The following is a 72,089-nucleotide window of genomic DNA, read 5'->3' as shown; positions in this document are numbered from 1 at the left end:
AGTTGAGGCATGTAATGGAAATGCAGGAGATTGTAAGAATTTGAGAATCAATAAAGTTAGCATCGTTGGTACTGATTTGGATTTTATGAGTAGTTACTCTATGAAGAAAGGTTTTGACCATTTTCGAGGATACGAGAAATATGGTCTATGGAAGATTTGTGCATTTTAAGGGTGCTATTACCCTGTGAGGAGATTTGACCCATGGAAAGGATAATGATATTCCACGGAGTGGACTTCAGACAAAAAAGTACGAGTTTTATCTCGATATGTGGGATATCCCAAGAGTATGAAGGGATGAAGTACTATTGGAATATAAAGGAGGTATAATGTTGGTAATATGGAGCAATTGTAACGCCATGATGAGTCTGAGTAATCACGTCTTAGTTTGATGCCAATAGAAGGAAGGGAGACACTACAATTGGATGGATTTAAGAAATTCTAGGAAGCTGGATGTTGGAATAATGATTAGTTGCCCGATGATGATTTCAAGGTTTGCAAGTGATGAGATGGGCCATAACCCACATGCCCCAGGACCTGCCAAGAAGCAAGCACACTCTTGCTGAAGGAAAATCCCTGGAAGAAGATACGACTTTATCAACAGATGATCTTATAGGAGTAACACAAAACCTGAGAGTTGTGAAGGAACGGTAGATGTTTCTTTGGCTTGCAGAATCAATGGATTTTTTTCCGAACCCAGTTCATGGACAAGAGAAATTCTGCAATGCTTGTGAGGATGACCAAGTGTTAGAATATGAGATTCGCTAAACCATATACAAGGTAATGATTTGGGTGCGGGGTGGATTGATCACCATACCGACTTACTCTTTTTATTCGCCTTGCTGTATGGGATGGTAAATCTGAGTGACTTGCCCATAATAGAGAGACGACGATCAAAACCTTGTTTGAATCTTAGAATAGTATGACAATTTCCCTTGTACAAGGTAGCTGTTGCCAACCGTAGGTCATTCGGTGAGGTTCAACCCAGACCCATTTCCTATAGGAGAAACCATAAATTGATGACCACCATGAGATATTGATAGTTGTTTAGTATTAGCGCCAGACCTGTCAGCTAAGAAGACCCAGTCACAGAAGAACCTTACCAAGATGAAAGGACAGACGAATTGCGGTAAAGGTTATGCCACTACCGGAAGAGCCTAGAAAAGGAATTATCTTGAAGATCAGATAAGATGGACACTGCCAATGATAAGGATGGAGTATATGAGTTTTGATGGAACCGCAACCATGCTTCTAAGGGTGGTAGCACCCGAGACCCCCGGAGACCATCGATGGATTTTGAGAAGACCCCAATCCTAACCTATTTCTTTCTAGCCTCTCTGAATCTCAAGGACGAGATTCATTTTAAGGGTGGTAGGTTTGTAACATCCGAAAATTCTAAATTTTGGAATGTTATAATAAATAAATAGTTTTGATTGTTTGTTTGATTGTTGTGTGATTGATTGACTGAAAGTGAGTGAAATTTGAAACTTTTGAAAGTTAAATGAGAGGGAATAAAAGGACTTTCCCAAACTTTCATTTTTGCATTTATGATCTCCATGAATTCAAATTCTTTTCACCACAAAACCCTGGAGATAAGATGACATCACTTCTTCCATTTAAATAAATGAAAAGGGTTTTTCAAAAGATTTGAATTCCATTTGGAAATATTTTCAACATCGGAAACTTCATGCAACTCAATGATTTTCACGAGAGAAGATAAAATGACTCCTTCAAAACGTATGAAATATGAGTTGGGAGTTTCAAAGAATCAAATTAAAAGTATCATTGGAATTATTTTTCAATTTGGAGTTATTTGGGTTTTATTCAAATTATTTGTTGCAATGATAATGATTGGGGTGATTCTTCTTATGATCTTGAAAATTTATTTAAGCCCCATGATGAATATGAGATTGATAATAATGTTTGCAATAATATTGAAAGTGGGTTTGGAAGAGTGTCAACTTTAGATCCCACATATTTGGAGAATGTTCAATCTTATGAAGTTTTTGATAAAAGTGGGTTTGGAGAGGTCATGACTTTAGTTAATGTTAATCCCACTATTTTGGAAGAGTGTCAACTTTGCATACATGTGGATCGTGTTAAGAATATGTTATGTGATAACTATATTGTTGAATTTGCTTATGATCCTACATGTAATTATTATGATAGAGTAAAATATGGTTGTAGAAATTTTCGTGTCACTAAATTACCTCTCGTTATGATGAGATTGATGTTGTTTCTTTCCCCTTCCTTGCACATGCTAGATCTAGCTTGTCTTGCTAATTTGTTTCCTTATAAAATGCCTATGCATAGGAAGTATGTTAGAGTTATATGTGATTCTCATATACTACATGATGCTCTCTTCGTGTTTCAATTGCTATCTTTCGTGTGAGCATCATTAAAATTATAGATGCCTGGCTAGGGGCGTTAAACGATAGCGCTTGTTGGGTGGCAACCCAATTTTATTTTTGTTCTTTACTTCTTGTTCCTGTTTAGTAATAAATAATTTATCTAGACTCTGTTATGATTGTGTTTTTTTATGTTTTAATTAGTATTTCTGCCAAGTAAAGCCATTAGGATCTTCTTGGGTGATTGTTGTTTGATCTTGCTGATAAAAACAGAAAGTATACGCTCACGAAAATAATTTTAATTTTTTACCACAAAGTGATAAAATACCAATTCCAACTAAAGTATATCAATATAAAAATTGTCCTGTTCATACTAATTTTTCATAACTTTTGGAGTTACAGAAGTATTCGAAACCTACAAATTGCTACAGACTGTTTTGTTTTTGACAGATTCTGTTTTTCGCGTGTTGTTTGCTTATTTTGATGAATCTATGGCTAGTATTGGGGAGTATGAACCATAGGGAAGTTGGAATACAGTAAGTTTAACACCAATATAAATAAAGAATGAGTTAATTACAGTACCTTAAGGTGGTGGTTTATTTTCTTATACTAACGGAGCTCACGAGATTTTTTGTTGAGTTTTGTGTTGTGAAGTTTTTAAGTTTTTGGGTAAAGATTTGATGGATTTTGGAACAAAGAGTGGCAAGAGCCTAAGATTGGGAATGCCCAAGGAACCCGAAGGTAAAATTCAAGGACAACCAAATGCCTAAGCTTGGGGATGCCCCGGAAGGCATCCCCTCTTTCGTCGTCGTCTATCGGTAACTTTACTTGAGGCTATATTTTTATTCACCACATGATATGTCTTTTGCTTGGAGCATCTTGTATGATTTGAGTCTTTGCTTTTTAGTTTACCACAATCATCCTTTCTGTACACACCTTTTGGGGGAGACACACATGAATCTGAATTTATTAGAATACTCTATGTGCTTCACTTATATCTTTTGAGCTAGATAATTTTGCTCTAGTGCTTCACTTATATCTTTTTAGAGCACAGTGGTGGTTTTATTTTACAGAAATTATTGATCTCTCATGCTTCACTTCTATTATTTTGAGAGTCTTTTAGAACAGCATGGTAATTTGCTTTGGTTATAAAATTAGTCCTAATATGATGGGCATTCAAGATGGGTATAATAAAAACTTCCATATAGAGTGCATTGAATACTATGAGAAGTTTGATACTTGATGATTGTTTTGAGATATGAAGATGGTGATATTAGAGTCATGCTAGTTGAGTAATTGTGAAATTGAGAAATACTTGTGTTGAGGTTTGCAAGTCCCGTAGCATGCACGTATGGTAACCGTTGTGTGACAAATTTGAAGCACGAGGTGTTTCTTTGATTGCCTTCCTAATGAGTGGCGGTCGGGGATGAGCGATGGTCTTTTCCTACCAATCTACCCCCCTAGGAGCATGCACGTAGTGCTTGGTTTTGATGACTTGTAGATTTTTGCAATAAGTATGTGAGTTCTTTATGACTAATGTTGAGTCCTTGGATTATACGCACTCTCACCCTTCCACCATTGCTAGCCTCTCTTGTGCCGCGCAACTTTCACCGGTACCATAAACCCATCATTTACCTTCCTCAAAACAGCCACCACACCTACCTATTATGGCATTTCCATAGCCATTCCGAGATATATTGCCATACAACTTTCCATCGTTCCGTTTATTATGACACGCTTCATCATAGTCATATTGCTTTGCATGATCATGTAGTTGACATCGTATTTGTGGCATGGCCACCATTCATATTTTTTCATACATGTCACTCTTAATTCATTACACATCTCGGTACACCGCCGGAGGCATTCACATAGAGTCATATTTTGTTCTAAGTATCGAGTATTAATTATTGAGTTGTAAGTAAATAAAAGTGTGATGATCTTCATTATTAGTGCATTGTCCCGTGTGAGGAAAGGATGATGGAGACTATGATTCCCCAATAAGTCGGGATGAGACTCCAGACCAAAAATAAAAAAAGAGAAAAAATAGGCCATAAAAAAGGAGAAGGCCAAACAAAAAAAGAGAGAAAAAGACAGAAGGAGCAATGCTACTATCCTTTTTCCACACTTGTGCTTCAAAGTAGCACCATGATCTTCATGATAAAGAGTCTCTTATGTTGCCACTGTCATATACTAGTGGGAATTTTTCATTATAGAACTTGGCTTGTATATTCCAATGATGGGCTTCCTCAAATTTCCCTAGGTCTTCGTGAGCAAGCAAGTTGGATACACACCCACTCAGTTTCTTTTGTTGAGCTTTCATACACTTATAGCTCTAGTGCATCCGTTGCATGGCAATCCCTACTCACTCACATTGATATCTATTGATGGGCATCTCCACAGCCCATTGATACGCCTAGTTGATGTGAGACCATCTTCCTCTTTTTTTGTCTTCTCCACAACCACCATTCTATTCCACCTATAGTGCTATGTCCATGGCTCGCGCTCATATATTGCGTGAAAGTTGAAAAAGTTTGAGAATATTAAAGTATGAAACAATTGCTTGGCTTGTCATCGGGGTTGTGCATGATTGGAGCATTTTGTGTGACGAAAATGAAGCATAGCCAAACTATATGATTTTGTAGGGATGAGCTTTCTTTGGCTATGTTATTTTGAGAAGACATAATTGCTTGGTAAGTATGCTTGAAGTATTATTATTTTATGTCAATATTAAACTTCTGTCTTGAATCTTTCAGATCTGAACGTTCATGCCACAATAAAGAAAATTACATTGAAAAATATGTTAGGTAACATTCCACATCAAAAATTCTGTTTTTATCAATTACCTACTCGAGGACGAGCATGAATTAAGCTTGGGGATGCTTGATACGTCTCCAACGAATCTATAATTTTTGATTGTTCCATGCTATTATATTATCTGTTTTGGATGTTTAATGGGCTTTAATATGCTCTTTTATATTATTTTTGGGACTAACCTATCAACTGAAGGCCTAGTGCCAGTTTCTGTTTTTTTTGCCTATTTCAGTGTTTTGCAGAAAAGGAATACCAAATGGAATGAAACCTTCACGACGATCTTTCTTGGAACGAAAGCAATCCAAAAGACTTGGAGTTGAAGTCTGGAACTCCGCGAGGCGGCCACGAGGCCGGAGTGCGCGCCCAGGGGGGTAGGTGCCCCCCACCCTCATGGGCCCCACGGAGCTCCACCGACGTACTTCTTTCGCCTATATATACTCTTATACCCTAAAAACATCAGGGAGAGCCACGAAGCCACTTTTCCACCATCGCAACCTTCTGTACCCGTGAGATACCATCTTGGGGCCTTTTCCGGCGATCTGTCGGAGGGGGAATCGATCACGGAGGGCTTCTACATCAACACCATAGCCTCTCCGATGATGTGTGAGTAGTTTACCACAGACATTCGGGTCCATAGTTATTATCTAGATGACTTCTCTCTCTTTGGTTCTCAATACAAAGTTCTCCTTGATGTTCTTGGAGATCTATTTGATGTAATAATTTTTGCGGTGTGTTTGCCGAGATTCAATGAATTGTGGATTTGTGATATTTGGTTCTTCTCCGAATTCTTATATGCATGATTTTATATCTTGGCAGTCTCTTCGAATTATCAGTTTAGTTTGGCCTACTAGATTGATCTTTCTTGCAATGGGAGAAGTGCTTAACTTTGGGTTCAATCTTGCAGTGTCCTTCCCCAGTGACAGTAGGGGCAGCAAGGCACATATTGTATTGTTGCCATCGAGGATAAAAAGATGGGGTTTATATCATATTGCTTGAGTTTATCCCTCTACATCATGTCATCTTGCTTAATGCATTACTCTGTTCTTATGAACTTAATACTCTACATGCATGCTGGATAGCGGTCGATGTATGGAGTAATAGTAGTAGATGTAGATTCGTTTCGGTATACTTGACATGGACGTGATGCCTATATTCATGATCATTGCCTAGATATTCTCATAAATATGCGCTCTTCTATCAATTGCTCGGCAGTAATTTGTTCACCCACCGTAATATATGCTATCTTGAGAGAAGCCACTAGTGAAACCTATGGCCCGAGGGTCTATTTTCCATAATATAATCTTCTATTTTACATCATATAAGTTTCCAATCTACAATTCTAGTTTCCTATTTATTTTATTTTGCAATCTTTACTTTCCAAACTATACAATGAAAATACCAAAAACATTTATCTTACTATCTTTATTAGATATCACTTTTGCGAGTGACCATGAAGGGATCGACAACCCCTTTATCACATTGGTTGCAAGATTCTTGATTGTTTGTGCAGGTACTAGGTGACTTGCGTGTTATCTCCTATTGGATTGATACCTTGATTCTCAAAAACTGAGGGAAATAGTTAAGCTACTTTGCTGCATCACCCTTTCCTCTTCAAGGGAAAACCAACGCATGCTCAAGAGGTAGCAGGGATTCCTATAGGCAGTTGGCTCTGATACCAACTTGTGACGCCCCCGATTCAATCATACACTAATCATACACACAAACGTGAATGATCAAGATCAGGGACTCACAGAAAGATATCACAACACAACTCTAGACACAAATTAAAATAATACAAGCTTTATATTAATAGATAGGGGCCTCGAGGGCTCGAATACAAATGCTCAATCATAGACAAGTCAGCGGAAGCAACAATATTAGGGTACAGACATAAGTTAAACAAGGTGCCATAAGATGGCTAGCACAAACTGGGATACAGATCAAAGAGGCGCATGCCTCCTACTTGGGACCTCCTAACTACTCCTTGAAGCCGAACTCCCCGTAGAAATATCCTCGGGATCCTCTGGCTCCTATACTCCATCAACTGGTTGCAACAAGTGAGAAAAATGGAAAAAGGGGGGAAAGAGGGAGCAAAGCAACAATGAGTATTCATCCAAAGTACTCGCAAGCAAGGATCTACACTATATGCATTGGTATCAATGAAATGGGTAGTATCTATGGACTAAACTGCAGAATGCCAGAATAAGAGGGGGATAGCTAGTCCTATTGAAGACTACGCTTCTGGCAGCCTCCATCTTGAAGCATATAGAAGAGAGTAGCTGGTAAGTTCACCAAGTATCATCGCACAGCATAATCCTACCCGGCGATCCTCTCCTCGTCGCCCTGTGAGAGAGCGACCACTTGGTTGTATTTGGCACTTGAAAGGGTGTGTTTTATTAAGTATCCGGTTCTAGTTGTCATAACGTCGAGGTACAACTCCGGGCCGTCCTTTTACCGAGGAACACGGCTATTCGAATATATCAATTTCCCTGCAGGGGTGCACCACATTACCCAACATGCTCGATCCCTCTGGACGAACACACTTTCCTGGGTTATGCCCGGCCTCGGAAGATCAACACGTCACAGCCCCACCTATACTCAATAGAGAGGTCAGCACGCCGGTCTAAATCCTAAGCACGCAGGGGTCTGGGCCAATCGCCCATTTGCACACCTGCATGTTGTGTACGCGGCCGGTGAGCAGACCTAGCAACCTCCATTACAAAGGAAGTTGCGTTACGCGGTCCGCGTGTGCCGCTCAGTCGCTGACGTCAAGAAGAGCTTTGGCTGATATCACGACGTCGAGTGCCCATAACTATTCCCGCGTAGTTGGTTAGTGCGTATAGGCTCATAGCCAAACTCAGATCAAATACCAACATCTCGTTAAGTGTGTTAATTGATTTAACCGGGGACGCCGACCAGGGGCCAGGCCCACCTCTCACCTAGGTGGTCTCAACCAGCCCTGTCACTCCACCACAAAGTAACAGTTGGGGGCCATCGAGAACGCATGCCCACTACTACCGGGATGGAACCACTTGTCCTTTCAGCCCCCACATCGGAATCACTTGCGGGTACCCTACGAGCCGACCCAACTTTAGTCACCACATGTATCATATAATATGTACGTAAGTATATACCCATGATCACCTCCCGAGTGATCACGGCCCGGTAGTATAGCAATGGCAGACGGACAAGAATGTAGGGCCACTGATGGAATACTAGCATCATATACTAAGCAATTAGGATTGCAGGTAAGGGTAACAACTGTCGCAACAATGACAGGCTACGCAGCAGAATAGGATTAACCGAAAGCAGTAAGATGCTACACTACTCTAATGCAAGCAATAGAGAGAAGGAATAGGCGATATCGGGTTGATCAAGGGGGGGGGGCTTGCCTAGAAGCTTTGTTGCACATGAAGAATGGTCATCGGTGTTGTAGTCGTACTCAGTGGCATCAACGCCGGTCTCGGGTCTACGGGAGAAGAAGAGGGGAGAGAAACAGTAAATACGGAGCAAACAAAGCATCACAAAATATAACAAGGCAATACGCGATGCCAGGGTGATCTAATGCAGGGATAGGTGATACCAGCGAAGGGGGAAAACATCCGGGAAAGTATTCTCGGCGTTTCGCGCTTTCGGACAGATGAAACGGAGGTGGATTGTTGCATGTTCACTATGCTACGGACGTGCAATGGATGAATAGACTATGTATTTGGATTCGTCTCGTCGTTCTGAGCAACTTTCATGTACAAAGTATTTTCATCCGAGTTACGGATTACTTCCTATGAATTTCCAAAGTTTTAGCTATTTTCAAGATTTACTGAAATTTGGCTAAGTCTGAGAATCCCTCAGTTCGAACATCATTTAGCTGTTTTCCGAAGGCTATAGCTAGTGTTCTACTCATCCTATGGAGTAGTGTCTTATATCAATCTCGGTCAATTTTCTGTGATCTACATGACAATATCAAGTGCAGCTATGTTAGCATCCATTTGCTTGTTCAAATATTTGTTTGAAAAGTGCTACTACATCATTTCTATTTTTCTGATCTCTGTTAACACAACAAAGCAATTTGTGATTTTCTTTGCATTTAATCCATACATCAAATGGATTTGGTCCAGTGGGTTAAAATGAAGTTTTTCGAGTGTACTATCTGCTCATATAAATTTTACTCATGTTAACCATCGTTTAATCGCTGTTTAGGGACTACACAGAGGGTTAGTAAACATAGCAGCAACAAAGCTAGCTACTGCAACAGTAACATTCAGTTACTGTAGCAGAGCAGCAGAGGTGGGTGTGGCTGCACACAAACTGCACGCACACACCACACATGCGTGCACCCACGCACACGGGCGCGCCGATGGCCACGACGCTGGCTAGGGGCGCAGCGCACGAGTGGCAGCGACGGCGGTAGAGGTGGTGGTGGTGCTAGGCAGCGGCAGCAGCAGCATGGGCAGTAGTGACCGCGGCCAAGCAGCAGCGGCGCACCCATGACTGGCCGGCATGGTCAGAGAGCAGGGGGGCTAGGGCGCTGGGGGTGAGCAATGACGAGGCACGCGACAGCGGACAGGGGCCGGCCATGGCAGCAATAGTAGTGCTGCTACAGAAGCAGCAGAAGGAGAGGCCGGCCAGCGCAGCCTGTGGTGCGGGTGGCCGCGACTGGAGCGGGAGGCGGCGACGCAGGTGGGTGGCAGCACTCGAAGGCGTGTGGCAGAGGCGGGGTGTGAGGAGCGGGTGCGCGCCTAGGCGCGACCCAGGAGCGGCGTGCTTGGCTGCGGATGCGGCCAGGGGCGCGGGGACCGCGAGCTCGCGGGAGCTCCGGTGCGATGTGATGTGGCGGCCTACGGTGCAAGGTAAAAAGAAGGGGGGAGGAGGGGGTTTGGTCGTGTTGCTCACAGCGAGGCCAAAGAAGAACTTGAGGAGGTTGGGGTTGCCCCGTAGCGGTTGAATCGGGCGAGAGAAGTACGACGACTATGGGTGAAGACGATGGTCGATGGCGAGTGTGCAGGGCCTTCTATGTCCAGTCCAGTCGGCGTAGGCGTCTGATACGTCTCCAACGTATCTATAATTTCTTATTGTTCCATGCTATCATATTATCTATTTTGGATGTTTAATGTGCTTTAGTTTACATTTTTATATTATTTTTGGGACTAACCTACTAACCAAAGGCCCAGTGAAAATTGTTGTTTTTTTGCCTATTTCAGTATTTCGTAGAAAAGGAATATCAAACGGAATCCAAATGGAATGAAACCTTCGGGAGAGTTATTTTTGGAACAAATGTGATCCAGGAGACTTGGAGTGGACGTCAAGAAAGAAGCAAGGAGGCCACGAGGCAGGGAGGCGCACCCAGGGGAGGTAGGCGCGCCCCCACCCTCATGGGCCCCTCGCAGCTCCACCGACGTACTTCTTCCACCTATATATACCCATATACCCCGAAAACATCCAAGAGCACCATGAAACCCTATTTCCACCACCGCAACCTTCTATACCTGTGAGATCCCATCTTGGGGCCTTTTCCGACGCTCCACCGGAGGGGGAATCAATCATGGAGGGCTTCTACATCAACACCATAGCCTCTCTGATGATGTGTGAGTAGTTTACCACAGACCTTCGGGTCAATAGTTATTAGCTAGATGGCTTCTTCTCTCTCTTTGGATCCCAATACAAAGTTCTCCTCGATTCTCTTGGAGATCTATTCGATGTAATTCTTTTTGCGGTGTGTTTGTCGAGATCCGATGAATTGTGAGTTTATGATCAAGATTATCTATGAACAATATTTGATTCTTCTCTAAAATCTTTTATGCATGATTTAAATATCTTGGCAAGTCTCTTCGAATTATCAGTTTGTTTTGGCCTACTAGATTGATTGTTCTTGCAATGGGAGAAGTGCTTTGCTTTGGGTTCAATCTTGTGGTGTTCTTTCCCAGTGACAGTAGGGGCAGGAAGGCACGTATTGTATTGTTGCCATCGAGGATAAAAAGATGGGGTTTATATCATATTGCTTGAGTTTATCCCTCTACATCATGTCATCTTGCTTAATGCGTTACTCTGTTCTTATGAACTTAATACTCTAGATGCATGCTAGATAGCGGTCGATGTGTGGAGTAATAGTAGTAGATGCAGAATCATTTCGGTCTACTTGTCACGGACGTGATTCCTATATACATGATCATGCCTAGATATTCTCATAAGTATTCGCTTTTCTATCAATTACTCGAGAGTAATTTGTTCACCCACTGTAGAATTTGCTATCTTGAGAGAAGCCACTAGTGAAACCAATGGCCCCCGGGTCTATCTTCCATCATATGATCTTCCTATCAACTTTCTATTTCTATTACCGTTTATTTTGCAATCTTTAATTTCCAATCTATACAACAAAAATACCAAAAATATTTATCTTATTATCTCTATCATATCTCACTCTCGTAAGTGACCGTGAAGGGATTGACAACCCCTTTATCGCGTTGGTTGCGAGGTTCTGGTTTGTTTGTGCAGGTACTAGGTGACTTGTGTGTTATCTCCTACTGGATTGATACCTTGGTTCTAAAAAACTGAGGGAAATACTTACGCTACTGTGCTGCATCACCCTTTCCTCTTCAAGGGAAAACCAACGCATGCTCAAGCGGTAGCAAGAAGGATTTCTAGCGCCGTTGCTGGGGAGGTTGCATCAAGTCAAGACATGCCAAGTACCCATCACAAACTCTTATCCCTCGCATTACATTATTTGCCATTTGCCTCTCATTTTCCTCTCCCCCACTTCACCATTGCTATTTTATTCGCCCTCTTTTCCGCTCGCCTCTTTTTGTTTGCCCCTTGCTTGCTTGTGTGTTGGACTGTTTGTCACGATGCCTCAAGATAATACTAAATTGTGTGACTTTTCCTATACCAAAAATAATGATTTTATTAGCACTCCGATTGCTCCTCTTACCGATGCTGAATCTTGTGAAATTAATACTGCTTTGCTGAATCTTGTCATGAAACCGTTTTCTGGCCTTCCTAGTGAAGATGCCGCTACCCATCTAAACAACTTTGTTGATTTGTGTGATATGCAAAAGAAGAAAGATGTGGATAATGATATTGTTAAATTGAAGGTATTCCTGTTTTCGCTTAGAGATCGTGCTAAAACTTGGTTTTCCTCTTTGCCTAAAAATAGTATTGATTCATGGAATAAGTGCAAAGATGCTTTTATCTCTAAGTATCTTCCTCCCGCTAAGATCATCTCTCTTAGAAACGATATTTTGAATTTTAAGCAACTTGATCATGAGCATGTTGCACAAGCTTGGGAGAGGATGAAATTAATGATACGTAATTGCCTTACACATGGTTTGAATTTGTGGATGGTCATACAATTTTTTATGCTGGATTGAATTTTGCTTCTAGAAATCTTTTAGATTTGGCCACGGGAGGCAGTTTTATGGAAATCACTTTAGGAGAAGCTACTAAACTCCTAGATAATATTATGGTTAATTATTCTCAATGGCACATCGAAAGATCTACTAGTAAAAAGGTTCATACTATAGAAGAAATTAATGTGCTGAGTGGAAAGATGGATGAACTTATGAAATTGTTTGCTAATAAGAGTGTTTCTTCTGATCCTAATGATATGCCTTTTCTACCTTGATTGAGAATAATAATGAATCTATGTATGTGAATTTTGTTGGTAGGAACAATTTTGGTAACAACACGTATAGAGGAAACTTCAATCATAGGCCGTTTCCTAGTAATTCCTCTAATAATTATGGTAATTCCTACAACAACTCATATGGAAATTTTGATAAGATGCCCTCTGATTTTGAGACTAGTGTTAAAGAATTTATGATTTCGCAAAAGAATGTCAATGCTTTGCTTGAAGAAAAATAGCCTAAGATTGATGAGTTGGCTAGGAACGTGGATAGAATTTCTCTTCATGTTGATTCTTTGAAACATAGATATATTCCACCTAAGCATGATATCAACGACTCTCTCAAAGCCATGAGAATTTCCATTGATGAGTGCAAAGAAAGAACCGCTAGGATGTGTGCTAAAAAAGATTGCTTTATAAAAGCGTGTTCTTCTAGTTTCCATGATAGTAAGGATGAAGACCTAAAAGTGATTGATGTGTCTCCTATTAAATCTTTGTTTTGCAATATGAATCTTGATAATGATGGGACTGGAGATGAGTCAACTTTAGCTAAAATGCGTCCCAATGATTCGGAGTTTTTAGACCTTGATGCAAAAATTTGTAAAAGTAGGATTGAAGAGGTCAAAACTTTACATATCAATAAACTTGATAACCCACAAGTATAGGGGATCGCAACAGTTTTCGAGGGTAGAGTATTCAACCCAAATTTATTGATTCGACACAAGGGGAGCCAAAGAATATTCTCAAGTATTAGCAGGTGAGTTGTCAATTCAACCACACCTGGAAACTTAATATCTGCAACAAAGTATTTAGTAGCAAAGTAATATGATAGTAGTGGTAACGGTAGCAAAAGGTAATGATAGCAAAAGTAATGTTTTTGGTATTTTGAAGTGATGATAGCAATAGCAACGGAAAAGTAAATAAGCGAAGAACAATATATGGAAGGGCCAATTCCATTTCCCCCCTAACTTTGTCCCAAACTCATCTTTACCCCTAAATAAAAACAATGCTCAACTTTGCCCCTCTTCCATTAGGTGCGCTTATAGAAATGCCCTTCCGTACATTTTCCGTCCAGTCAAAGGCCTTTGACCGTTAGATTTTTCTACATGCGCACTTAACGGTCAAAGGCCTTTGACTGGACGGAAAATGTACGGAAGGGTATTTCTATAAACGCACTTAACGGAAGAGGGGTAAAGTTGAGCACTATTTTTATTTAGGGGTAAAGATGAGGTCGGGACAAAGTTAGGGGAAAATGTAAATCTCCCTATATGGAAAGCTCGTAGGCAATGGATCGGTGATAGAGAATTATGTCGGATGTGGTTCATCATGTAACAGTCATAAACTAGGGTGAAACAAAACTAGCTCCAATTCATCAATGCAATGTAGGCATGTATTCCGAATATAGTCACACGTGCTTATGGAAAAGAACTTGCATGACATCTTTTGTCCTACCCTCCCGTGGCAGCGGGGTCCTAGTGGAAACTAAGGGATATTAAGGCCTCCTTTTAATAGAGTACCGGACCAAAGCATTAACACATAGTGAATACATGAACTCCTCAAACTACGGTCATCACCGATAAGTATCCCGATTATTGTCACTTCGGGGTTAACGGATCATAACACATAATAGGTGACTATAGACTTGTAAGATAGGATCAAGAACTCTCATATATTGATGAAAACATAATAGGTTCAGATCTGAAATCATGGCACTCGGGCCCTAGTGACAAGCATTAAGCATAGCAAAGTCATAGCAACATCAATCTCAGAACATAGTGGATACTAGGGATCAAATCCTAACAAAACTAACTCGATCACATGATAAATCTCATCCAACCCATCACCGTCCAGCAAGCCTACGATGGAATTACTCACGCACGGTGGTGAGCATCATGAAATTGGTGATGGAGGATGGTTGATGATGACGATGGTGACGGATTCTCCTCTCCGGAGCCCCGAACGGACTCCAGATCAGCCCTCCCGAGAGGTTTTAGGGCTTGGCGGCGGCTCCGTACTGTAAAACGCGATGAATCAGTCTCTCTGATTTTTTTCTCCCCGAAAGCAAATATATAGAGTTGGAGTCGAGGTCGGAGGAGCTCCAGGGGCCCACGAGGTAGGGGGCGCGCCTAGGAGGGCAGGCGCGCCCCCACCCTCGTGGCTAGGGTGTGGGCCCCCTGGTCTTCATCTTTTGCAAGGATTTTTTATTATTTCCGAAAAGATGTTCCATGAAGTTTTAGGTCATTCCGAGAACTTTTGTTTCTGCACATAAATAACACCATGGCAATTCTGCTGAAAACAGCGTCAGTCCGGGTTAGTTCCATTCAAATCATGCAAGTTAGAGTCCAAAACAAGGGCAAAAGTGTTTGGAAAAGTAGATACGACGGAGAGTATCAGAACCCACTATTTTGGATTTCAAGGAATTTAATTATGATATTTTTTCTTTGATACATTGTATTTCCTTGTTGCAATCCGTGCTAAATTCTCCTCGTGCTTATAGTCAAAATAAAGCTTTTACCAAACATATTGTTGATGCTTTAATGCAATCTTATGAAGAGAAGCTGGAATTAGAAGTTTCTATTCCTAGAAAACTTTATGATGAGTGGGAACCTACTATTGAAATTAAGATTAAAGATCATGAATGCTTTGCTTTATGTGATTTGGGTGCTAGTGTTTCCATGATTCCAAAAACTTTGTGTGATGTGTTAGGTTTCCGTGAATTTGATGATTGTTCTTTAAATTTGCATCTTGCGGATTCCACTATTAAGAAACCTATGGGAAGGATTAATGATGTTATTATTGTTGCAAATAGGAATTATGTGCATGTAGATTTCATTGTTCTTGATATAGATTGCAATCCTACATGTCCTATTATTCTTGGTAGACCTTTCCTTAGAACGATTGGTGCAACTATTGATATGAAATAAAGGAATATTAGATTCCAATTTCTGTTAAGGAAGGGCATGGAACACTTTCCTAGAAATAAAATTAAATTACCTTATGAATCTATTATGAGAGCCACTTATGGATTGCATACCAAAGATGACAATACCTAGATCTATTCTTGTTTTTATGCCTAGCTAGGGGCGTTAAACGATAGCGCTTGTTGGGAGGCAACCCAATTTTATTTTTGTTTCTTGCTTTTTGGTTTTGTTTAGTAATAAATAATTCATCTAGATCCTGTTTATATGTCGTTTTATGCTTTTAATTAGTGTTTGTGCCAAGTAGAACCTTTGGGAAGACTTGGGGGAAGTTTATGTGATTTTGCTGTTAAAAACAGAAACTTTAGCGCTCACGAGATTCGCTGTCATTTTTTACTGGAGAGTGAGATTAGGTTGATTATTTTTGAAGATGATTAGTAGACAAATTCCTCACGTCCACCAATTCATTTCGGAATTTTTGGGGTTACAGAAGTATTTGAAACCTACATATTACTACAGAATGTTCTGTTTTTGACAGATTCTGTTTTCCGTGCATTGTTTGCTTATTTTGATGAATCTATGGCTAGTATCGGGGGGTATGAACCATATAGAAGTTGGAATACAGTAGGTGTAACACCAATATAAATAAATAATGAGTTCATTACAGTACCTTGAAGTGGTGTTCTGTTTTCTTATACTAACGGAGCTCATGAGATTTTCTGTTGAGTTTTGTGTTGTGAAGTTTTCAAGTTTCGGGTAAAGATTTGATGGATTTTGGAATAAGGAGTGGCAAGAGCCTAAGCTTGGGGATGCCCTAGGCACCCCAAGGTAGAATTCAAGTACAACCAAAAGCCTAAGCTTGGGGATGCCCCGGAAGGCATCCCCTCTTTCGTCTTCGTCTATCGGTAACTTTACTTGAGGTTATATTTTTATTCACGACATGATATGTGTTTTGCTTGAGCGTCTTGTATGATTTGAGTATTTGTTTTTTAGTTTACCACAATCATCCTTGCTGTACACACCTTTTGGGAGAGACACACATGAATCGGAATTTAGTAGAATACTCTATGTGCTTCACTTATATCTTTTGAGTTAGAAAATTTTGCTCTAGTGCTTCACTTATATCTTTAAGAGCACGGTGGTGGTTCTATTTTATAGAAATTATTGATCTCTCATGCTTCAATTATATTATTTTGAGAGTCTTATAAAACAGCATGGTAATTTGCCTTGGCTATAAAATTAGTCCTAATATGATAGGCATCCAAGATGGGTATAATAAAAACTATCATAAAAAGTGCATTGAGTACTATGAGAAGTTTGTTACTTGATGATTGTTTTGAGATATAAAGATGGTGGTATTAGAGTCATGCTAGTTGATTAGTTGTGAATTTGAGAAATACTTGTGTTAAAGTTTGTGATTCCCGTAGCATGCATGTATGGTGAACCGTTATGTGATGACGTGGGAGCATGATTTATTTATTGATTGTCTTCCTTATGAGTGGCGGTCGGGGACGAGCGATGGTCTTTTCCTACCAATCTATCCCCCTAGGAGCATGCACATAGTACTTTTTTTCGATAACTAATAGATTTTTGCAATAAGTATGTGATTTCTTTATGACTAATGTTGAATCCATGTATTATACGCACTCTCACCCTTCCACCATTGCTAGCCTCTCTAGTACCGCACAACTTTCGCCGGTACCATAAACCCACCAATTACCTTCCTCAAAAAAGCCACCATATCTACCTATTATGGCATTTTCATAGCCATTCCGAGATATATTGCCATGCAACTTACCACTGTTTCGTTTGTTATGACACGTTACATCATTGTCATAGTGCTTTGCATGACCATGTAGTTGACATCGTATTTGTGCACCTTTATAATTTTCTCATACATGTCACTCATGAGTACTTGCACATCCCGGTACACCGCCGGAGGCATTCACATAGAGTCATATTTTGTTCTAAGTATCGAGTTGTAAGTAAATAAAAGTGTGATGATCATCATTATTAGATCATTGTCCCAAGTGAGGAAAGGATGATGAAGACTATGATTCCCCCACAAGTCGGGATGAGACTCCGGACGAAAAATAAAAAAAAGAGAAAAAAGAGGCCATAAAAAAGAGAAGGCCCAAAAAAGAAAAAAATGAGAGAAAAAGAGAGAAGGGACAATGCTACTATCCTTTTACCACACTTGTGCGTCAAAGTAGCACCATGATCTTCATGATAGAGAGTCTCCTATGTTGTCACTTTCAAATACTAGTGGGAATTTTACATTATGGAACTTGGCTTGTATATTCCAATGATGGGCTTCCTCAAAATGCCCTAGGTCTTCGTGAGCAAGCAAGTTGGATGCACACCCACTTAGTTTCTTTTTGAGCTTTCATACGCTTATAGCTCTAGTGCATCCGTTGCATGGCAATCCCTACTCACTCATATTGATATCTATTGATGGTCATCTCCATAGCCCGTTGATACGCCTAGTTGATGTGAGACTATCTTCTCCTTTTAGTCTTCTCCACAACCACCATTTTATTCCACCTATAGTGATATGTCCATGGCTTACGCTCATGTATTGCATGAAGATTGAAAAAGTTTGAGAATATCAAAAGTATGAAACAATTGCTTGGCTTGTCATCGGGGTTGTGCATGATTTAAATACTTTGTGTGGTGAAGATAGAGCATAGCCAGACTATATGATTTTGTACGTACAACTTTCTTTGGCCATGTTATTTTGAGAAGACATGATTGCTTTGTTAGTATGCTTGAAGTATTATTATTTTTATGTCAATATTAAACTTTTGTCTTGAATCTTTAGGATCTGAACATTCATGCCACAATAAAGAAAATTACATTGAGAATTATTCTAGGTAGCATTCCACATCAAAAATTCTATTTTTATCATTTACCTACTCGAGGACGAGCAGGAATTAAACTTGGGGATGCTTGATACGTCTCCAATGTATCTATAATTTTTGATTATTCCATGCTATTATATTATCTGTTTTGGATGTTTAATGGGCTTTAATTTACCTTTTTATATTATTTTTGGGACTAACCTACTAACCAAAGGCCCAGTGCAAATTGCTGTTTTTTTGCCTATTTCAGTGTTCCGCAGAAAAGGAATATCAAACGGAATGAAACCTTCGGGAGAGTTATTTTTGGAACAAACGTGATCCAGGAGACTTAGAGTGGACGTCAAGAAAGAAGTGAGGAGGCCACGAGGCAGGGAGGCGCGCCCCCACCCTCGTGGGCCCCTCGTAGCTCCACCGACGTACTTCTTCCACCTACATATACCCATATACCCCGAAAACATCCAAGAGCACCATGAAACCCTATTTCCACCGCCGCAACCTTCTATACCCGTGAGATCCCATCTTGGGGCCTTTTCCGGCGCTCCGCCGGAGGGGGAATCGATCATGGAGGGCTCTCTGATGATGTGTGAGTAGTTTACCACAGACCTTCGGGTCCATAGTTATTAACTAGATGGCTTCTTCTCTCTCTTTGGATCTCAATACAAAGTTCTCCTCAATTCTCTTGGAGATCTATTCGATGTAATTCTTTTTGCGGTGTGTTTGTCGAGATCCGATGAATTGTGAGTTTATGATCAAGATTATCTATGAACAATATTTGATTCTTCTCTGAAATCTTTTATGCATGATTTAAATATCTTGGCAAGTCTCTTCGAATTATCAGTTTGTTTTGGCCTACTAGATTGATCGTTCTTGCAATGGGAGAAGTGCTTTGCTTTGGGTTCAATCTTGTGGTGTCCTTTCCCAGTGACAGCAGGGGCAGCAAGGCACGTATTGTATTGTTGCCATCGAGGATAAAAAGATGGGGTTTATATCATATTGCTTGAGTTTATCCCTCTACATCATGTCATCTTGCTTAATGCGTTACTCTTTTCTTATGAACTTAATACTCTAGATGCATGCTGGATAGCGGTCGATGTGTGGAGTAATAGTAGTAGATGCAGAATCATTTCGGTCTACTTGTCGCGGACGTGATGCCTATATACATGATCATGCCTAGATATTCTCATAAGTATTCGCTTTTCTATCAATTGCTCAACAGTAATTTGTTCACCCACCGTAGAATTTGCTATCTTGAGAGAAGCCACTAGTGAAACCTATGGCCCCCGGGTCTATCTTCCATCATATGATTTTCCTATCAACTTGTTATTTCTATTACCGTTTATTTTGCAATCTTTAATTTCCAATCTATACAACAAAAATACCAAAAATATTTATCTTATTATCTCTATCATATCTCACTCTCATAAATGACCGTGAAGGGATTGACAACCCCTTTATCGCGTTGGTTGCGAGGTTCTTGTTTGTTTGTGCAGGTACTAGGTGACTTGTGTGTTATCTCCTACTGGATTGATACCTTGGTTCTCAAAAACTGAGGGAAATACTTACGCTACTGTGCTGCATCACCTTTCCTCTTCAAGGGAAAACCAACACATGCTCAAGAGGTAGCAGCGTCGTGCTCGGCGAGGTAGTGCACCAAGACACACTGGAGCGGCGATGGGCAACAAGGGGCACGGCTGTGCCGAGGAGGCGGTGATGGCGAAGCTCGGCAGTGTGCGAGGAAGGAGAACGCGACACGAGAGGGAGGGGATTATGAGGCTAGGGTTTGCCGGGCGTCGAGGGAAGGGGGGTGTCTTGTAGGCGGACGTGGGGGGGGGGGGATCGCCAGCACGTGGCCACGATCGGCCATGGTGCTGTGAATGAGGTGCCACGATCCCCTATGAACAGGAGGAGGAAGAAAACAAGGGCGATTTGGGCTGGGCTGCCACTATAAACTTACGACCCAAATAGCATAGTAGGTTTCAACTGTTTACCCCTTTTCTAATTTCTTTTATAATGCTTCAACTCTGTTTCCTATTTCTTTTTGCTAGCCTTGCTTAGAATGAAACTTTGCAGATAAATTCTAGTCAACACTACATGGTTTCACAAAAAGTTTGAGGTAAATTGGAACTGTTCAAATTTACCTTCAAATTTAAATATGTTTATTTAATGTTGGCTACTATTTTAAATAGGTTAAGGTTAGTTCATTATTCCAAAAGATGCCGGTTCCTACATGACAATTACCTAATGAATATTTTCAACTCGTCGAACATTTTTGTTTTATAGTTTGCAAAAAAAATTTGACATGCAGTTTAATTATGAATTCGAACTAGGTTTTGATCAAGTGAGGTTTAGCCAAATAATTGTGATGACATGGCATCATTAGTGTGTGGTTACTATAACTTAATTATCCGAGCGTCACAATTCTCCTCCACTACAAGAAATCTCGTCCCGAGATTTAAGAGGTAGAGTTAAGCAGAAGGAATTGGTTACGAAATTCGAACGAGTCTTCTCAGTCTTGGTTGCTCTTCTCGAAGAGGTCAATCCATTACGTTGATGTCTTCATTCCTCTGCTTTCGTAATGGCTACGGAAATGCCATAATAGGTAGGTATGGTGGCTGTTTTGAGGAAGGTATATGGTGGGTGTATGATACCAGCGAAAAGTGCATGGTATTAGAGAGGCTAGCAATGGTGGAAGGGTGAGAGTGCGTATAATACATGGACTCAACATTAGTCATAAAGAACTCACATACTTATTGCAAAAATCTACAAGTTATCAAAGCGGAGTATTACACGCATGCTCCTAGGGGGATAGATTGGTAGGAAAAGGCCATCGCTCTTCCCCGACTGCCACTCATAAGGAAGACAATCAATAAATAAATCATGCTCCGACTTCGTCACATAATGGTTCACCATACATGCATGATACGGGAATCACAAACTTCAACACAAGTATTTCTCAAATTCACAACTACTCAACTAGCATGACTCTAATATCACCATCTCCATATCTCAAAACAATTATCAAGTATCAAACTTCTCATAGTATTCAATGCACTTGTATGAAAGTTTTTATTATTGCCATGTTGTTCTAAAGGACTCTCAAAATAATATAAGTGAAGAATGAGACAACAATTATTTCTATAAAATAAAGCCACCGCCATGCTCTAAAAGATACAAGTGAAGAACTAGAGCAAAAACTATATAGCTCAAAAGGTATAAGTGAAGCACATAGAGTATTCTAACAAATTTCAAAGCGTGTGAGTCTCTCTCGAAAGGTGTGTACAGAAAGGATGATTGTGGTAAACTAAAAATCAAAGACTCAAATCATACAATACGCTCCAAGCAAAACATCATGTGGTGAATAAAAATATAGCTCCAAGTAAAGTTACCGATAGACGAAGACAAAAGAGGGGATGCCTTCCGGGGCATCCCCAAGCTTAGGCTTTTTGGTGTCCTTGAATTTTATCTTGGGGTGCCATGGGCATCCCCAAGCTTAGTCTCTTGCCACTGCTTGTTCCATAATCCATCAAATCTTTACCCAAAACTTGAAAACTTCACAACACAAAACTCAAAATAGAAAATCCCGTGAGCTCCGTTAGCAAAAGAAAACAAAACACCACTTCAAGGTACTGTAATGAACTCATTCTTGATTTATATTGGTGTTAAAGACTGTATTCCAACTTATCTATGGTTTATAAACTCTTTTACTAGCCATAGATGCATCAAAATAAGCAAACAACACACGAAAAACAGAATCTGTCAAAAACAGAACAGTCTGTAGTAATCTGTAGCTAACGCAAACTTCTGGAACCCCCAAAATTCTAAAATACATTGCTGGACGTGAGGAATTTATCTATTAATCATCTGCAAAAATAATTAACTAAATATCACTTTCCAAGTAAAAATGACAGCAGTTCTCGTGAGCGCTAAAGTTTCTGTTTTTACAGCAAGATCAAAAAGACTTTCCCCAAGTCTTCCCAACGGTTCTACTTGGCACAAACACTAATTAAACACAAAAAACACAACCAAAACAGAGGATAGATAAAGTATTTATTACTAAACAGGAGCAAAAAGCAAGGAATAAAAATAAAATTGGGTTGCCTCCCAACAAGCGCTATCGTCTAACGCCCCTAGCTAGGCATAAAAGCGAAGATAGATCTAGGTATTGCCATCTCTTAATTTTTTTGCGGAGTCATGCTCGAATCCGGGAGGTTCTTTATGTTTCCCTTCGTATTTGGAAATCTTTAAATCTAAAGAGTCCAACCACTTATTACAAAGAGTGATCAACATGTTCATACGGTGAAGATTCCTGCTAACAATCTTAAGAGGTTCAAGAGATTTTTGTAATATTTTTGTTACTTCGCAAATATTCTCAAAAACTTGGGTTTCTTCCTGGGTATGATGAGGCACCTTTTCTTGAGGTAGTGTTCCCACTATTCCCTCTTTCATGCGCAATAACGGGATCAATTTCAATAAAATTTCCTTTGGCAACGCAGTCTAAGAGTTGTCTATGAGACATATTTAGTCCAACATAAAAATTGCGAAGCAAAATTCTAAAATTCACCTCTAGGGTGCAATTACGATAAGATTCCATCATCCTAAACCAAGCATATTTTAAGTTTTCTCCTTGTCTTTGTTTGAAGTGAAGAACCTCAAACTCAGGAGACAAAGGAGCGGATAAAGGACTAGCCATAACGACAAAGCAAGCGGAAAAGAGGCGAACGGAAAGAGAGAGGGGAAAAGAGAGGGCAAATAAAATGTAAAGGGTGAAGTGGGGGAGAGGAAAACGAGAGGCAAATGTCAAATAATGTAATGCAAGGGATAATGGTTTGTGATGGGTACCTGGTATGTCTTGACTTGGCGCAAATCTCCCCGGCAACCGCGCCAGAAATCCTTCTTGCTACCTCTTCAGCAATGCGTTGGTTTTCCCTTGAAGAGGAAAGGGTGATGCAGTAAAGTAGCATAAGTATTTCCCTCAATTTTTGAGAACCAAGGTATGAATCCAGTAGGAGATCACTCTCAAGTCCCACACACCTACACAAACAAATAAGAACCTCGCAACCAACGCGATAAAGGGGCTGTCAATCCCTTCACGGTCACTTACGAGAGTGAGATTTGATAGATATGATAAGATAATATTTTTGGTATTTTTATGATAAAGAGAAATAAAAGATGCAAAGTAAAATAAATAGCAATAGATACAACTAAGTATTGGAATATTAATATGATAGAAGATAGACCCGGGGGCCATAGGTTTCACTAGTGGCTTCTCTTAAGAGCATACGTATTACGGTGGGTAAACGAATTACTGTCGAGCAATTGATAGAATTGAGCATAGTTATGAGAATATCTAGGTATGATCATGTATATAGGTATCACGTCCGAGACAAGTTGACCGAAATGGTTCTGCATCTACTACTATTACTCCACACATAGACCGCTATCCACCATGCATCTAGAGTATTAAGTTCAAGAGAACAGAGTAATGCTTTAAGTAAGATGACATGATGTAGAGGGATAAACTCATGCAATATGCTATAAACCCCATCTTTTTATCCTCGATGGCAACAATACAATACATATCGGTTCCCTTTCTGTCACTGGGATCGAACACCGCAAGATTGAACCCAAAGCTAAGCACTTCTCCCATTGCAAGAAAGATCAATCTAGTAGGCCAAACCAAACTGATAATTCGAAGAGACTTGCAAAGATAAACCAATCATACATAAAAGAATTCAGAGGAGAATCAAATATTGTTCATAGATAATCTGGATCATAAACCCACAATTCATCAGACATCGACAAACACACCGCAAAAGAAAATTACATCGAATAGATCTCCAAGAAAATCGAGGAGAACTTTGTATTGAGATCCAAAGAGAGAGAAGAAGCTATCTAGCTAATAACTATGGACCCGTAGGTCTGAAGTAAACTACACATCACCGAAGAGGCCATGGAGTTGATGTTGAGGCCCTCCGTGATCGATGCCCCCTCCGGTGGAGCTCCGAAAAAGGCCCCAAGATGGGATCTCTCGGGTACAGAAGGTTGCGGCGGTGGAATTAGGTTTTCGTGGTGCTCCTGGATGTTTGGGGGGTACATGGATATATATAGGAGGAAGAAGTACGTCGGTGGAGCAACGGAGGGCCCACAAGGGTGGAGGGCGCGCCCAGGGGGGTAGGTGCGCCCCTGCCTCGTGCCTTCCTCCCTTGTTTCTTGGCGCACACTCCAAGTCTCCTGGATCATGTTCGTTGAGAAAATCACGTTCCCGAAGGTTTCATTCCATTTGGACTCCATTTGACATTCCTTTTCTTCGAAACCCTAAAATAGGCAAAAAAAATAGCAATTTTGGCTGGGCCTCTGATTAGTAGGTTAGTCCCAAAAATGATATAAAGGTGTAAAATAAAGCCCATTAACATCCAAAATAGATAACACTATAGCATGGAGCAATCAAAAATTATAGATACGTTGGAGACGTATCATGGACCAATAGGCAAAGTTCTCGTCCATCGGTGGCTACCGGAATGTCATCAACAATAGTAACATGGTCTTGCTAACATAATTGTACTCTGAGGTGCTTACATAAGCACGAGAATATTACTGCTTAGATCATATATATCACCAGAAAGGTCAAACCAAACAATGGAACGGAAAATATGATTATCTAATTAAACCAAGCAATGGAAAAGGAAAATGTGTTTAAACACATATTTCAGGGATATATCCTTCCCAGGGGCAAGCAGAGCATGATAACCATGCCATGATATGAAGTAGAAAACCCTTTAGGTGAGGGGAGAGAAATTTCATGACATTACCCATACAATGGTGTTTGGATAATTGAGTAGGAAAATTTAGCATTGTGCTTCAAGTGTTTTTATTAAAAATCGGGGTGCCACATACATGCTTAGAGATAGCATCGGCACGGTCTTCAAGTAAAGGTCAGACTTGGATACTCAAAGGATTCATCAGGAACAACTTATATAATAAGTCTTACAATTTCCTCATGGAAGAATGGCTAACCTTGGTAAAGAGGATACTATATCAATAGGTCATCCGGCCAGGTGTGCTAGGCATGACATCATCTTACTGGGTCATATAAAGACCAATGTTATAACTCTTGGAAATATGTTCCAACCATCATATCTGACCAAGATTCAGATCTGATTGGTGTTAGGTTACCTCAGACTCAACATGCTTGAGAAGAAAAGGTGCGACATAATAGACGAGATGACATTGTTAGATTCTCAGAAATGAACTATGGAGGTGAGTTCTGAAACAAGATTTCATCATTAAACCAAGGAAAGGGGTGAGGGGTGGCTTGTGGACTCAAAGACAATTCCTCGAGATTTCCAAAAATATGGATTCACACAATTAAGTGAACAAGGTGATAGCATTGGACACACCGAAGTATATAATGAGTTATGTTCGATGAGAACATCCACAATTAAATATTGAACAAAAATGCACCTGGAAACATGGACCAAGTAGGACGATCAAAGTTAGAATGGTGATTTGAAACTATCGTCCATTCACTTCAAAACAATAGAGTTGCTAGAGATATTAAATTCTCACAATAGAGATCACTCAACACGGGGCCAAGAAAGAATGGTGATGGCGAGAAGCATCACTGCATCAAGAATTTCTTAAGAGGTGGTGAAATTCTCACAACATTCTTGACATACAAGTCAGTAATACTCCAAGGTAGAATCATAACATAAGTTGGATAAAAAGGACCTCTAGGTACAACACAAAACAGGAACAAGTTTGTGTTGGGGGGAGGCAAGAATGTTGTCAATGATAACACAAATCATGGAGGGGCAAGGATGGTATTCTCATCAAGAATTCAATTGGTATCCTGGAAGGAGTCAAAATGTTGATGATGATCACGACAAATTTTGTTGAGAGGCTCCATGAAGATGCAATCGCTCGGCGACGACATCAAGCCAAGGGAATTGTGAATCAAAAGGTTATTATAACCATAGATAAGATTCCATCTCAGAATTCAGAGTTGTCTCTCAAGACAAACAATATGATGGTGAAAGTTTGATGTAAGCTTAGAGCATTGTCGGGATTGTGTCCCGAGGATGAAGGACATAGGTAGAATGGTTAAGCAGTCAGCCTGACGATGATGGTGTAGTCAATCAGCTGGGAATGATATGATCGAGTACAAACTCGTAAGCAATGAAGATTACTAAGAGTTGTTGAATTGCAGTGCAGACTCGATTCAGCTGGCGGTGTCCAGATTCCGCAAAATGGCTTGAGGCCATGAAATTTGAGATGGGATCCATTTATGATAACAAAGTGTGGACTTTGGTTGACTTGACCGATGATCGACAAGCCATAGAGAATAAATGGATCTTCAAGAAGAAGACTGACGCTGACGGTAATGTTACTGTCTACAAAGCTTGACTTGTTGCGGAAGGTTTTTGACAAGTTCAAGGAGTTGACTACGATGAGACCTTCTCACCCGTAGCGATGCTTAAGTCCGTCCGAATCATGTAGCAATTGCCGCATTTTATGATTATGAAATTTTGGCAAATGGATGTCAAAACTGCATTCCTTAATGGATACCTTAAAGAAGAGTTGTATATGGTGCAACCAGAAGGTTTTGTCGATCCAAAAGGCACTAACAAAGTGCGTAAGCTCCAGCGATCCATTTATGGACTGGTGCAAGCATCTCGGAGTTGGAATATACACTTTGATAGTGTGATCAAAGCATATGGTTTTTACAGACTTTTGGAGAAGCCTGTATTTACAAGAAAGTGAGTGGGAGCTCCGTAACATTTCTGATATTATATGTGGATGACATATTGTTTATTGGAAATGATACCGAATTTCTGAATAGCATAAAAGGATACTTGAATAAGAATTTTTCAATTAAAGACCTCGGTGAAGCTGCTTATATATTGGGCATCAAGATCTATAGAGATCGATCAAGACGCTTAATTGGACTTTCACAAAGCACATACCTTGATAAAGTTTTGAAGAAGTTCAAAATGGATCAAGCAAAGAAAGGGTTGTTGCCTGTGTTACAAGGTGTGAAGTTGAGTAAAGACTCCAAACCCGACCACGGCAGAAAATAGAAAGAGAATGAAAAGTCATTCCCTATGCCTTAGTCATAGATTCTATAAAGTATGGTATGCTGTGTACCAGACCTATTGTATACCTTAGCATGATTTTGGCAAGGGAGTACAATAGTGATCTAGTAGTAGATCACTGGACAGCGGTAAAAATTATCCTTAGAGGACTAAGGAAATATTTCTCAGTTATGGAGGTGATAACAGAGTTCATCGTAAAGAGTTACGTCGATGCAAGCTTTTGCCACCAATCTAGATGACTCTAAGTCTTGATCTAGATACATATTGAAAGTGGGAGAAATTAGCTAGAGTAGCTCCATGCAGAGTATTGTAGACGTAGAAATTTGCAAAATACATACGGATCTGAATGTTGCCGAGCCATAGACTAGACTTCTCTCACAAGCAAAACTTGATCACTCTTTGGGTGTTAATCACATACCGATGTGAACTAGATTATTGACTCTAGTAAACCTTTTTGGTATTGGTCACATGAAGATGTGAACTAATCACATAAAGATGTGAACTATTGGTGTGAAATCACATGACGATGTGAACTAGATTATTGACTCTAGTGCAAGTGGGAGACTGAAGGAAATATGCCCCAGAGGCAATAATAAAGTTGTTATTTATATTTCCTTATATCATGATAAATGTTTATTATTCATGCTAGAATTGTATTAACTGGAAACTTAGTACATGCGTGAATACATAGACAAACAGAGTGCCACTAGTATGCCTCTACTTGACTAGCTCGTTAATCAAAGATGGTTAAGTTTCCTAACCATAGACATGAGTTGTCATTTGATAAACGAGATCATATCATTAGAGAATGATGTGATTGACATGACCCATCCGTTAGCTTAGCACTATGATCGTTTAGTTTATTGCCATTGCTTTCTCCATAACTTATACATGTTCCTATGACTATGAGATTATGCAACTCCCGAATACCGGATGAACACTTAGTGTGCTATCAAATGTCACAACGTAACTGGGTGATTATAAAGATGCTCTACAGGTGTCTCCGATGGTGTTTGTTGAGTTTGCATAGATCGAGATTAGGATTTGTCACTCCGATTGTCGGAGAGGTATCTCTAGGCCCTCTCGGTAATGAACATCACTATAAGCCTTGCAAGCAATGTAACTAATGAGTTAGTTGCGGGATGGTGCATTACGGAACGAGTAAAGAGACTTACCGGTAACGATATTGAACAAGGTATGATGATACCGACGATTGAATCTCAGGCAAGTAACATACCGATGACAAAGGGAACAACATATGTTGTTATGCGGTTTGACCGATAAAGATCTTCGTAGAATATGTAGGAACCAATGTGAGCATCCAGTTTCCGCTATTGGTTATTGACCGGAGATGAGTCTCGGTCATGTCTACATAGTTCTCGAACCCGTAGGCTCCGCACGCTTAACATTCGATGACGACCGGTATTATGAGTTTATGTGTTTTGATGTACTGAAGGTAGTTCGGAGTCCCGGATGAGATCATGGACATGACGAGGAGTCTCAAAATGGTCGAGACATAAAGATTGATATATTATTGGATGACTATATTCGGACACAGGAATGATTCCGAGAACATAAAGATTGATATATTGGGTGGCGGCGCGCGAAGGCGAGTGGCGGAGGCAGGGCGCACATCTGTGCGCGACCTAGGAGCAGCGTGCTCGACCACGGACGTGACTAGGGGCGCGGGGAGCACGCCCACAATGCAGTGACCGCGAGCTTGCGGGAGCTCGGGCGCGAGGTGATGCGGCAGCCTACGGTGCAAGGTAAAAATAAGTGGGAAGGAGGAGGCTTGGTCGTGTTGCTCACAGCGAGGCCGAAGAAGAACTCGAGGAGGTTGGGGCTACCCCATAGCGGCTGAATCGGGCGAGCAAAGCACGACGACTGTGGGTGAAGACGACAGTCGATGGCGAGCGTGCATGTCCTTCTATGTCCAGTCCAGTCGGCGTAGGCGTCGGGCTCGGCGAGGTGGTGCTCCAAGACACACTGGAGCAGTGAGGGGCAACAAGGGCCATGACTGTGCCGAGGAGGCGGCAATGGCAAAGCTTGGCAGTGTGCGAGGTAGGAGAAAGTGGCGCGAGGGGGAGGGGATTATGAGGCTAGGGTTCGCCGGGCGTCGGGGGGTGGGGGCGTCTTGTAGGCGGACATGGGGCCGGATGGTTGGCACGTGGCCACGGCCGGGCATGGTGCTGTGGATGCGGTGCCACGATCCCCTATGAACACGAGGAGGAAGAAAACAAGGGGGATTTGGGCTGGGCTGCCACTGTAAACTTACGACCCAAATAGCATAGTAGGTTTGAACTGTTTACCCCTTTTCTAATTTCTTTTATAATGCTTCAACTCTGTTTTCTGTTTCTTTTTGCTAGCCTTGCTTAGTATGAAACTTTGCACATAAATTCTAGTCAACACTACAGGGTTTCACAATAAGTTCGAGGTAAATTGGAACTGTTCAAATTTACTTTTGAATTTAAATATGTTTATTTAATGTTGGCTACTGTTTTAAATAGGTTAAGGTTATTTCATTATTCCAAAAGATGTTGGTTCCTACATTACAATTACCTAGTGAATATTTGCAACTCATCGAACATTTTTGTTTTGCAAAAATAAAATTTTGACATGCAATTTAATTATGAATTCGAACTAGGTTTTGATCAAGTGAGGTTTAGCTAAATAATGGTGATGACATGGCATCATTAGTGTGTGGTTACTATAGCTTAATCATTCGGGCGTCACACCTATTTTGGCACCTTTTACGTATGGCTAGGCATGTTTTCAACCGTATCCAGGAGAGGGTGGTCGCACATGATAAGTATTTTGAGTGCAAGGAGGATACCCTTGAAAAGATTGTCCTCTCTTCTTATCAGAAATGCAATGCAGCTATTCAGATGCTTGCATACGGAGTTCCCGGTGATCTCATTGATGGATATGTCCGTATGAGCGAGTCCACATGCCTAGAGTCCATGTATAGGTTCTGCAAGGCTGTGATAGTAGTGTCTGGCCCTGAGTACTTGAGACAGCCAAATGCTACAGATACAACCTGCTTGTTGGCGATGGATGGCAGCAGAGACTTTCCGGGGATGCTTGGTAGCATAGATTGTATGCACTGAGAGTGGAAGAACTTTCCTTCTGCTTGGCAGGGCTGGTATAGGGGCCATGTCAAAGCTTGCACGTTCATACTCGAGGCCGTGACTTCACAAGATCTCTGGATTTGGCACTCTTTCTTTGGCATGGCCGGATCTCACAATGATATCAACGTGCTTCCATGCTCTCCAGTGTTTTCAAGGCTTGTCGAAGGCAACTGCCTGGAGGTCAATGTTAACATCAATGGCCCCAACTACAACAAAGGATACTATCTAGCTGACGGTATCTATCCTCAGTGGACTACTCCAGTGAAGACAATCTCCAACCGTGTAGGTGTTGGTGAACATAGTATTTCAAAAAAATTCCTACGATCATGCAAGATCTATCTAGGATAAGCATAGCAACGAGCAGGAAGAGTGTGTCCACGTACCCTCATAGACCGAAAGCGGAAGCATTTAGTAACGCGGTGGATGTAGTCGAACGTCTTCGTGATCCAACCAATCCAAGTACCGAACATACGACACCTCCGCGTTTGGCACATGTTCAGCTCGATGACGTCCCTCGAGCTCTTGATCCAGTTGAGGCTGAGGGAGAGTTCCGTCAGCACGACGGCATGGTGGCTGTGATGATGAAGTTACTGGCGCAGGGCTTCGCCTAAGCACTACGAGGATATGACCCAAGTGTGTAACTATGGAGGGGGGCACCGCACACGGCTAAGAGAAACTTGTGTGTCCTAGGGGTGCCCCCCTCCCATGTATATAGAGGGGGGAGGAGGAGGCCAGTCTAGAGAGGGCACACGCCATGGGGATTCCAACTACGATTCCCAATCCTAGTTGGAGTCCCCTTCCATCCAAGAGAGGGAGAAGGAGGGAAGGAGGAAAAGGGGAGAAGGAAAGAGGGGGCACCCCCCTAGTCCAATTCGGACTGGCCATGGGGGGGCACGGCCTCCCTTGTGACCCTCCTCTCCTTTCCACTAGGGCCCATGAAGGCCCATGAACTTCCCGGAAGGGGGGGGGGGCGGTAACCCCCGGTACTCTAAAACTTACCCGAAACGACCCGAACCATTCCGGTGTCCGAATGTAACCTTCCAATATATGAATCTTTACGTCTCGACCATTTCGAGAATCCTCGTCATGTCTGTGATCTCATCCGGGACTCCGAACAAACTTCGGTTCATCAAAACACGAAACTCATAATACAAATCGTCATCGAACATTAAGCGTGCAGACCCTTCGTTCTGACCAAACGTTCTATTCCCCGTGGATCCAAGTCCACTGCTTCTGTCGGGAAGTATCCCAGATACTCTTTTCTTTCCTTGGTGCAATACTGTGAAAAATGTCCTCCTTCTCCACATGAATAACATGCATTGGAGTAAAATCTGTTGAGGCTTTCTCCATCAAGGTCTTCAACACTTTCCTTAATCACATGGTCTTTCATAACTTCTTGGAGGGCTTCTTTCATTCCTTCTTCCCGCTTCTGAATAGTTTGTTGCACCATGGGGTAAATGTAACACTGAGTTGGGTAGTGGGTGGTTCCTTCACACAAGAAACAAGTCACCTGACTAGTTGGGCATTCCTCAGCTAGGTGTTTCTCCTCACCAGAGGGCATCCATCCTTGTGTTCCTCCTGGGTGCGTCCTATTTCTCCGCAAATCTTGCAGGCACAAGGTTTATTTCTTGGGGTATCATGGTGCTTCCGGATAAGACGAGATCTTGTCAGAGTCTTCTTGAATTCTTCCCAAGTCCTTGCTCCATTCCATCCCTGTATAGCTTGATGCATCTGCCACCATGCTGCAGCACTTCCTTCAAAGTACTGAAGAGCGTACGATACTTCATTCTTCCTTGAAATCAAATTGCTCCCGAAGTGATTCTCCATGTTCTGAATCCATATCTCTACTTCCGGCTGGGTTTTCGGTCCAGAGAATACCAGTCCAACTTCATTCATCATCTACTGGGCTCAAGGGTTTTAGGGTGAGATAAGAGAGAGGTGGGGAGGGATACACACAATACAAACAATAGTTTTGAAGAAACGAGTTTTATTTTGTGGCTGTCGAAAAAACATCAAACAAATAATAGCTCACAATCATCGCATCTAATGTAAGTGTATGATAGGGGTTTGGTCCTCTAACGGTTGAATAATTCTTCTGATTCTTCAAGTCGTCGGAGTCTTCAACTGGTGTAGCTTCAACTCTTCTAATGCATGGTCAAATCATGTTTACTCTGAAATGGTCATCGGTTATCCGATACCTTGTCCTTCTTGGAGCGGATTCGGTTGATCCTCCGTGTGGTCAAAAGGGAAAGGGGTATATTCTAACTGTTTGAGGTAAGAGAGGATATTTGATAAAATCAGAAAAGATGAGAAGTAATGGATTCTTTCGAAAATAAAGTTTTAGAGATTTCCTGTCCTAGGAGCTTTCTAGTTTCTAGGGTCACGTCCTACAGTCAACATGTGCTCTGATACCATATTTGTAGCGACCCGACCTCAGACGGTCAAGCCTCTGTATATCTGTGCCATCCCTGGATCAGTATGCTGGCACACACAGTACATCAATGTATATATCAAAATGCAATCACATGTATAAATAACGTAAAACTGATATATACCTCATAAGTGTGAGCGGAAACAAACAATCGGGTGTGGAGTCCCATCAATGCCATCGGCAGGTTGAGTGTAGACCGTAACCCTGTACCGTACTCTTACTCGTTGGAAGGAACATATCTGCAACATGAGACGTTGCAGCCGTGTAGGTCAGTACATTGAATGTACCAGCAAGATCACTGTAAGAAAAACAGATGATAAACTATATTATATGCAATATGGCTTTGTGGCTCTGTATCTGAGTTTTGATTGCATAAAAGCTGGTTTTATTTTCCCTACATCAAAAGAATTAACCAGAGTCTGTACTATGGAGTTTTCTATCATGACATGGTTCCGCCAACCGATGTCTCATAGCCCAAATCATCATAAGTTACCCACAATTAAGTTATCAGTCCGGTGTTGAGAGTTCCGAGATAGATCCAAGTCCAGAGGCTCAAATTGTCGTAACCGGGGACACGGCTAATCGATTAGGTTTTAACCCTCTACAGAGGTTTGCACACTTTACCCGCATGTTTCGATCCCTCCCTTTACATTCTCGCACTTCAGGGTGTTTGAGAACAAGATGACCGAAACATGGTCTTCCAAAGAGTTCCTCTGACCACTGTCCGGTGCTCATCCAATCCTACCGTAGTTCTACATCTGCTAGCACCGTCCGAGCCAGAGTCACCACTAAGGTCAACCAAGCCAGAGCCCATAGTGACTTGCGGTTGCACAGGTAAGCTTCCGGGCATGAAGTATTCTTCCGTCTCTTTGAGTCTGGGTGAGGCTTTCCGCAAGATGTCATGGCGCTTCTCCATGCATCCCAGCCAACCACTGGTTTCTCCAGGGTGCCCGTCAACCGTCCTTCACCCAGTAGTGTGTATTGAATTCTTGTCTCGAGTCTCTAAATCTTAAGGAGTCCTGAAGATGTAGTCCTTGCCGGTGCCATCATGAAGTTGTCTCCATTGACATAGAGTCATCCTTTACTCCACTCTCATGCACTCATACCAAACCCCGTCTACTATAGCGTAGCATCAAAACTATATAACGTCCCGGGCTTGATGACATGGAGATGGGTTCCTACCTCATGCATCTACTCAACTACAAGAAATCAATATCACTACTAGAGGGATTACTAAAAAGGTGCTACTACATGCAAATAAAATATAGGTATGAAAAAAACATGGTTAAAGTGAACTTGCCTGGTATTACTTGATGAAGATAATAATGCTCTCGGAATCTTTGATAAACTATCCGTCACTCCGTTGAAAATCTATATAGTCAAACATATCATTCATATAAGCAAACATACTAGCAGGAAATTCTAACACTCAAATAAACCAACAAATAGATTGCAAAACAACAAGGCACACCAAATAAGAACAAAGGAAAACTACACAGCAAAACTACTAAAGAGAACTCTAAGACATAACACAAAACAATTTTGTCCTAAGCAAAACTTAACAAAGAAAATACTAAACTAATAACTTCAACAGAAAATAAAATTTAAATCATAAAGTATTTTTCATAAAGTTTTATTAGCAAAAAGAAACAAATAAAAAGCTTTTATGAAACACTAGCTATGACCTAAACAAGTTTTCGAACAAAACTAAAGAAAATAATTTTTTATAATAAAATAAAATTGTCTACTTTTCAATAACATAAGCCAAACTAAAATTTTGCAAAAAAATAATAATACAAAAAGGTTTATAGTTAAAAACAAATAAATACTAAGGGAAAAGAAAATAACACTAAACTATATAAAACAATACTATTTTTCCTAAAATCATAATTTAAAATAAACTAAAAATAAAATACTCAACACTAATGGATAGGCCAAGGTCCTAGTGACCAGGAGCAAAAAGAATCAATAAAAAATATTTTATAAAACTCAAACTAGAGCCAAGATAGTGTTTGAATCATATTTTAAGTAATTCAAATTTAAACTACTCAAATTTTAAAACTAAGTATCCAGAAAGAAACTTCAACAAATTTGTGACACAAAGCAAAAAGAATCACTCAATTCGGATCTAGAACTTAAAAGATATAAAGAATCTAAAAACATAACTATTCTGTTATTTTTTGAAACAAAAACTAAATAAAAATCAAAACAGGCACGTGCTACGTGGCCTACTGCTATTGGGCTAAACTGGTGGGCGATCCATAACTAAACGGCGCTCGGCCGAAAACTAACTAAACCGCGCACGTATGAAATAAAAGAAACCGGTCGGCTAAACCGATCTAGACTAAACCTTAAAAACCGTAAATAAAACCGAACTAAAAAAAGATAAACCTAACCGTTCATCCATCTAATCTATAACGTAGATTTAGAATCAGCCGGAAGAGGGGAAGTGGAGAGCTCACCGCGGGGAAGGTCGACGGCGAGCGGATCGGACGTCGTCGGCAGCGGCGCTCTGATCATCGGCGGGATCCGGCGAGAGTACGGGCGGACGCGGCGTTCGACGGCGAGTCCAGCGATGGTCGAGATGGTGCCATAGGTGGACGGATGAGGTCGGCGGCGAGGTCGAGGCGGCGGTGGCGTTCGGGCGTCGGCGGTGGCGGCGCTCTGGTGGGTTTCAGGCTTGGGTGAGGGCACGAGGAGATGCAGACGAGCGAGGGGAGTGCAGAGATGGTCTCGGGAGGCGGCGAGGGGGTTGGAGTAGCTCGGTGGGGCGGCAATGGCGCGGCGGGGGCGCTCGGCTCCGGCGAGCAGTTGAGAAGGAGGCGGGGGTTCTTGGAAGGGGCTTTGGGGAGAAATCGGTCGAGGGGCGGGAGGTATATATAGGGGAGGGTGCTTGGAGAAGGGGGCGAGGGGATTCGTGATCCCGAGAAGATCGGGATTCCGGCGGCGGCGGCGCGACTTGGCATGGGTGATTCGGGCGTCTGGCGCGGAGCTGGGCTGGCAGGCTCGGGCGCGCTAGTGGGCTGCGACATTGCTGGGCCTGTTGGCCTAGCCGCACGCTGGGGCTTTTTTTCCTTCTTTTTTTTGAATTAAGGCAGAGAGGGAAGAAAACTAAATATAGAAAAACCTATAGTATTTTTATATAGGACATATATATATCAATTGAATCAGAAAAATAAACCCTACAACGTGAACATTTTTCCAGAGGAAAAAATCCAAACTAAAAGAAAACATTTTTTATATAAATTCCAAATATACTCCAATTTGAATTCAAAAACTTTTGGCATTAATTTCTCCTGAATTTTTGGAGTGTCATGTTAGCTCCTCTCATACTTTTAAACAAGTATTTATCAGGGGTATATGAAATAAATTTCGAATGCCAAGTTGAATCCAAATTCAAATAAAATTCAAATGTCTCTGAAATTTCCAAATGCCACTCAATTTCACACAATCAGTCACACAAAAATCAAACAAACATTCATAAATATTTATTTAATATAACATTCCAAAATTTAGAATTTTGGGATGTTATAGAAAATCTCTATGTCTCCCTCATTGACTTGATCGCGGATGGAATTGAAGCGTCTCTTGATGTGCTTGCTTCTCTTGTGAAATCTGGATTCCTTTGCCAAGGCAATTGCACCAGTATTGTCACAAAAGATTTTCATTGGACCCGATGCACTAGGCATTACACCTAGATTAGATATGAACTCCTTCATATAGACTCCTTCATTTACTGCTTCCGAAGCAGCTATGTACTCCGCTTCACACGTAGATCCCACCACGACGCTCTGCTTGGAACTACACCAACTGACCGCTCCACCATTTAATATAAATACGTATCCGGTTTGCGACTTAGAGTCATCCGGATCAGTGTCAAAGCTGCATCGACGTAACCGTTTACGACGAGCTCTTTGTCACCTCCATAAACGAGAAACATATCCTTAGTCCTTTTCAGGTATTTCAGGATGTTCTTGACCGTTGTCCAGTGATCCACTCATGGATTACTTTGGTACCTCCCTTCTAAACTAATAGCAAGGCACACATCACGTCTGGTACACAGCATTGCATACATGATAGAACTTATGGCTAAGGCATAGGGAATGATTTCCATTTTCTCTCTATCTTCTGTAGCGGTCGGGCATTGAGTCAGACTCAACTTCACACCTTGTAACATAGGCAAGAACCCTTTCTTTAACTAATACATTTTGAACTTCTTCAAAACTTTATGGAGGTATGTGCTTTGTTAAAGTCCAATTAAGCATCTTGATCTATCTCTATAGATCTTGATGCCCAATATATAAGCAGCTTCACCGAGGTTTTTCATTGAAAAATTATTATTCAAGTATCCTTTTATTCCATTCAGAAATTCAGTATCACTTGCGATCAACAATATGTCATCCACATATAATATCAAAAATGCTACAGAGCTCCCACTCACTTTCTTGTAAATACATGCTTCTCCAAAAGTCTGTATAAAACCATATGCTTTGATCACACTATCAAAGCGTATATTCCAACTCCAAGAGGCTTGCACTAGTCCATAAATGGATCGCTGGAGCTTGCACACTTTGTTAGCACCTTTTGGATCGACAAAACCTTCTGGTTGCATCATATACAACTCTTCTTTAAGATATCCATTAAGGAATGCAGTTTTGACATCCATTTGCCAAATTTCATAATCATAAAATGCGGCAATTGCTAACATGATTCAGACAGACTTAAGCATCATTGCGGGTGAGAAGGTCTCATCGTAGTCAACTCCTTGAACTTATCGAAAACCTTTCACAACAAGTCGAGCTTTGTATACAGTAACATTACTGTCAGCGCCAGTCTTCTTCTTGAAGATCCATTTATTCTCTATTGCTTGCCGATCATCGGGCAAGTCAACCAACGTCCATACTTTGTTCTCATACATGGATCCCATCTCAGATTTCATGGCCTCAAGCCATTTCACGGAATCTGGGCTCATCATCGCTTCCTCATAGTTAGTAGGTTCGTCATGGTCAAGTAACATGACCTCCAGAACAGGATTACCGTACCACTCTGGTGCAGATCTTACTCTGGTTAACCAATGAGGTTTGGTAGTAACTTGATCAGAAGTTTCATGATCATCATCATTAGCTTCCTCACTAATTGGTGTAGCAATCACTAGAACTGATTTTTGTGATGAACTACTTTCCAATAAGGGAGAAGGTATAGTTAGCTCATCAAGTTCTACTTTCCTCCCACTCACTTCTTTCGAGAGAAATTCCTTCTCTAGAAAGGATCCATTCTTAGCAATGAATATCTTGCCTTCGGATTTGTGATAGAAGGTGTACCCAACAGTCTCCTTTGGGTATCCTATGAAGACACATTTCTCCAATTTGGGTTCGAGCTTATCAGGTTGAAACTTTTTCACATAAGCATCTCAGCCCCAAACTTTAAGAAACGACAACTTGGGTTTCTTGCCAAACCACAGTTCATATGGTGTCATCTCAACAGATTTCGATGGTGCCCTATTTAACGTGAATGCAGCCGTCTCTAAAGCACAACCCCAAAACGATAGCGGTAAATCAGTAAGAGACATCATAGATCGCACCATATCTAATAAAGTGCGGTTACGACGTTCGGACACACCATTAAGCTCTGGTGTTCTAGGTGGCGTGAGTTGCGAAACTATTCCGCATTGTTTCAAATGAAGACCAAACTCATAACTCAAATATTCACCTCCACGATCAGATTGTAGAAACTTTATTTTCTTGTTATGATGATTTTCCACGTCATTGTGAAATTCTTTGAACTTCTCAAATGTTTCAGACTTATGTTTCATTAAGTAGATATACCCATATCTGCTTAAATCATCTATGAAGGTTAGAAAATAATGATACCCGCAGCGAGCATCAACACTCATCGGACCGCATACATCAATATGTATTATTTACAATAAGTCTGTTGCTCGCTCCATTGTTCCGAAGAACGGAGTCTTAGTCATCTTGCCTATGAGGCGTGGTTCACAAGCATCAAGTGATTCATAATCAAGTGATTCCAAAAGCCCATCAGCATGGAGTTTCTTCATGCGCTTTAGACCAATATGATGTAAACGGCAGTGCCACAAATAAGTTGCACTATCATTATTAAACTTGTATCTTTTGGCTTCAATACTATGAATATGTGTATCACTACTATCGAGATTCATTAAAAATAGACCACTCATCAAGGGTGCATGACCATTAAAGATATTACTCATATAAATAGAACAACCATTATTCTCTGATTTAAATGAACAACCGTGTCACATCAAACAAGATCCAGATATAATGTTCATGCTTAACGCTGGCACCAAATAACAATTATTTAGGTCTAAAACTAATCCCGAAGGTAGATGCAGAGGTAGCGTGTCGACGGCGATCACATCGACTTTGGAACCATTTCCCACGCGCATCGTCACCTCATCCTTAGCCAGTCTTCATTTAATCCATAGCCCCCGTTTCGAGTTGCAAATATGAGCAACAGAACCAGTATCAAATACCCAAGTGCTACTACGAGCATTAGTAAGGTACACATCAATAACATGTATATCAAATATACATTTCACTTTGCCATCCTTCTTATCTGCCAAATACTTGGGGCAGTTCCGCTTCCAGTGACCGGTCCCTTTGCAGTAGAAGCACTCAGTCTCAGGCTTAGGTCCAGACTTGGGCTTCTTCACTTGAGCAACAACTTGCTTGTCGTTCTTCTTGAAGTCCCCCTTCTTCCCTTTGCCCTTATTCTTGAAACTAGTTGTCTTGTTGACCATCAACACTTGATGCTCCTTCTTGATTTCTACCTCTGCAGCCTTTAGCATTGCGAAGAGCTCGGGAATTTTCTTATCCATCCCTTGCATATTATAGTTCATCACGAAGATTTTGTAGCTTGGTGGCAGTGATTGAAGAACTCTGTCAATGACACTATCATCAGGAAGATTAACTCCCAGTTGAGTCAAGTGGTTGTGGTACCCAGACATTCTGAGTATATGTTCACTGACAGAACTATTCTCCTCCATTTTACAGTTGTAGAACTTATTGGAGACTTCATATCTCTCAATCCGGGCATTTGCTTGAAATGTTAACTTCAACTCTTCGAACATCTCATATGCTCCATGACGTTTAAAATGTCGTTGAAGTCCTGATTCTAAGCCGTAAAGCATGGCACACTGAACTATCAAATAGTCATCAGCTTTGCTCTGCCAGATGTTCATAACATCTGGAGTTGCTCCTACAACAGGCTTTGCACCTAGCGGTGCTTCCAAGACGTAATTCTTCTGTGCAGCAATGAGGATAATCCTCAAGTTATGGACCAGTCCGTATAGTTGCTACCATCATCTTTGAACTTAGCTTTCGCTAGGAACGCATTAAAATTGAAAGGAACAGTAGCACGGGCCATTTATTTACAACAACATAGACATGCAAAATACTATCAGGTACTAAGTTCATGATAAATTAAAGTTCAACTAATCATATTACTTAAGAACTCCCACTTAGATAGACATCCCTCTAGTCATCTAAATGATCACGTGATCCATATCAACTAAACCATGTCTGATCATCACGTGAGATGGAGAAGTTTTCAACGGTGAACATCACTATGCTGATCATATCTACTATATGATTCACGCTCGACCTTTCGGTCTCAGTGTTCCGAGGCCATATATGCATATGCTAGGCTCGTCAAGTTTAACCTGAGTATTCTGCTTGTGTAAAACTGGCTTGCACCCGTTGTATGTGAACGTAGAGCTTATCACACCCGATCATCACATGGTGTCTCGGCACGACGAACTGTAGCAATGGTGCATACTCAGGGAGAACACTTGTACCTTCAAATTTAGTGAGAGATCATCATATAGTGCTATCGTCAAACTAAGCAAAATAAGATGCATAAATGATAAACATCACATGCAAACAGAATAAGTGATATGATATGGCCATCATCATCTTGTGCCTTTGATCTCCATCTCCAAAGCACCGTCATGATCTGTGACGCCCGGATAATCAAGCTACAGTAACCTCTGCTAATGACACCACGTCACCTCCGTTACTGTCGCTAATCTCGTGTTAGTTCGAAAACGATTCAAATTCAAATTTGAAATTAAGGCAAACAACAAAAGTTTTCCAAAAATAAAACTAAAATGTTCTAAATGTGTCGAATAAATCATAGGTAAATGGGGTGGTGAAACCAAACTTTTATGAAATGCTTAACTACACCATAATGATTTAAATACTAGCAAAACTAATTATTTAAATGCCTTCACTAATTAAATAAAATATCAAACTAAATTATTTGGGGACTAGAGTTTTTGTGGTAGTGGACTAAATTGAAATACCAAATTAGATGCCAAGTATATATTTCACAAAAAACTAAAACAATAAGAAACAAAGATAAAACAGAAATAAAAGAAAAGAAAATACAAAAGCAAAAAAAACAAAACAAAACGAAAAAGAATAAAAAGGGCCCCCTGGCCAACTGGGCTAGACGGCCCAGCTCACCGGCCAGGCCGGCCCACCTGGTCCAGCCGGCCGACCCGCCCCTACCTTATCCCCAGGAGGGGGGGGGGGAAACCCTAACCGCAACCCCCCACTCCCCATTCCCCCCCTCTCGCTCTCTCCTCCCTCTACCGATCTGGATCGGGATCGACCCCGATCCCTTCGCCCCCGCCGCCCCGCGGCCTCCCCCGCCGACCACCCACTGTCGTCGCCTCGCCTCCTCGCCCCTCCTTCGCACCGCGAGACGCCGCCCGAGGCCTCTACCTCGCCACGCCGTCGCCGAACTCTGCCACCTCGTCGTGACCGTCGCCGGACCTCGACACCTTCGCCAGCTCGCCGGACTGCCACCTCCTCGTCCCCTCCACGCCGGCCGCCCCGAGCTTCGCCGACCGAACCCCTGCACCGGGGGTATGACCCCATCTCCCCTACCCCTTTCCCCAGGTCGTCCGCGTCGGTGCCGCCCCGTACTATTGTCGTCATGCTCCCGGCCTCGCCGCGCCTACGCGCCACGCGCGCGCGTGAGCCCGCGCCCGCTCGCGCCTCGCCCCGCGGCCATCTCCGCCTTCACCCCACCGCTTCTAGTGCCCGCCTCCGCTCGCCGTGGCTGCCGGCCGCGTCCTCCCCCACTACGCGCTGGCCTTCGCCGGATCAGCACGTCCGCCCCTGGCCTCGTCTCCGGCCATAGGCCCGCTGCCCAGTCCGACCCCGACCACGCGCCCGCCTTGCGCCGTGGCCTCGCTCGCCACTGCCCGCCTGCCGCCCGTCGCACCTCGTCGCCGGCTACGACACCCCGGCGCCTCCACTGGCCTGGGTGGGCGCCCAAACGGGCAGCCCCGCTCCCGCAGCCCCGTTAGCCCGCTCCAGTGGCCAGATGTGCCACTGCTAGCGGGGCCCCACGCCCCCTGAACGTTTAAAAAAAAGGATTAAAGAAGATAAATAAGTAAAAGAATAAAAATAATAATAAATAAAATTATTAATTAATTAATTAATTAATTGTGTTTAATTAACCTAGTAACTAATTAAACTAATTAACTACTGTTAATTAATATAACTAATCTGTTAACTAAACTAATTAACCTGGTTAATTAGTTATCAGACAATGACATGTGGGTCCCACTGGACCCACCTGTCTGTTTGACTGGTCAACCGACCAGTTGACCCGCTGACATCACTCTGATGTCATGCCCGCGTCATCATTCACTGTTATGGATAATGTTGGGTTTAAATAAATAATTAAAATCAGAAAATGATTTAAATCTTTAGAAAATCATATCTTTTAATCCGTAATTCGGATGAAAATACTTTCTACATGAAAGTTGCTCAGAACAACGAGACGAATCCGGATACGCGGTCCGTTCGTCCGCCACACACCCCTAACCTATCGAACCCGCAACTTTCCCCCTCCGGCTCCTTTGCCCGAAAACACGAAACACCGGGAATACTTTCCCGGGGGTTTTCCCCCCTTCACCGGTATCACCTACTACCGCGTTAGGGCACACCGAACACCGCGTATTGCCTTGATATATTTTGTGGTGCTTTGTTTGCTCTGTATTCATTATTTCTTCCCCCTCTTCTCTCCGGTAGACTACGAGACCGACGCTGCTGCTGACCAGTTCGACTACGGAGTTGACGACCCTCTCTCTTGCCAGAGCAACCAGGCAAGCCCCCCTTTGATCACCAGATATCGCCTACTCTTCTCTATACTGCTTGCATTAGAGTAGTGTAGCATGTTACTGCTTTCCGTTAATCCTATTCTGATGCATAGCCTGTCATTGCTGCTACAGTCATTGATACCTTACCCGCAATCCTAAATGCTTAGTATAGGATGCTAGTGTTCCATCAGTGGCCCTACACTCTTGTCCGTCTGCCATGCTATACTACTGGGCTGTGATCACTTCGGGAGGTGATCACGGGCATATACTATATACTTTACACTGTTACATTGCCTGTGATACTGTTCGGAGTTGGGGGCTGAAAGGACAGGTGGCTCCATCCAGGTAGTGGTGGGCTTGAGTTCCCGACGGCCCTCGACTGTTACTTTGTGGCGGAGCGACAGGGCAGGTTGAGACCACCTCGGAGACAGGTGGGCCTGGCCTTGTTCGGCGTTCGCGGATATTTAACACGCTTAACGAGATCTTGGTATTTGATCTGAGTTGGCTACGAGCCTATACGCACTAACCATCTACGCGGGAGTAGTTATGGGTATCCTGGCGTTGTGGTATCAGCCGAAGCCTTCTTGACGTCAGCGACTGAGTGGCGCGCGCCGGGTTGGACTGCGTTAACGCAACTTCCTTTGTAATGGAGGTTGCTAGGTCTGCTCACCGGCCGCGTACGCAACGTGCAGGTGTGCTAAGGGCGATGGGCCCAGACCCCTGTGCGCTTAGGTTTAGACCGGCGTGCTGACCTCTCTGTTGTGCCTAGGTGGGGCTGCGACGTGTTGATCTTCTGAGGCCGGGCATGACCCAGGAAAGTGTGTCCGGCCAAATGGGATCGAGCGTGTTGGGTTATGTGGTGCACCCCTGCAAGGAAGTTAATCTATTCGAATAGCCGTGATCTTCGGTAACAGGACGACTTGGAGTTGTACCTTGACCTTATGACAACTAGAACCGGATACTTAATAAAACACACCCTTCCAAGTTCCACAGACAACCCGGTGATCGCTTTTCCACGGGGCGACGAGAGGAGGATCGCCAGGTAGGTTTATGCTATGCGATGCTACTGGAGATGCTACTTGGAGATGCTACTTGGAGATGCTACTTGGAGGACTTCAATCTACTCTCTTCTACATGTCGCAACCAGATGCTGGAGCCCTAGAGCCAGACGACTACTACCCCGGAGGTGCCTACTACTGCGTGCAGCCCGCTGACGACGACCAGGAGTAGTTAGGAGGATCCCAGGCAGGAGGCCTGCGCCTCTTTCGATCTGTATCCCAGTTTGTGCTAGCCTTCTTAAGGCAAACTTGTTTAACTTATGTCTGTACTCAGAATATTGTTGCTTCCGCTGACTCATCTATGATCGAGCACTTGTATTCGAGCCCTCGAGGCCCCTGGCTTGTATTATGATGCTTGTATGACTTATTTTATTTGTAGAGTTGTGTTGTGATATCTTCCCGTGAGTCCCTGATCTTGATCGTACACATTTGCGTGCATGATTAGTGTATGATTGAATTGGGGGCGTCACAAGTTGGTATGAGAGCCGACTGCCTGTAGGAATCCCCCTTCCACACTCCTTGGCCGAAGTCGAGTCTAGACGTTGCAAAAACTTTTACTAACATGGCTGTGTGGCCCATGGGCCCACGTCGCCATCGGGTGGTAGTAGTATCTTTTACTCCTCGACCTATACTCTGGGACTCTGATCTCTCTACTATTCGGGTTAAATGAATTTGCTAACTCTAAGATTAGGATCTCGTGATCACATCCACCCGAAGAGCCCCTTATTGCAGAGGATCGCCTGCTACATCAGAAGATTCCGAAGATACTCTCTGATGTTCTCTCGAGACTTGTGCCCATCACTTTGGCTATTCCTGACCACCGATAAATCCGTATGGATAACTACTTACACTTGCCATTCATACGATCATCCCCCATTGATCTTGTTATTACAAGATACCCCGAAGTTTTCTCTATTGTTCCGAGAATACTTTGTGCCTACTGCCTAGCAGTTCTTTGCCACATGAATACCCCTTCGAATAAATCCTCGCACTTGTCGAGTATCCGCTCATCCCCAGTTGTTCATGTGTTTCACAAAAGTCTTCGAAATAATATTCGATCTTCCGAAAATCCTTTGGGGCCTTTGGCTCTTGTAATTCTTGCTTGCTTGCATTATGGATAATCCCATAAGTCTCGTAGTCATATTGACATTCCTTGTCATTACCATTTTGAGTCTATTGACTCAATATGTTTGCGAATACACGCAATCATCATTGATCCTTATAAATTACTTTTCCGGCTGAGCTGCCATTCTTTTTACTGGAATTGGTTCTCAACCAATCCAATTGTCTTTGATTGTACCCTACGGCTATTCAACTTATCCACCCCTAATCAGAGCATTGCTTCTGATCCCTTGATTTGGAAATCATAATTCCTTTGCATTTGACAATTGAGTTAGTCAGTTGTTTCTATAATCTGCTTCCTCTAGTTGAGTACCGATGCTCACGTCAAATCCCTTGTGGACCACCAGCTCCTTTGTTGGATTTTATCTGACAACGCCCTTCATATTCAATAAACTTGTGAGCCTTTTTCTCGGATACATAATGCCTTTGGTAAATTGTATCGTCTGCTTTCTCAACCATGCTCTGCCTTCGAGCTTGAGTTAATTACTTCTAAAAGATTCTGGTATAGGATTCTAAGATGCCCCGATGGGTTGAACCTATGCCTTCCTTAAATTGTGTGAACTCGAAAGTTTTCACGAGTCGTACTCTTCTGGTATTTTGCCAGATAAAATTTCAAAACTACAACTTCATTGAGCGCGAGAAGTGAATGAAAGGTTGTGCATTGGAGAAGTGAGAGTCGACCTTGAACTTTGCGTTCATGCCCATGGACACGATGTACATCTTCTCATCGAAGCTTCTTTTAAAATCAATTATTCCCTTGGTATAAGTTCATCTTATATCTGAGATCTGGCCTTTTTGCAATCGTGGTTCTGACCATGTTCTCCTTTAAATATCATGTCCTGTGCAAGTTTAAGCACTTGTCTTCTATAGAGCAATACCCCAGTTCAACTTCTAGTTTGATCTGTCGTCGAGTATTACCACCTGGTATCTCGAGATTATCTTGGAACTGCATAATTTCTTATGAGTTCTTCATCAAGTACTACATACTCACCGATTACAATTTTTCATGGGCTCGGAGTTATTGAACACTCAAAGACACCGATAACTGAACCGAGTCCGCTCTACGGTTCAACAACTCTTCAGTAAGCTTCTATAAGTACGAGTTTGTACCCGATCACGCCATTCCTAGCCTGTTTGGCTATGTCATTGTCGTGACGATTCTAACGGTGCTACCTGGTCCTTATTCTCGGAGCACCAATTTTCGACGATGAACTAACCTTACGTCGATTTTTCCACGTCATACCCTTTCACCTTAAACAACAAGCTTGAGTTCGAGTTTGTGTCGTAACTGTGGTTCCAATAACCTCTTGCTTCATCATTCCTTTGACTTGATGTCGTCGCTGATTGACTACATCTGCATGAAATCTCTCGACAATTGTGTCGTGATCATCATCAACCTTATGAGCTCTTCCAGGAATTCAATTGAATTCATGATGGGTAATACCATCCTTGCCCCTCGATGATTCCTGTTCTCATCAACCACTTTATTGCCTTCCGTTCAACACAACTTGTCCGCGTTTTGTGTAAACCTTGAGATCACTGCTACCCAGTAGTTGATCTTCCTTACCTCGGAAGTATTACCATCACTTTTTGTCAAGAATGTGGTGAGAATTTCACCACCTCTTAATAATTCTTGATATCTTAATACTTCTTGCCATCTTCGTTCATTCCTTGGTCCCCATATTGTTTTCAACCGGAATACCGACAATGGAGCTATGACGTGTGAATTCAAAACTTCTAGCAACCCTATTGCTTTGAAGTGAATGGGCGATAGTTCATTCTAAGTCCTTCGCTAATTGAATCACCATTCTAACATTGGTCGTGCAACCCAACCCGTACTTCGGGCGCACCCTTCAACCAATGTTTAATTGTGTATGTTTTCCTCGAGCATACTTCCTTATATCATTTGATCTGACAAATGTTATCTCCTGTTCACTTAATGGTGGAAATCCATCTTTTGGGAATCTCGGTGAATTGCCGTTGAGTTCACCAGACACCTCCTTGTCCTCTCCTTGGTTTAATGGTGAACTATTGCTTCAGAAACCCGCTCCCATAGTTCATTTCCCGAGAAGCTTGCAATGCCATTTCAACGATTTGTGTTGCGCCTTTTCTTCTCGGACATCCTGAGTCTCAGGTATCCTGACACCAATCAGATCTGAATCTCGGTCAGATATGATGGTTGGGACAACTTCCCAAGAGTTATGACGTTGATCCTTTGATGACCCGGTGACATGATGTCATGCCTAGCACCCCCCCCGGCTGGAGGACCTATCATTATAGATTCCTTTTCAGCAAGGTTATCCATTCATCCATGAGGAAATTGTAAGACTTATTCTACAAGTTATTCTTGATGGATCCTTCGTGTTTCCAAAGTCTGATCTTCACCTGAAGACCATGTCACTGCTATCTCGAAGCATGTCAATGGTACTCCGATTTTCAACACGCACGTTTGAAGCACGATGCTATATTTTAATTATCAATTATCCTAACACCGTTGTATGAGTAATATCATGAGATTCCTCCCCCCTTACCTAAATGGTTTTCTACTTTATATCCTGTCATGGATATCTTGCTCTGCTTGTCCTTGGGAAGGATATACCCTCGAAATATGTGTTTAAACATATTTTCCTTTCCATTGTTCTGTTTAATCTGATGATCATATTTTCCTTCCATTGGTTTGTTTAAACCTCTTCTATGATCTATATGATCTAAGCAGTAATAATTCACTCCTTATGTAAACACCTCGGTGTACAACTCTGCCAGTGAGACCCTGTTTCTATTGTTGATGACATTTTGGTAACCGCCGACGGACGAGAACTTTGCCTCTTGGACCGCCTCGTTTCAACGAGCAGGAAAATGGTTCTCTTTGTCCCTCGCCGTTGGTACCGACATTGTTGCCAACATAAATGGCAAGCTACCCTCTGACATACCTTACTATCGTGACCGTGCAAGATGACGGCCCCCTTCCTACTTTCAACCACATGGTGGGCCCATAACCCACAGTTCCACAGGATCGAAACCTAACTCTCCTGTGCTTCCCTGTTGCCAAAGTTGTTCCTCGCTCTTGGCATCGTATGTAACTCATGAGGCACCTTCCTAGTGATCAATTCTGGTATCCTACGCAATACTTATTCCCGTTGCTTGAACCCCTTTCAGACTTTGTTTCAGGCATCGAACGATTGCCTACCCACTTGAAACTTCCCATAATAACTCCTTACTTTGCTCTCGATATTTTTGGAGGTTTCAATTCGAGAGTTACTTTCCGCCTCCCTCCCCGATGTTATCTACCAAATAGTCAACCTTGCCGAGGCCCGTTCTCCCGGAATACTCCCCCTTTATTCTTTCGTTAGTATGATGGAGTTTCCGAAGAAAGGATGCCGACTTCATCTTAATGACCTGTAGCAGAAAAATGAAGACATCAATGTAATGGATCGACCACTTCGAGAAGAGCAACCAAGACCGAGAAGACTCGTTAGGTTTTTCGCTACCAACACCTTCGGCCCTTACTCCACCGCTTAAATCTCGGGACGAGATTTCTTGTAGTGGAGGAGAATTGTGACGCCCGGATAATCAAGCTACAGTAACCTCTGCTAATGACACCACGTCACCTCCGTTACTGTCGCTAATCTCGTGTTAGTTCGAAAACGATTCAAATTCAAATTTGAAATTAAGGCAAACAACAAAAGTTTTCCAAAAATAAAACTAAAATGTTCTAAATGTGTCGAATAAATCATAGGTAAATGGGGTGGTGAAACCAAACTTTTATGAAATGCTTAACTACACCATAATGATTTAAATAGTAGCAAAACTAATTATTTAAATGCCTTCACTAATTAAATAAAATATCAAACTAAATTATTTGGGGACTAGAGTTTTTGTGGTAGTGGACTAAATTGAAATACCAAATTAGATGCCAAGTATACATTTCACAAAAAACTAAAACAATAAGAAACAAAGATAAAACAGAAATAAAAGAAAAGAAAATACAAAAGCAAAAAAACAAAACAAAACGAAAAAGAATAAAAAGGGCCCCCTGGCCAACTGGGCTAGACGGCCCAGCTCACCGGCCAGGCCGGCCCACCTGGTCCAGCCGGCCGACCCGCCCCTACCTTATCCCCAGGAGGGGGGGGGGGGAAACCCTAACCGCAACCCCCCACTCCCCATTCCCCCCCTCTCGCTCTCTCCTCCCTCTACCGATCTGGATCGGGATCGACCCCGATCCCTTCGCCCCCGCCGCCCCGCGGCCTCCCCCGCCGACCACCCGCTGTCGTCGCCTCGCCTCCTCACCCCTCCTTCGCACCGCGAGACGCCGCCCGAGGCCTCTACCTCGCCACGCCGTCGCCGAACTCTGCCACCTCGTCGTGACCGTCGCCGGACCTCGACACCTTCGCCAGCTCGCCGGACTGCCGCCTCCTCGTCCCCTCCACGCCGGCCGCCCCGAGCTTCGCCGACCGAACCCCTGCACCGGGGGTATGACCCCATCTCCCCTACCCCTTTCCCCAGGTCGTCCGCGTCGGTGCCGCCCCGTACTGCTGCCGTCATGCTCCCGGCCTCGCCGCGCCTACGCGCCACGCGCGCGCGCGAGCCCGCGCCCGCTCGCGCCTCGCCCCGCGGCCATCTCCGCCTTCACCCCACCGCTTCTAGTGCCCGCCTCCGCTCGCCGTGGCTGCCGGCCGCGTCCTCCCCCACTACGCGCTGGCCTTCGCCGGATCAGCACGTCCGCCCCTGGCCTCGTCTCCGGCCATAGGCCCGCTGCCCAGTCCGACCCCGACCACGCGCCCGCCTTGCGCCGTGGCCTCGCTCGCCACTGCCCGCCTGCCGCCCGTCGCACCTCGTCGCCGGCTACGACACCCCGGCGCCTCCACTGGCCTGGGTGGGCGCCCAAACGGGCAGCCCCGCTCCCGCAGCCCCGTTAGCCCGCTCCAGTGGCCAGATGTGCCACTGCCAGCGGGGCCCCACGCCCCCTGAACGTTTAAAAAAAAGGATTAAAGAAGATAAATAAGTAAAAGAATAAAAATAATAATAAATAAAATTATTAATTAATTGTGTTTAATTAACCTAGTAACTAATTAAACTAATTAACTACTGTTAATTAACATAACTAATCTGTTAACTAAACTAATTAACCTGGTTAATTAGTTATCAGACAATGACATGTGGGTCCCACTGGACCCACCTGTCTGTTTGACTGGTCAACCGACCAGTTGACCCGCTGACATCACTCTGATGTCATGCATGCGTCATCATTCACTGTTATGGATAATGTTGGGTTTAAATAAATAATTAAAATCAGAAAATGATTTAAATCTTTAGAAAATCATATCTTTTAATCCGTAATTCGGATGAAAATACTTTCTACATGAAAGTTGCTCAGAACGACGAGACGAATCCGGATACGCGGTCCGTTCGTCCGCCACACACCCCTAACCTATCGAACCCGCAACTTTCCCCCTGCGGCTCCTCTGCCCGAAAACACGAAACACCGGGAATACTTTCCCGGGGTTTTCCCCCCTTCACCGGTATCACCTACTACCGCGTTAGGGCACACCGAACACCGCGTATTGCCTTGATATATTTTGTGGTGCTTTGTTTGCTCTGTATTCATTATTTCTTCCCCCTCTTCTCTCCGGTAGACTACGAGACCGACGCTGCTGCTGACCAGTTCGACTACGGAGTTGACGACCCTCTCTCTTGCCAGAGCAACCAGGCAAGCCCCCCCTTTGATCACCAGATATCGCCTACTCTTCTCTATACTGCTTGCATTAGAGTAGTGTAGCATGTTACTGCTTTCCGTTAATCCTATTCTGATGCATAGCCTGTCATTGCTGCTACAGTCATTGATACCTTACCCGCAATCCTAAATGCTTAGTATAGGATGCTAGTGTTCCATCAGTGGCCCTACACTCTTGTCCGTCTGCCATGCTATACTACTGGGCTGTGATCACTTCGGGAGGTGATCACGGGCATATACTATATACTTTACACTGTTACATTGCCTGTGATACTGTTCGGAGTTGGGGGCTGAAAGGACAGGTGGCTCCATCCAGGTAGTGGTGGGCCTGAGTTCCCGACGGCCCTCGACTGTTACTTTGTGGCGGAGCGACAGGGCAGGTTGAGACCACCTAGGAGACAGGTGGGCCTGGCCTTGTTCGGCGTTCGCGGATATTTAACACGCTTAACGAGATCTTGGTATTTGATCTGAGTTGGCTACGAGCCTATACGCACTAACCATCTACGCGGGAGAAGTTATGGGTATCCCGACGTCGTGGTATCAGCCGAAGCCTTCTTGACGTCAGCGACTGAGTGGCGCGCGCCGGGTTGGACTGCGTTAACGCAACTTCCTTTGTAATGGAGGTTGCTAGGTCTGCTCACCGGCCGCGTACGCAACGTGCAGGTGTGCTAAGGGCGATGGGCCCAGACCCCTGTGCGCTTAGGTTTAGACCGGCGTGCTGACCTCTCTGTTGTGCCTAGGTGGGGCTGCGACGTGTTGATCTTCCGAGGCCGGGCATGACCCAGGAAAGTGTGTCCGGCCAAATGGGATCGAGCGTGTTGGGTTATGTGGTGCACCCCTGCAGGGAAGTTAATCTATTCGAATAGCCGTGATCTTCGGTAACAGGACGACTTGGAGTTGTACCTTGACCTTATGACAACTAGAACCGGATACTTAATAAAACACACCCTTCCAAGTTCCACAGACAACCCGGTGATCGCTTTTCCACAGGGCGACGAGGAGAGGATCGCCGGGTAGGATTATGCTATGCGATGCTACTGGAGATGCTACTTGGAGATGCTACTTGGAGATGCTACTTGGAGGACTTCAATCTACTCTCTTCTACATGCTGCAAGACGGAGGCTGCCAGAAGCGTAGTCTTCGACAGGATTAGCTATCCCCCTTTTATTCTGGCATTCTGCAGTTCAGTCCACCGATATGGCCCTTTACACATATACCCATGCATATGTAGTGTAGCTCCTTGCTTGCGAGTACTTTGGATGAGTACTCACGGTTGCTTTTCTCCCTCTTTTCCCCCTTTCCCTTCTACCTGGTTGTCGCAACCAGATGCTGGAGCCCTGGAGCCAGACGCCACGTCGACGACCTACTACCCCGGAGGTGCCTACTACTACGTGCAGCCCGCTGACGACGACCAGGAGTAGTTAGGAGGATCCCAGGCAGGAGGCCTGCGCCTCTTTCGATCTGTATCCCAGTTTGTGCTAGCCTTCTTAAGGCAAACTTGTTTAACTTATGTCTGTACTCAGATATTGTTGCTTCCGCTGACTCGTCTATGATCGAGCACTTGTATTCGAGCCCTCGAGGCCCCTGGCTTGTATTATGATGCTTGTATGACTTATTTTATTTGTAGAGTTGTGTTGTGATATCTTCCCGTGAGTCCCTGATCTTGATCGTACACATTTGCGTGCATGATTAGTGTACGATTGAATCGGGGGCGTCACAAGTTGGTATCAGAGCCGACTGCCTGTAGGAATCCCCCTTCCACACTCCTTGGCCGAAGTCGAGTCTAGACGTTGCAAAAACTTTTACTAACATGGCTGTGTGGCCCATGGGCCCACGTCGCCATCGGGTGGTAGTAGGATCTTTTACTCCTCGACCTATACTCTGGGACTCTGATCTCTCTACTATTCGGGTTAAATGAATTTGCTAACTCTAAGATTAGGATCTCGTGATCGCATCCACCCGAAGAGCCCCTTATTGCAGAGGATCGCCTGCTACATCAGAAGATTCCGAAGATACTCTCTGATGTTCTCTCGAGACTTGTGCCCATCACTTTGGCTATTCCTGACCACCGATAAATCCGTATGGATAACTACTTACACTTGCCATTCATACGATCATCCCCCATTGATCTTGTTATTACAAGATACCCCGAAGTTTTCTCTATTGTTCCGAGAATACTTTGTGCCTACTGCCTAGCAGTTCTTTGCCACATGAATACCCCTTCGAATAAATCCTCGCACTTGTCGAGTATCCGCTCATCCCCAGTTGTTCATGTGTTTCACAAAAGTCTTCGAAATAATATTCGATCTTCCGAAAATCCTTTGGGGCCTTTGGCTCTTGAAATTCTTGCTTGCTTGCATTATGGATAATCCCATAAGTCTCGTAGTCATATTGACATTCCTTGTCATTACCATTTTGAGTCTGTTGACTCAATATGTTTGCGAATACACGCAATCATCATTGATCCTTATAAATTACTTTTCCGGCTGAGCTGCCATTCTTTTACTGGAATTGGTTCTCAACCAATCCAATTGTCTTTGATTGTACCCTACGGCTATTCAACTTATCCACCCCTAATCAGAGCATTGCTTCTGATCCCTTGATTTGGAAATCATAATTCCTTTGCATTTGACAATTGAGTTAGTCAGTTGTTTCTATAATTTGCTTCCTCTAGTTGAGTACCGATGCTCACGTCAGATCCCTTGTGGACCACCAGCTCCTTTGTTGGATTTTATCTGACAACGCCCTTCATATTCAATAAACTTGTGAGCCTTTTCTCGGATACATAATGCCTTTGGTAAATTGTATCGTCTGCTTTCTCAACCATGCTCTGCCTTCGAGCTTGAGTTAATTACTTCTAAAGATTCTGGTATAGGATTCTAAGATGCCCCGATGGGTTGAACCTATGCCTTCCTTAATATGTGTGAACTCGAAAGTTTTCACGAGTCGTACTCTTCTGGTATTTTGCCAGATAAAATTTCAAAACTACAACTTCATTGAGCGCGAGAAGTGAATGAAAGGTTGTGCATTGGAGAAGTGGGAGTCGACCTTGAACTTTGCGTTCATGCCCATGGACACGATGTACATCTTCTCATCGAAGCTTCTTTTAAAATCAATTATTCCCTTGGTATAAGTTCATCTTATATCTGAGATCTGGCCTTTTTGCAATCGTGGTTCTGACCATGTTCTCCTTTAAATATCATGTCCTGTGCAAGTTTAAGCACTTGTCTTCTATAGAGCAATACCCCAGTTCAACTTCTAGTTTGATCTGTCGTCGAGTATTACCACCTGGTATCTCGAGATTATCTTGGAACTGCATAATTTCTTATGAGTTCTTCATCAAGTACTACATACTCACCGATTACAATTTTTCATGGGCTCGGAGTTATTGAACACTCAAAGACACCGATAACTGAACCGAGTCCGCTCTACGGTTCAACAACTCTTCAGTAAGCTTCTATAAGTACGAGTTTGTACCCGATCACGCCATTCCTAGCCTGTTTGGCTATATCATTGTCGTGACGATTCTAACGGTGCTACCTGGTCCTTATTCTCGGAGCACCAATTTTCGACGATGAACTAACCTTACGTCGATTTTTCCTCGTCATACCCTTTCACCTTAAACAACAAGCTTGAGTTCGAGTTTGTGTCGTAACTGTGGTTCCAATAACCTCTTGCTTCATCATTCCTTTGACTTGATGTCGTCGCTGATTGACTACATCTGCATGAAATCTCTCGACAATTGTGTCGTGATCATCATCAACCTTATGAGCTCTTCCAGGAATTCAATTGAATTCATGATGGGTAATACCATCCTTGCCCCTCGATGATTCCTGTTCTCATCGACCACTTTATTGCCTTCCGTTCAACACAACTTGTTCGCGTTTTGTGTAAACCTTGAGATCACTGCTACCCAGCAGTTGATCTTCCTTACCTCGGAAGTATTACCATCACTTTTTGTCAAGAATGTGGTGAGAATTTCACCACCTCTTAATAATTCTTGATATCTTAATACTTCTTGCCATCTTCGTTCATTCCTTGGTCCCCGTATTGTTTTCAACCGGAATACCGACAATGGAGCTATGACGTGTGAATTCAAAACTTCTAGCAACCCTATTGCTTTGAAGTGAATGGGCGATAGTTCATTCTAAGTCCTTCGCTAATTGAATCACCATTCTAACATTGGTCGTGCAACCCAACCCGTACTTCGGGCGCACCCTTCAACCAATGTTTAATTGTGTATGTTTTCCTCGAGCATACTTCCTTATATCATTTGATCTGACAAATGTTATCTCCTTGTTCACTTAATGGTGGAAATCCATCTTTTGGGAATCTCGGTGAATTGCCGTTGAGTTCACCAGACACCTCCTTGTCCTCTCCTTGGTTTAATGGTGAACTATTGCTTCAGAAACCCGCTCCCATAGTTCATTTCCCGAGAAGCTTGCAATGCCATTTCAACGATTTGTGTTGCGCCTTTTCTTCTCGGACATCCTGAGTCTCAGGTATCCTGACACCAATCGGATCTGAATCTCGGTCAGATATGATGGTTGGGACAACTTTCCAAGAGTTATGACGTTGATCCTTTGATGACCCGGTAACATGATGTCATGCCTAGCACCCCCCCCCCCCGGCTGGAGGACCTATCATTATAGATTCCTTTTCAGCAAGGTTATCCATTCATCCATGAGGAAATTGTAAGACTTATTCTACAAGTTATTCTTGATGGATCCTTCGTGTTTCCAAAGTCTGATCTTCACCTGAAGACCATGTCACTGCTATCTCGAAGCATGTCAATGGTACTCCGATTTTCAACAGGCACGTTTGAAGCACGATGCTATATTTTAATTATCAATTATCCTAACACCGTTGTATGAGTAATATCATGAGATTCCTCCCCCCTTACCTAAATGGTTTTCTACTTTATATCCTGTCATGGATATCTTGCTCTGCTTGTCCTTGGGAAGGATATACCCTCGAAATATGTGTTTAAACATATTTTCCTTTCCATTGTTCTGTTTAATCTGATGATCATATTTTCCTTCCATTGGTTTGTTTAAACCTCTTCTATGATCTATATGATCTAAGCAGTAATAATTCACTGCTTATGTAAACACCTCGGTGTACAACTCTGCCAGTGAGACCCTGTTTCTATTGTTGATGACATTTTGGTAACCGCCGACGGACGAGAACTTTGCCTCTTGGCCCGCCTCGTTTCAACGAGCAGGAAAATGGTTCTCTTTGTCCCTCGCCCTTGGTACCGACATTGTTGCCAACATAAATGGCAAGCTACCCTCTGACATACCTTACTATCGTGACCGTGCAAGATGACGGCCCCCTTCCTACTTTCAACCACATGGTGGGCCCATAACCCACAGTTCCACAGGATCGAAACCTAACTCTCCTGTGCTTCCCTGTTGCCAAAGTTGTTCCTCGCTCTTGGCGTCGTATGTAACTCATGAGGCACCTTCCTAGTGATCAATTCTGGTATCCTACGCAATACTTATTCCCGTTGCTTGAACCCCTTTCAGACTTTGTTTCAGGCATCGAACGATTGCCTACCCACTTGAAACTTCCCATAATAACTCCTTACTTTGCTCTCGATATTTTCGGAGGTTTCAATTCGAGAGTTACTTTCCGCCTCCCTCCCCGATGTTATCTACCAAATAGTCAACCTTGCCGAGGCCCGTTCTCCCGGAATACTCCCCCTTTATTCTTTCGTTAGTACGATGGAGTTTCCGAAGAAAGGATGCCGACTTCATCTTAATGACCTGAAGCAGAAAAATGAAGACATCAATGTAATGGATCGACCACTTCGAGAAGAGCAACCAAGACCGAGAAGACTCGTTAGGTTTTTCGCTACCAACACCTTCGCCCCTTACTCCACCGCTTAAATCTCGGGACGAGATTTCTTGTAGTGGAGGAGAATTGTGACGCCCGGATAATCAAGCTACAGTAACCTCTGCTAATGACACCACGTCACCTCCGTTACTGTCGCTAATCTCGTGTTAGTTCGAAAACGATTCAAATTCAAATTTGAAATTAAGGCAAACAACAAAAGTTTTCCAAAAATAAAACTAAAATGTTCTAAATGTGTCGAATAAATCATAGGTAAATGGGGTGGTGAAACCAAACTTTTATGAAATGCTTAACTACACCATAATGATTTAAATAGTAGCAAAACTAATTATTTAAATGCCTTCACTAATTAAATAAAATATCAAACTAAATTATTTGGGGACTAGAGTTTTTGTGGTAGTGGACTAAATTGAAATACCAAATTAGATGCCAAGTATATATTTCACAAAAAACTAAAACAATAAGAAACAAAGATAAAACAGAAATAAAAGAAAAGAAAATACAAAAGCAAAAAAAACAAAACAAAACGAAAAAGAATAAAAAGGGCCCCCTGGCCAACTGGGCTAGACGGCCCAGCTCACCGGCCAGGCCGGCCCACCTGGTCCAGCCGGCCGACCCGCCCCTACCTTATCCCCAGGAGGGGGGGGGGAACCCTAACCGCAACCCCCCACTCCCCATTCCCCCCTCTCGCTCTCTCCTCCCTCTACCGATCTGGATCGGGATCGACCCCGATCCCTTCGCCCCCGCCGCCCCGCGGCCTCCCCCGCCGACCACCCGCTGTCGTCGCCTCGCCTCCTCGCCCCTCCTTCGCACCGCGAGACGCCGCCCGAGGCCTCTACCTCGCCACGCCGTCGCCGAACTCTGCCACCTCGTCGTGACCGTCGCCGGACCTCGACACCTTCGCCAGCTCGCCGGACTGCCGCCTCCTCGTCCCCTCCACGCCGGCCGCCCCGAGCTTCGCCGACCGAACCCCTGCACCGGGGGTATGACCCCATCTCCCCTACCCCTTTCCCCAGGTCGTCCGCGTCGGTGCCGCCCCGTACTGCTGCCGTCATGCTCCCGGCCTCGCCGCGCCTACGCGCCACGCGCGCGCGCGAGCCCGCGCCCGCTCGCGCCTCGCCCCGCGGCCATCTCCGCCTTCACCCCACCGCTTCTAGTGCCCGCCTCCGCTCGCCGTGGCTGCCGGCCGCGTCCTCCCCCACTACGCGCTGGCCTTCGCCGGATCAGCACGTCCGCCCCTGGCCTCGTCTCCGGCCATAGGCCCGCTGCCCAGTCCGACCCCGACCACGCGCCCGCCTTGCGCCGTGGCCTCGCTCGCCACTGCCCGCCTGCCGCCCGTCGCACCTCGTCGCCGGCTACGACACCCCGGCGCCTCCACTGGCCTGGGTGGGCGCCCAAACGGGCAGCCCCGCTCCCGCAGCCCCGTTAGCCCGCTCCAGTGGCCAGATGTGCCACTGCCAGCGGGGCCCCACGCCCCCTGAACGTTTAAAAAAAGGATTAAAGAAGATAAATAAGTAAAAGAATAAAAATAATAATAAATAAAATTATTAATTAATTAATTAATTAATTGTGTTTAATTAACCTAGTAACTAATTAAACTAATTAACTACTGTTAATTAACATAACTAATCTGTTAACTAAACTAATTAACCTGGTTAATTAGTTATCAGACAATGACATGTGGGTCCCACTGGACCCACCTGTCTGTTTGACTGGTCAACCGACCAGTTGACCCGCTGACATCACTCTGATGTCATGCCTGCGTCATCATTCACTGTTATGGATAATGTTGGGTTTAAATAAATAATTAAAATCAGAAAATGATTTAAATCTTTAGAAAATCATATCTTTTAATCCGTAATTCGGATGAAAATACTTTCTACATGAAAGTTGCTCAGAACGACGAGACGAATCCGGATACGCGGTCCGTTCGTCCGCCACACACCCCTAACCTATCGAACCCGCAACTTTCCCCCTGCGGCTCCTCTGCCCGAAAACACGAAACACCGGGAATACTTTCCCGGGGGTTTTCCCCCCTTCACCGGTATCACCTACTACCGCGTTAGGGCACACCGAACACCGCGTATTGCCTTGATATATTTTGTGGTGCTTTGTTTGCTCTGTATTCATTATTTCTTCCCCCTCTTCTCTCCGGTAGACTACGAGACCGACGCTGCTGCTGACCAGTTCGACTACGGAGTTGACGACCCTCTCTCTTGCCAGAGCAACCAGGCAAGCCCCCCCCTTTGATCACCAGATATCGCCTACTCTTCTCTATACTGCTTGCATTAGAGTAGTGTAGCATGTTACTGCTTTCCGTTAATCCTATTCTGATGCATAGCCTGTCATTGCTGCTACAGTCATTGATACCTTACCCGCAATCCTAAATGCTTAGTATAGGATGCTAGTGTTCCATCAGTGGCCCTACACTCTTGTCCGTCTGCCATGCTATACTACTGGGCTGTGATCACTTCGGGAGGTGATCACGGGCATATACTATATACTTTACACTATTACATTACCTGTGATACTGTTCGGAGTTGGGGGCTGAAAGGACAGGTGGCTCCATCCAGGTAGTGGTGGGCCTGAGTTCCCGACGGCCCCGACTGTTACTTTGTGGCGGAGCGACAGGGCAGGTTGAGACCACCTAGGAGACAGGTGGGCCTGGCCTTGTTCGGCGTTCGCGGATACTTAACACGCTTAACGAGATCTTGGTATTTGATCTGAGTTGGCTACGAGCCTATACGCACTAACCATCTACGCGGGAGTAGTTATGGGTATCCCGGCGTCGTGGTATCAGCCGAAGCCTTCTTGACGTCAGCGACTGAGTGGCGCGCGCCGGGTTGGACTGCGTTAACGCAACTTCCTTTGTAATGGAGGTTGCTAGGTCTGCTCACCGGCCGCGTACGCAACGTGCAGGTGTGCTAAGGGCGATGGGCCCAGACCCCTGTGCGCTTAGGTTTAGACCGGCGTGCTGACCTCTCTGTTGTGCCTAGGTGGGGCTGCGACGTGTTGATCTTCCGAGGTCGGGCATGACCCAGAAAAGTGTGTCCGGCCAAATGGGATTGAGCGTGTTGGGTTATGTGGTGCACCCCTGCAGGGAAGTTAATCTATTCGAATAGCCGTGATCTTCGGTAACAGGACGACTTGGAGTTGTACCTTGACCTTATGACAACTAGAACCGGATACTTAATAAAACACACCCTTCCAAGTTCCACAGACAACCCGGTGATCGCTTTTCCACAGGGCGACGAGAGGAGGATCGCCGGGTAGGTTATGCTATGCGATGCTACTGGAGATGCTACTTGGAGATGCTACTTGGAGATGCTACTTGGAGGACTTCAATCTACTCTCTTCTACATGCTGCAAGACGGAGGCTGCCAGAAGCGTAGTCTTCGACAGGATTAGCTATCCCCCTTTTATTCTGGCATTCTGCAGTTCAGTCCACCGATATTGACCCTTTACACATATACCCATGCATATGTAGTGTAGCTCCTTGCTTGCGAGTACTTTGGATGAGTACTCACGGTTGCTTTTCTCCCTCTTTTCCCCCTTTCCCTTCTACCTGGTTGTCGCAACCAGATGCTGGAGCCCTGGAGCCAGACGACTACTACCCCGGAGGTGCCTACTACTGCATGCAGCCCGCTGACGACGACCAGGAGTAGTTAGGAGGATCCCAGGCAGGAGGCATGCGCCTCTTTCGATCTGTATCCCAGTTTGTGCTAGCCTTCTTAAGGCAAACTTGTTTAACTTATGTCTGTACTCAGAATATTGTTGCTTCCGCTGACTCGTCTATGATCGAGCACTTGTATTCGAGCCTCGAGGCCCCTGGCTTGTATTATGATGCTTGTATGACTTATTTTATTTGTAGAGTTGTGTTGTGATATCTTCCCGTGAGTCCCTGATCTTGATCGTACACATTTGCATGCATGATTAGTGTACGATTGAATCGGGGGCGTCACATGATCACCATAGTCACCGGCTTGACACCTTGATCTCCATCGTAGCATCGTTGTCGTCTTGCCAACTATTGCTTCTACGACTATTGCTACCGCTTAGTATAAAGTAAAGCAATTACATGGCGATTGCATTTCATACAATAAAGCGACAACCATATGGCTCCTGCCAGTTGCCGATAACTATTACAAAACATGATCATCTCATACAACAATTTATATCATCACATCTTGACCATATCACATCACAACATGCCCTGCAAAAACAAGTTAGACGTCCTCTACTTTGTTGTTGCAAGTTTTACGTGGCTGCTATGGGCTTCCAGCAAGAACCATTCATCCCTACGCATCAAAACCACAACGATTTTTCTTCAAGTGTGCTCTTTTAACCTTCAACAAGGACCGGCGTAGTCAAACTCGATTCAACTAAAGATGGAGAAACAGACACCCGCTAGCCACCTATGTGCGAAGCACGTCGGTAGAACCAGTCTCATGAACATGGTCATGTAATGTCGGTCCGGGCCACTTCATCCAACAATAATGCCAAATCAAAGTAAGACGTTGCTGGTAAGTAGTATGACTATTATCGCCCACAACTCATTGTGTTCTACTCGTGCATATAACATCTATGCATAGATCCCGCTCGGATGCCATTGTTGGTGAACGTAGTATTTCCAAATTCTTCCTATGATCACGCAAGATCTATCTAGGAGAAGCATAGCAACGAACGGGGAGAGTGTGTCCATGTACCCTCATAGACCGAAAGCGGAAGCGTTTAGTAACGCAGTTAATGTAGTTGAACGTCTTCGCGATCCAACCGATCCAAGTACCGAATGTACGACAACTCCATGTTCAGCACAGGTTCAGCTCGATGACGTCCCTCGAGCTCTTGATCTAGTTGAGGCTGAGGGAGAGTTCCGTCAGCACGAAGGCATGGTGACAGTGGTGATGAAGTTACCGGTGCAGGGCTTCGCCTAAGCACTACGACGATATGACTGAGGTGTGTAACTGTGGACGGGGGCACCGCACACGGCTAAGAGAAACTTGTGTGTCCTTTGGGGTGCCCCCCTCCCATGTATATAAAGGGGGAGGAGGAGGCCGGCCAAGAGGGGGAACGCGCCATGGGGAGTCCAACTAGGATTCCCAATCCTAGTTGGAGTCCCCTTCCATCCAAGAGAGGGAGAAGGAGGGAAGGAGGAAGAGCGGAGAGGAAAGAGGGGGCGCCGCCCCCCTCCCTAGTCCTATTCGGACTGTCCATGGGGGGGAGCTCCCTTGTGGCCCTCCTCTCCTTTCCACTAGGGCCCATTAAGGCCCATGAACTTCTCGGGATGGGGGGGGGGGATTCCGGTAACCCCCAGTACTCCGAAATTTATCCGAAACGACTCGAACCATTCCGGTGTCCGAATGTAACCTTCCAATATACGAATATTTATGTCTCGACCATTTCGAGACTCCTTGTCATGTCCGTGATCTCATTCGGGACTCCGAACAAACTTCGGTTCATCAAAACACGAAACTCATAATACAAATTGTCATCGAACGTTAAGCGTGCGGACCCTACGGGTTCGAGAACTATGTAGACATGACCGAGACATATCTCCGGTCAATAACCAATACCGGAACCTGGATTCTCATATTGGTTCCTACATATTCTACGAAGATCTTTATCGGTCAGACCGCATAACAACATACGCTGTTCCCTTTGTCATCGGTATGTTACTTGCCCGAGATTCGATCATCAGTATCATCATACCTAGTTCGATCTCGTCACCGAAAAGTCTCTTTACTCATTCTATAATGCATCATCCCATGACTAACTCATTAGTCACATTGCTTGCAAGGCTCATAGTGATGTGCATTACCGAGAGGGTCCAGAGATACCTCTCCGATACACGGAGTGACAAATCCTAATCTTGATCTATGCCAACTCAACAAACACCATTGGAGACACATGTAGAGCATCTTTATAATCACCCAGTTACGTTGTGACGTTTGATAGCACACAAGGTGTTCCTCTGGTATTCGGGAGTTGCATAATCTCATAGTCTGAGGAACATGTATAAGTCATGAAGAAAGCAATAGCAGAAAAACTAAACGATCATTATGCTAAGCTAACGGATGGGTCTTGCCCATCACATCATTATCTATTGATACGATCTCGTTCATCAAATGACAACACATGTCTATGGCTAGGAAACTTAACCATCTTTGATTAACGAGCTAGTTAAGTAGAGGCATACTAGGGACACTCTATTTGTCTTTGTATCCACACATGTACTAAGTTTCTTGTTAACACAATTCTAGCATGAATAATAAACATTTATCATGATATAAGGAAATATAAATAACAACTTTATTATTGCCTCTAGGGCATATTTCCTTTAGTAGGAGAGAAGAGGAAGAGATTTGCCCAAGCGCAAGAGAGAATGTAGGAGAGAATAGGAAGAGATTTGCCCAAGCACAACAGAGAGTGTAGGAGGGAAGAGGAAGAGATTTGCCCAAGCGCAAGAGAGTGTTAGGAAGGATGTGGAGCGTGCCTTCGGTGTTCTGCAATCTCTGTTGACATACAAATGTATTGCCTAGTGTCTTCCATCAGATCGGTTTTTCGATTGCATTGGCTAGAGCATGCATTTCTACATGGTGTCTGAGCCAAGAGGTATTGAGTTCAAGACCCTACCAACGCAGTATTATAAAAAACAATTTTGCGGCCTACATCGATCCCACGTCTAAGGACTAAAATAGCCTAGATATTGGGGGAGTGTTGAACTATATTGCCCACCTCTTTCCATTAGTTTAGACTTTTGAAGCAACTGGTTGGAGCATGAATTTAATATGGTATCGAAGAAGAGGTCTTGAGTTCAAGACCCGGCTGGCGCAATTAAATTGCAGCCCACTTTCGTCCAGGTTTAGGCCTGAGGGAGCCACACGTGGGGGGAAGTGTTGACGTATAAATGTATTGCCTAGTCTCTTCCATCAAATCGGTCTTTTGGTTGCATTGACTAGAGCATGCACTTCTACAATCTCGATGGGGCATCGTTCGGTATCCTGCTAGAACTTGGAGCACCAAAAAGTTGTGGGAGGTGATGACTCCTTATGTGATCATGTATGATGTCGTTTGAAGCTACGTCGGTATTTCCCCAAAGAGAAAGGGATGATGCAGCATAGCGGCGGTAGGTATTTCCCTCAGATATGACACCAAGGTTATCGAACCAGTAGGAGAACCAAGCAACACAACGTAAACAACCCCTGCACACAGATAACAAATCCTCGCAACCCAGGTGTTAAAGGGGTTGTCAATCCCTTTCTAGGTACGGTGCCTCAAGATAGGCAAACAGACGTGAGATAAATTTGTAGTAGATTGATAGATCGAACGCCAAATAAAATAAATAAGGGAAAATTGCAGAAAAGTATTTTTTGGTTTTTAGTTTAATAGATCTGAAAATAAAAGCAAATAAAAAGTAGATCGCAAAGGCAAATATATGAGAAAGAAGACCCGGGGCCCGTAGGTTTCACTAGCGGCTTCCCCCGAGAAAAATAGCAAACAGTGGGTAAACAAATTACTGTTGGGCAATTTATAGAACCTCAAATAATTATGAAGATATCTAGGAAATGATCATTATATAGGCATCACGTCCAAGATTACTAGACCGACTTCTGCCTGCATCTACTACTATTACTCCACACATCGACCGCTATCCAGCATGCATCTAGTGTATTAAGTTCATGGAGAAATGGACTAATGCAATAAGAATGATGACATGATGTAGATAAGATCTATCTATGTAGAGATAGAACCCATCGTTTTACCCTTAGTAGCAACGATACATACGTGTCGTTTCCCTTTCTGTCACTGGGATCAAGCACCGTAAGATTGAACCCACTAGAAAGCACCTCTTCCCATTGCAAGATAAATAGATCAAGTTGGCCAAACAAACCCCAAATATTGGAGAAGAAATACGAGGCTATAATCAATCATGCATATAAGAGATCAAATAAACTCAAATAACTTTCATGGATATAAAAGGATACATCCGATCATAAACTCAAAGTTCATTGATCCCAACAAACACACCGCAAAAGAGTTACATCGTATGGATCTCCAAGAGGCCATTGTATTGAGAATCAAGAGAGAGAGAGATGAACCCATCTAGCTACTAACTACGAACCCGAAGGTCTACAAAGAACTACTCACGCATCATCGGAGAGGCACCAATGGAGGTGGTGAACCCCATCCGAGATGGTGTCTAGATTGGATCGGGTGGTTCTGGACTTTGCGACGGCTGGATGAATATTTCGTCAACTCCCATAGGGTTTTGGGATTTTTGGGGTATTTATAGAGCAAAGAGGTGGTCCGGGTGGCACCCGAGGTGGGCACAACCCACCAGGGCGCGCCTGGGCCTCCTGGCGCACCCTGGTGGGTTGTGGGCCCAGGCACGCCCTGGTGGGTTATGCCCCCCTCAGGGCACCCCCCAGGCATAGCCAGGGCCCATTGTGTTCCTTTTGTCCCATAAAAATTCTCCGTTAAGTTTCATGGTATTTGGACTCCGTATGATATTGATTTTCTATGATGTAAAAAACACGGAAAAAACAGGAACTGGCACTTGGCATTATGTCAATAGGTTAGTACCAAAAAGTGATATAAAATGTGTCGGGGGACTGATCCATGAACACCTATGGGACCGGCAGGCCGAGTCCCTTTCGATTCGGTGAGGGCGGAGGCCGTGCAAAGAGCGGATCGAGGCGAGGCACGCGAGCAGTTTACCTAGGTTCGGGTCGCACGGACGCGTAAAACCCTACTCCTGCTTTGTGGTTTGTATTGATTTCTTGCTCGGAAGCGCGGAGTGCTACAGTACACACCAGCAGCTAACGAGACCGAGCGGGAGTGTTCTCCGAACTAGCTAACTAGCTAGCCTGTTAACCAGCCAACCCCCTCTATGTTGCGCATGGGCCTCCTTTTATATGCTCAAGGGGTCACGGACAGGTGGCAACGTAGACAAGGGTAAAAATGGAAAGGTGCTGCGGTAGGTACAACTACCTACTATAGTGTATCATACCTAACCCTGACGGTAGGGGACAAGGGCATTAAATGCCCGTCTGCGTCGCCTAAATAGTGCAAAAGGGACCGTCAGGGACGCCACCGCTTGCCACGATGGCAATCTTGTCAGCGCCGCTTGCCACCGCGCACCCCTGGCTGCACAGCGTCCCGCCACGTACGCCTGGAAGGGTCCCAGAGCGACACGTTGGTGGAAGTGCTGGAGCGCAGGCACAGAGTGGTGGCTCGTTGCGGCAAGCGCCTTGCCGCGGTCGTTGTCGTGTCGCGTCCGGGAGCTTGTCGCTCACCGGGCCTTGCCGGGGCGCGTGGCGCGCCGCGGCAAGTTCCTTGAGATGCCTTGGGTGGCCTTCCCGACAAGCTCCTCTTGCCGGGGTCTTGAGATGCTTTTGTTGCCCTTCCCGGCAAGCTCCTCTTGCCGGGGTCTTGTCTCCTTGACTTGGATACTTTGTTCTTGAATGGCTCCATAGGAACCACGGAGGACCTTGGCGGTCACCCGGCAAGCCTTGCCGCGGGATGCTGCGACTGCCCGTGCACAAGTTCGGGATACTAGGGTACCCCTACTCTAGTACACCGATAGGAGCCCCCGGGCCTGGGCCATACACAATGCCGAGCGCTGTTGGGCCAGGCCCAAAACAGGGCACGGGCACGCGTGGCCTAGGTTACGCCGTATCTCTCTCCGTATCCACCGCGCCCTCCCCGAACGGCACGCGTTGAATGCGGCGTCGTGGGAGACATCGTGGGTGGTTACTTTATTCGGAAATGCGGAACGTCCGCCCCCTCCCTCTTTATAAGCAGAGGAAACAGGGGCAGTTCGTCTATTCGCCCATTGCTGCTTCCAATCTCAGAAATCTCCGCCGCTCCCTCGTCTTCCCAAAGCCGAAAGAGAGCAGCGCTCCGCCCCCCATCGCCACCAGCACCATCAACGCCGTCGACCTCCTCCACCACTTCCGCCATGGCTCCAAAAGCCGACAAGGGGAAGGTCGTGAAGTCGACCGAGGCGCAGCGGAAGGTCAATCTTGACACCCACAAGGAGGAGCTTGCCGCGCGCGAGGAAAAATTTGGCGGAGCCCTCAAGCAAGCGGAAGATGTTGCCGCAGCCGCCGAGGCCGCCAAGAAGGAGCTGGAGACGAAGGTGGCACAGCTGGAGGCCGATCTTGTCGAGAAGGGCAAAGAGCTCAGCGCCGCCAAGGTCTCCAACGTGGATCTTGAGTTGAAGCTGACCACTTTGACCAAGACGCTGGACAGCGCCAAGGAGCAAGAAGCGGTCTTGAAGGAGGAGATCAGGGCCGACAAGGCGCTGCTGGAGAGTGCTGCCGCCACCCAGAATGCCTTCAGGGAAACTGTGGAGCACTGGACGGAGAGTCTTGTGAATGCCGCCACAGACATCGACAAGGAGCTGGCGCAGCTGGGGATGGAGGATCTCGGGTATCCCTCCGACGAGAACCTCCAACCCAGCGCCAAGCTCGTCTTGTTCTTCAAGGGCGTGGCGACGGCCCTCCAGTGACTCCGGGAGAGGATCCCAAAGCAGCTGGTCGACGAGTCGCGCAAGATCTGTGCGGGAGCCCTTCAAAAGGTGTTGATGAAGGTGGCCTTCCGCAACCCGGGCCTCCGCATCACCAATGTCCTTAGGACCTTGCCGCCGGATGCCGATCTGGAGGAGCTCAAGGCCCTTGTCGCACCCATTGTGGACAAGGTGAGCGGGATCAAGAGGATTGAGGGTGATCGCACAGACTAGGCCGCCCGTTTCCTCCTTTTTCTTGTCGATGTCGATCAAGTTATGAAAACGGTCTGTTAGAGCTGCGACAAGCTATTTTGTAATATAACTCTATTTTGGGTAGCCATTGCAATGTTATTCCCTTTACTTGACTCCTCGCTTTGTATGCTTTTACCCTACAATTTTAGGGAACTTGCCGGCGCAGGCACCTTAGCCGCGAGCGCTGAGTGCGGGACGTCAGCAGCCTGCTGGCGGTGCCGCTGCCGACAAGAAACCTTGTCGCAACTAGTCGCAGCTCACTTAAGTTGTTGAGAGGACTCAAAACAAAGTAAGGGCGCGACAACTAGTCGCAGCTCACTTAAGTTGTTGAGCGGACTCGAAACAAAGTAAGGGCGCCACTAGCTACGAGCTGGTTCCTCCGCGCACAGGTTTTCCATACAAAGCACGGTCGTTCAAGGAAGATAACTTAAATTTTTTTTTTAAATCTGACTGCTCAAACTTTGGCAACTTATCTTTTCTGTTGTTCGCTTCCTGGCAAGACGAAACTTTCTTGAACGATGCCTGGTCCATACCATTATCTTCTCCTTTCCCCCCCGGCAAACTTGTGGGCAAGGGAACCTTCCTTTCCTTGAGAAAAAAGAAAGAAGAGAAAATAAAGATATGGAGCCTTATGGCTCGTTATCGCTTACCGTGGAGTAGGTGCTGCACAAAGTGTCAGATCATATATGCCAAAACAATAGAGAGCATGAAATTGACAAAATGTGCGGAGCACATGAGCTTTACTTATGCACGGGGTCTGCGCCCGGCTTTGTACAAAGGATTACATGCAACAGCGGCAAGACTTGTACAAAAGGTGGTTGCCGGAACAGGTTCCGGCAACCGCGCCTTACGGGTAAAACTTACGAAGATGCTCAATGTTCCAGGAGTTGCTCACCGGAATGCCATCTTCGGTCTCAAGGCGGACAGCGCCAGGCCTAGTGACTTGTTTCACCCGGTAAGGTCCTTCCCACTTCGGCGTCAACTTGTTGGAATTCTTGGCGGACTGAACACGCCGAAGAACAAGGTCGCCTTCCTCGAGACTTCTGGCATTAACTTTGCGGCTATGGTAGCGGCGCAAAACTTGCTGATAGCGAGCAGCTCGCACAGCAGCCTGAAGACGGTCTTCCTCAAGGAGCAGCGCATCATCTTGTCGCAGCTGCTCTTGCTCGAGCTCATCATAAGCGAGCACTCAAGGTGACCCGTATACAAGTTCCGTGGGGATAACTGCCTCTGCTCCATAGACTAGAGCGAAAGGTGTCTGGCCAGTGGCTCGATTTGGCGTCGTCCTGATCGACCAAAGAACCACCGGCAGCTCCTCGATCCAGTTTCTTCCGCACTTGTGTAGCCTGTCGAAAGTTCTGGTTTTGAGCCCGCGCAGCACTTCAGCATTTGCCCTCTCCGCTTGACCGTTGCTTCTCGGATGAGCAACAGAAGCGAAGCAGACCTTGGCGCCAAGATCTTGGACGTACTGCATGAAGGTGCGGCTCATAAATTGCGTACCGTTGTTGGTGATTATCCTGTTAGGGATCCTGAAGCGGCAAACAATCGACCTGAAGAACTTGACTGCTGACTTTGCTGTCACCTTCCTCTCTGGTTCCACTTCCGGCCACTTTGTGAACTTGTCGATTGCAACGTACAAGTACGCAAAGCCCCCGACTGCTCGGGGGAAGGGGTCGAGGATGTCGAGCCCCCAGACCGAAAATGGCCAGGATAAAGGGATCGTTTGGAGAGCTTGAGCTGGTTGGTGTATCTGCTTGGAATGGAACTGGCACGCTTCACACTTGGTTACTTGTGCAGTCGCATCCTGGAGGGCTGTCGGCCAAAATAAACCTTGCCGGAATGCTTTGCCGACAAGTGCTCTTGCGCCAATGTGGTGTCCACATATGCCTCCATGTATCTCTGCCAACAGCTTTTGTCCGTCTTCCCGGTGAATACACTTCAATTTCACACCGTTGAGTCTTCTTCTGTACAGTGTCTTGTCGACAAACTGGTACATACTTGACTGCCGGACTACTCTTTCCGCTTCTTCTTGCTTTTCGGGAAGTTCTCCTGTCTGAAGGAAACGGACAATCTGTTGTGCCCATGTTGGAGCTTGTGGCTCGACAACAAGGACTAAAGGCAAATCTGCTGCTGCGGGAACATCCGCTTCTACGGCGAGAACCTGCGGCTCTGCCGGAGCTTGACGTCCCCCGGCAAGTTTGCCGGAGCAAAACTTGTCAGGAGCTTCTGCTTTAACGGAACAAACCCTGGGACTTGCCGGAGCAGACTGCTCCTCAGCGCAAGGCAAATTTGTTGCTGCGGGAATGTCCGCTTCTACGGCGAGAACCTGCGGCTCTGTCGGAGCTTGACGTTCCCCGGCAAGCTTGCCGGAGCAAAACTTGTCGGGAGCTTCTGCTTCAACGGAACAAACCCTGGGGCTTGCCGGAGCAGACTGCTCCTCAGCGCAAGGCAAATCTGTTGCTGCGGGAATGTCCGCTTCTACGGCGGGAACCTACGGCTCTGCCGGAGCTTGACGTTCCCCGGCAAGCCTGCCGGAGCAAAACTTGTCGGGAGCTTCTGCTTCAATGGAACAAACCTTAGGGCTTGCCGGAGCAGACTGCTCCTCAGCGCTCTTGGCGTTGATCTTGGGGACCTTCTTGGCGATGGCTTCGGGGAGCTCTGCCGGCAAATAGTCACCAGAAATCAACTTCCTCTTCTTGCTCTGCCCAGTTGATGGCGTTACAGACAGTTGAGTCAGCTTGAGCACAAAGATCCCTGGTTCCACATGTAACTTAAGTACGGCACACTTTGACAGGCCATCGGCAATGCCGTTCTGGGCTCTTGGAACATGCTCCATCTGTAGGCCGTCAAAGTGCTCTTCTAGCTTTCTCACTTCGTCGATGTAGGCTTCCATCAACGGACTCTGATAGCTCTTGTTTACTTGGCGGACGACAAGCTGTGAGTCACCCCTGACAATGAGCTTCTTGATCCCAAGGTCTGCCGCGATCCTGAGACCGGCAAGCAAGCCTTCATACTCTGCAGTATTGTTTGTTGCTTGCTCCTTGGGAAAGTGCATCTGGACTACGTACTTGAGGTGCTCTCCGGTGGGTGCGATAAGTAGCACGCCAGCGCCGGCGCCTTGCAGCGAAAAGGCACCATCAAAGTACATCAGCCACTCTTTGCTTGCTTCTTTGACGGGGATGCTCGTTTCTGGAATTTCTTCATCTGGTGTTGGCATCCATTCTACTATGAATTCCGCCAATGCTCTGCTCTGGATAGTTGAAGTACTCTCAAACTTGAGGCCAAAGCTTGACAGTTCCAGTGCCCACTCAACAATCCTGCCTGTCGCTTCTGGATTTTGTAGTATCCTCTTCAGCGGAAAGCGAGTGACAACTGTGATGTCATGTGCTTGGAAGTAATGGCGCAGCTTTCTCGAGGCCATGAGAAGGCCGAAAAGCAATTTCTGCACGCCAGAGTACCTTGACCTAGCCCCCTGCAGAAGGGAACTGACAAAGTAAACTGGGCGCTGCACCATTCTCTTCTGTATCTCCTCGCGCGCCTGCGCAGATCCATCCTTGCCGGGACCAGAGCTTGCCGGGGAAGCCTCTTGCTTGTCGCTGGATGCGCTTGCCGTGGTTGCTGGCTCGCCATCTGCCTCCCTCTCTGCTACTAACACAGCACTAACCACTTGATTGGTTGCCGCTATATACAGCAGCAACTTCTCTTGTGGCCTAGGTGCGACAAGTATTGGAGGGGAGGACAGGTATCTCTTCAAGTCTTGCAGTGCAGCCTCCGCTTCTGGAGTCCATTTCATTGGACCTGCCTTTTTCAATAATTTGAAAAATGGCAGGGCGCGCTCAGCAGACCTAGAGATAAACCTGCTGAGAGCAGCCACGCAACCGGCAAGTCTTTGTACATCCTTGACGCGCTTTGGTGCTTCAATCTGCTCAATGGCATTGATCTTGTCGGGATTGGCTTCAATTCCCTGCTGAGACACGAAGAACCCGAGAAGCTTGCCGGAGGGAACTCCAAACACACACTTCTCTGGGTTGAGCTTGAGGCTGATCTTGCGCAGATTTGCAAAGGTCTCGTCTAAATCTTGAATCAGGGTTGCTCTGTCCTTGCTCTTGACTACTATGTCATCCATGTATGCTTCCACATTTCTGTGTATCTGCAGCTCAAGAGCGACATGAACTACTCTTGCAAATGTTGAACCAGCATTTT

The sequence above is a fragment of the Triticum aestivum genome, chromosome 2A (assembly GCF_018294505.1).
Source record: "Triticum aestivum cultivar Chinese Spring chromosome 2A, IWGSC CS RefSeq v2.1, whole genome shotgun sequence".
In the NCBI taxonomy this organism is placed as follows: Eukaryota; Viridiplantae; Streptophyta; class Magnoliopsida; order Poales; family Poaceae; genus Triticum; species Triticum aestivum.
This window is presented reverse-complemented; position numbering follows the sequence as displayed.